Source organism: Epinephelus lanceolatus, chromosome 4 (assembly GCF_041903045.1).
Source record: "Epinephelus lanceolatus isolate andai-2023 chromosome 4, ASM4190304v1, whole genome shotgun sequence".
Lineage (NCBI taxonomy): Eukaryota > Metazoa > Chordata > Actinopteri > Perciformes > Serranidae > Epinephelus > Epinephelus lanceolatus.
In genome coordinates, this window is record NC_135737.1 from 25,486,455 (window position 1) to 25,547,402 (window position 60,948).

Genomic DNA, 60,948 nt, shown 5'->3' on the forward strand with positions numbered 1-60,948 from the left:
ACACAACAGCGCAGACAAAAATGTGCTATTATATGGGGAAACACCAAATTAGCAGGCATGCACACTAATCTTATGCATGAAAGTAGCTTGACTCATATAGCAGAAAACAGCAGATATACAAAGGCTTGAAACTGCACATTTTATGATAAGTTATATGACTCTTCCTATCTGAGGCTGGTCCTACTGGAGTGAAATGTGTTCAGATATAAACAGTGTCGCTAAGCAGACTGGTTCAGTGTAACTACAGCCCTGTCTGTAGCTTGTAGTAGCCCCGGCCGGCAACAGCTCTCAGGCTTGGACAACGTGCTCCGTTTACAGCACGCCGCAGAGCGGATGACAGAGCGCTGGAACTCTCCTACGTAAGCGTCGGAGCCCCGCCTCTCCCCGCTTCTCTCCTTCCACGCGCTCCGCTCAGGCCTCGCCGTGACGTAAATGCTGGTTCTATTTTGGAGTGCTACGTAGCGTTGCCAAGGGGAACACCGGGGGTGTGACGGGGGAGGAGGAAGAGGGAGGGGGGAGACGCGCTGCGAGAGAGACGATTGGTCGAGGCGGCCGCTTTCAGAGCCGCCTGTCCCAATGTCTTATCACGCTTTTATCGCCTATGAATATTAATAAAAGTCGATACTGTCCTCCTCCGGGCTCAAATAAAGCGAAGCAGACAAGCGACAAATTTGGGCATTCTTTGTGTGTTCGTATGCAGATACAGAAAGTTATAACACAACGACAAAGACAGTGAAAAACTAGTGAATTCAAGATTTACACTAAATATAGCCGGGTGCCATTTTTTCCTTTTGCTCTCACACTTCTAATTAAGAGGGTTAGAGAAACTGTTTTCCATAGGCTACTTTATGAAATCATGTCAAACATACTTAAAATGTGATGTTTATACATGAGCCATTTTGTGTAAAAAAAAAAAAAAAAAAAAAGCAAGCATAAGCATATTATTCATACTCAAAAAAATGCCATGTAGGCAGCCATTGCTAGAATCTGAAGATGGCTGCTGTACAATTTAAATAGGATATTGATTAAAATTGGATAGAATTACAGCACAGTGCATTTGTAACAATGGCACGTTTGGGTGTAGAGGTGTTTGAATGATGGCTACATATTTTATCAAATGAGATAAACCATTTAAGAAAGTTACAGTTCTGCTTCTGTTTGTCTAAATGAGTTCACCGACCTTTAATGGCTTTACATTGTGTGTAAAGCTTGATTTGTTCATGTCTTCTGATCAGGAGTGTGTATCAGCGGGAGCTGGCTTGAGCATTGTAGGTAGCGGGCCAGGGGCCAGCGTCGGAGGGGAGATGCCCGGTTCATTTGTGCCCACCGTCACCGCCATCACCACCAGTCAGGATCTGCAGTGGATGGTTCAGCCGACCCTCGTCTCCTCCCAGGCCTCTGGACAGAGTGGTACCACTGGGACCACGACTATGACCCAGCCAGTGTCGCTGGTTGACCCGTATGACATGCCAGGCCCCAGTTATTCCTCAGGGTCTGCCTTCACCCCTCCAAGCTCAGAAACTCCAGGCCCAGCTCCGGGCCCCATCCGCCAGTCCAGAACCCGCAGCCGCCGTGCACGAGAAGAGTCTGTGAGTGAAGATGGAGATGTTGGTGTGTTAGTAAGTGTGTGTGCTTGAACGGTTTGTTCGTTAAAATGATACACATGCAGTGTAGGTATAACACTTACATGATCCAACAGCTCCAACACCTGTGTGCAGTGCTGTACAGCAGTGGTGTGCAAACATACTGTCAGGGGCATGGGTGATAAACAAGAAAGGGGCACCTCCATATCGACTGTGGGCCCTTCTTATATGCAAACTACTAAACAAGGAAATAAGGGCTTAGAGGGGCTGGTGCATGTAGGGGTCTGTGTCAGAAGCAAATGAAACCACCATGAGGAAAATATTTCCTATATTTCTTTTACTCAAGAAGACGGCAAGTTTGCTCTAAGACAACCATAACCTGCCCACTCAAGTCTGCCCACCACTGCTGCTAGGACAGTATGACTACATTTCCAAGAACCAAGACAAAACTCTTATCCTAATCCATGTCATCTTTTTCCCCTTCCTCCTAGCTAACACCTGAGGAGGAGGAGAAGAGGCGTGTTCGGCGAGAGAGAAACAAGTTGGCCGCCGCCAAATGTAGAAACCGCCGACGAGAACTCACAGACAGACTGCAGTCGGTGAGCTCGCCCTTGTTATAGCTGCCAGAATGAGTAATGATTATAATCACGTACTTAAAGTTGCCTCCCATAGCATTGCGGAGTGTTAATAAACGTGTACATGCGTGTATAAGAGAGATTATGGTTTATGGTAATTGAGTGTTGAGCTGTGGTTGAGATGATTATAGTCCTCAAGACAGACTGCTGTACCTACAGTATTTATGGCCTAATTAATGGGCTCTTACATAAGCTACCTTACATATCCAACCGCAGGTGAGGAAGGTCTGTTGGGATGGATATATCCACATCCACAAACACTGAAGGTTTGGCGTAGCTAACACTTGTCTCTTTCTGCTGCACATCTTCCTCCCTTCTCTTCCCATTTCACCCACCTTTGTCTTGCCCCTGTCTCTCTGCCCCCATTTCTTTCGCTCTCTCTTCCTGCAGGAGACGGACATACTGGAGGAGGAGAAGGCAGAGCTGGAGGCTGAGATCTCCGAGCTGCAGAAGGAGAAGGAGCGCCTGGAGTTTGTCCTGGTGGCGCACCAGCCGAACTGTAAGATCCCGTACCAGGAGCAATCTCAGCACGGCTCGGCGCAGCTCCCTCCGGTCCAGCCCCAGCTCCCTCCCCAGACCCTACAACCTCCTGTCTCCATTGTGGGCTTGGCTGTGAAAGAAGACACTTTCTATCTGCCTCCTGCCTACTCAGCCCATCCGGCCTCCACACAGTCCCAGCCTCCGGTTCAGCAGCAAGTCCAGCAGCAGCCTCAGCCAGGGATAATGCAGGAGGTAGAGTTTTCTAGTTCTTTCTATGGCTCAAGTGAGCCGGCACCAGGCGGGCCGTGCCTCATGGCCAGCGACAGTGGTGGTGGTGGTGGTAACCATGACGATGCGGCCATTGGCAGCTACAACACCTCATACACATCTTCATTTGTGTTCACCTACCCAGAGGGAGCCTGCGGGGTCAGTGCCAACCAGCGGAACAGCAGTAGCGAGCAGTCATCTGATTCCCTGAACTCGCCTTCGCTGCTGGCGCTTTGACTGACCGACAGATACACGCGCACACATATTGACAAGCACATACATAATGCTCGCTGGAAGTAGAGGCTGAGGCAAGTACATGCAGAGTACCTATCAGTCTCATAGATTGAGAGAAAAAAAAATAACAACAACCAATCATTTGTTTCTGATTGGGTTAAAGTTTACACATTCATGCATTCCAAACAAGAGCCATACAGATAGTTGCACATGAATAACATTAGATCTATCCTTTAACATATAAACCATTTCTTGTTTTGTATTGTCAGAATATCTGCAACTGGACCAGATAAGTGAATAAAAACTGAGTCACAAAATCACGTCCTAGTTGCCAATCTCAAGTGCTTTGAATTAACATATTAATTCACAATGAATATTCTCAGTCTACAGCCTGTACAGTACATTGAGTTAAGATACCACAAGCTCACTTCACACTCCGACAAGCACCAGTGCCCCCAACTTGTTCCCTCTGTCGGTTGAGTTTTACCAGTGCTCTTGCTTTCATCCTTTTCCATCCTTTTCTCCCTTCTTCCTCTCGCTGAATGTATTTGTGCAAAGCTGAAATAGGGACGAAGGACACTTTTGTTCAGGGTCTTTTCTTGTGGGGAGACAGACTGCTGATTTCTCGCTCACCTCTAACCCCTCATCTGCTCGACCTCCCTCTGCTTCTTCATCTGCTGCTTGGACTTTGCAAGTTGGGGATCTGAGTATCACAGCCTCCTCTAAATCTTGTGCTTTCTTCTCTGGTTTAAAAAAAAAAAAAAGTTCTTCTGCCGTCTGCCTACCTGCCATGCGACCCATCTCTGCCCATCTCTGTTTCTCCTCTTCTGTCTCTGTGTTTCTCCCTGTCTCTGAAGTCTTCGACCCCAGAGAGCCCGAAGACCCCCTCCAGCCCTTGGGACCTTGAGTGAATGACGGCCCAACTAACACGCCCTTTTGCACCCTCTCATACAAGGACATGGACGCAAACCCCCCTACCCCCCCATACAGAAGAACCTTTTTCTTGGAGCGTATTGCTCAAACCAGAGTCTCACAGTGAGCAGCAGCTAAATACCTTTACACACGCACACAGACGCATAATTGACGAACGCAAAATGCAAGACGGACGTCACTGTCTTCTGCTGAGCCATTTTTCGACATTCACACAATGAAGATTAGACTCGTCTTACGTTGTGAGGCCGGTTAAAGGTGAGGATGGAGAGAGGTTTAGCGGGAAGGACGGACAGGAAGTGCAACCAAGCAGGACAGACTCAAATGGAGAGATGATGGATAAAGAGGATGACGCCCATCCTCGCCATCCATTTTTGGAACCAAATGTTGAAAACGCAAAAAGAGCCAAATGTTAAAAACTAAGCAAAAAAAAAAAAAAAAAAAAAAGAAAAAAAAAATCCTGCTCTTGCCAACTGTGTGGAAGGGTGGCCTCAGTACAAACACCTCCATACCACAGAGCCTCATCACCCTGGGCCTACATGAGTATATTCACACCATCGCTTTCAAGTCTCTGAACTGAAGATACAGACGTTTTGTTGCAGCGCACCAGCTCCGTGTTTTGCTCAGAATCAATCAGATGTGAACCGATGCCTTTATTTAGAGAAGAGACATTTTTCTTTTATATAGTGATTCAGACAACCTCTAAACATTTGGGCTCAGTGGTCTCTGTGCCTCCCCTTTTCTCTCAGCGGAGACGAGGCGGGGGTGCGTTTATTGTGAGTGCGTCCACTCTGAGGCACCTGGCCCGTTTATTTCTTTCTTTATTGAGGTTGACGTGGCGAGCGAGCACAAAGCAAGACCTGGAAACAAAAAAGGGGAGAACATGTGGGCTGATGTCGTGGAGCGTACGTCTTTTCTTTGCCTGTGAATTTGTAAAATTTGTTTTTCTCCTGTATGTTTGAGTGAGAACTGTTATATATTTTAATGTTTATGTTTTTCGTGTGTTTGATTGTTTTGCATTGACCTCTGCTTTCACTTGTATTGTTGCCATTTCTTTTTTTTGTTTGTTTATTTTTATTTTTTTAACCTGGTGATTTTCTCATAACTGTTACTATTATTATTGCATCGTAACTATTGTTTCATTATTTTATTGTATTTTCATTTGGCAACTTTGGAGGCATGTTGTGCACTACAAAAAAAAATCTAATTATAAATCTATATGCATACATATATACAGGTAACATGTATATATAAGTGTATGTACCATGATTGTAAAGTATGAATGTCTGCAGATCTAAATGGGATATTTTTGTCAATGAAGAACAAGATAAAATGTTACTGAGGTTTAGTTTTAAAAATGAGTATTTTTCTAAAGGAACAAGAAAAAAAAAACTATAATAAATCTAAAGAACTGCCCTGTCCCTCAACATGAAGCACGATGTCACTGCCTCTAACAAATGTGTATTTATGTTTTATAAACAATATAAAGCACTATACAAGTTACATTAAATGTATGTTTATAATTATGGTGTAAGAAGGTTGTGGTAACGCCTTTGTTTTGTTTGTTTGTTTTTCTCTGTGAGGTCTGTCCCAAAGCTACTGACCATAACGCCACTTGATCCTTAACAGCTGCAAAATGAGGAAAAAAAACTAGTGTGATTGAATGTCAATACACATATTAAAAAGTGTTGAGACTGCAACATAATGACTAAACTGTTTCATTTAAGGACAAAGTATTTCATACCCAGAATGCATTTCTGTCCAATATAAACATATCACTTAACAACGTTGTTATTTCCTAACTGAAATATGGGTCTGAAGGATAATCGCAGTTTTAGCCTCGATATGAACATAACCATGTTAATCCATTCTTGTACTCGAGCAAATATGTTGTCTAATTGAGATTAACATTTCTTGTGATTGTATTTGCTGGATAAGAAGGTTTATTTTCAATAAATAAACATGTTTATTCAAAAACAACAGCCAGATTAATGGTATAAATTTGTGATATTAAAATTTCAGATGTGGCTCTCGGTGGTCAGAAAATGGGCAGACCTCAGTTTTTTTAAATGTTGAATAAGGACTGTGTTTGTACAGATGTTGGAGATGCCTTTTGATTTCTCTCCAAATGCAAATGTGATGAGAATATGTTCTGGAGTCAGAATAAGCATAAAACATATTCACTATAGTTCTCATGTACATAGGTTTTTGTGGTGCTACTTATAGTATACTATAACAGCGAGGCAGTTTCACATTGTATGGTGGAAGGCTACACATTGCTGTTGCTGAGGCTCCAGACCAATTAACGCACTGCTTGTCTCATCGGGACGTTTAATTCAGAATGGAAGCCAATAACACAGTGAATTCCCAGCAGCTGAAGCTCTGAGAGCCCAGTAATCACTCTGTGATTTTATTATGGTTTAATATCAATTGCCTGCTACATCTTTAAGTGTGATAAACAGATCTAAGAGGGCCCTTGTACTGTACCTGCACTCCACACTTAATGCCCCAGATCACCACACAACACATTTGTCTCATTCCTTCATCTAGTTCCTTTGGCTTGAATTTGCTTTAAATCATTTTTTCCTGTAAGTTTACAATCACCAACGGGTTGCAGATGAATTGGAAAAGGCGACATAGAAGGAAAAGGAGAAGTATTTAGCTACTAGTTATTGGACAGAGAAACTGCCTGCACCTACTTGTACTGTACAACGGCTATGTAAGCATTAACTAAACAAGAGCTTTCCTATTTTTCTATGATGAGGTGAATGTTGCTATGTATTCCTATTTTTCCACAAGTCCCATATGCGCTCTGATTTCATATTTTCCCTGGTATGAAATGCAATACTTATTATCCTCTTGGATAAACATAATGTAGCGAATCACGCAGTGCTCAAACTGACTGCTACAAAATGTCAAGTGTGATGATGTATTGCTTTGATTATCAATTTCTTTTGTTACAATATTAAAAGTTATCCACAATATCATAACATTTGGGCTTCAGACAATCTTCATAAAGAAGTTATAGTACAATTTATCTAAAAAATATCTTTGTTTTTTAAGTAATGATGTGCAGAGACACTAGCAAGGTTCATTCATTTCAAAAAGCCAATTCTTCTTTTCAAATCCATTTCGCCTATCAATGTTTCATCAATCTTTGTAACTATTTACTCTGTTTTTCTTTCGCTGGGAGTAAAGGTTGTCATGTTTGGAAATGGAGGATATATGTTTCAATACATTTTGAGCAAAAGGCTCAAAGAAACCTTGCTCTAGATGTGACACTGTCAGACTCAAAGACAAATATAATTCAGGGTGCATAGATGACTACATAACTCGCTCATGAAGGTGCTCTGGTATCAAAGTGTTTCAGTGCATATAATTCAACACAGCTTACTAGTTTTCTGCACATCACTATAAAGTTTACTTACTTTTATAACCTCACTTTCATTTGCTTTTACTCTTGAAGAGGACCAAAGTGTGACAAATTTGCCATGTTGCTTTTTGCAGTCACTGCTCTCTGACCTTCTGTGTCCATATTTCAGCTTTGGGCTCTTTTTGCTGTCTTATAAAAGTTTACATTAAAAAGGTTTTTTTCTTGGTTTCTAGACTGAAAAAGCTGGGTAAGCTGTCTCCTTTAATGGTTTGACCAAATGCCATTTATTTCCAATTTGTGAAGAAATTACATAAATAAACTACATATTATGAGGCACATGTCTTTTGTTTTTTAAATGCTTGACCTTCTCGTTGACATATGCACAGTGTTTTGTGAGTGTATGTGTTTTTTGCACTGTCAGTTATCATCTTGGTTAGTCAGGCTGAGACTACAAGTGATCATGTGTTTGTATGTAGATGTTTTTAGGACTGCAACTCATGATTTTTTTCCTTATCTTTTAATCTGCTGAATATAACAGAGTCATTGTTTTAAATGTCAGAAAATTTTGAAAATGCCACAATTCTTTGGAATGTGAGATGCATAAGTTATTCAGTATGAAAAGCCCCACACATAAGTGGGCAGCACCTATTTTTATGCAAATTTCAAACTGCACAATCAAGACAGGAAACAACAATATTTCAAAACTAACAATACACTCAGACAAACAAAGCAGGGGCAAAACATTAACTGGCAAGTCTTAGAGTTACATTTAGGCTACGTATAAAATGTATAGTAATGCAAGAATTTGTTTATTTAAAGTGGCTTTAAGCAATATTTTCTATTTTAACATTGGATCCTGTTTATGTGTAAAAGGGTCACTGTGATTAATTCACTGAGTTTTATCACTTGATATATCCCCCCTCTGCTCTACAGATCTTTTTGGCAGCTTTTAAGTCATTATTTTAATTTATAAATCCTGTACATAATGTAACTGCAGCAGTATTTTTTTCAGCAAAAAAAGCAAACTATAAGCTACCTGCCCAACAACAACAACAACAAGCAAAGTTAGTAATTAGCTGACACAGTTGAGCCTTAAGCAACCAGGTATTTCCCTTTCCAGCTAAAAGGAGAGTGATTGTAGTTACTTACATTCTTCAAGAGACCAGAAATATGACACTAAATGTAGAAGTGGAATGTCACAAACCACCTTTACTCACGTAGGCGTCTGTACTTAAAGTTACAGTTTTGAAATATTTGAATATTTTAATTTTATGTGACATTATACTTTTACTCCGCTATATTTATTGTGGAAATATTATACTTTTTACTCCACTACATTTATTTGACATGCATAGTTAGTTTCTATATCAAAAAATATGACATGGTTATTTGATACGATGCAGTGCTGTTCTACTAAGCTAGTAGTCTACAAAACATTGAAAACTGGCTCCACACTGACATATTACAATATTGAAATATTCTTGGATGCAATTGTTAGTGATAGAACAGGATAATGTTCTATTCTGTAACAATACAATACTTTGAAATGAGCCATTCTACATAATAGGTAGCCTGCTTGTGATACTTTAGGTATGCTACATTTTACTGACAGCTAATACTTCTGTATGTTTATTTAAAGGAACAGTGTGCAAGATTTAGGAGAATTTAGTGGCATCTATTGGTGAGGATTGCAAATTGCAACCAGCTGAAACTTCTCCAAGTTAGAATTCCTTCAGTGTTCATTGTTCAGGAGGTTTTTAGTGGGAGCTGAATTATCCAGTGAGGTCTCTTTCTCTCCAGAACAAACAGACCAGGTGATTTAAACCAGTGAAAAATGCTGAATAGTGGGGGAGAGAAGAGCAAAGATGGGAACAACCCAGTCTAGAACCAGTGTTTGCTTTGTTCAGAGCTAAAACATGGCAGCACAACTTGGGAATCTTTGTAGACAAGGACTTGCTCCCTATGCCGAAATAAACAGCTCATTCTAAGCTGACAGAAACAAAACAATTCTTATTTTCAGATGATTACCATAGACTGTAAAAATAATGGACGTAGCTACTGTGATGTCACCCAGTGGTTTGTGGATTCCCTTTTTAAAGCCTAGAGTTTGGTATTTTAGGAGTTGCCATTTTGTTTTGTTTTTTGGAGCCAGAATGTGACTATTGGATATTTGAGCAAGAGGCTGGTGCTGTGGAGGAGTGAGGGGTGGATCTGACTAAGAAGCCAAGGACAGTGTCAGCAGACAGCCTGTCACTCAAAGCAGCCTGTCCCTTATTATGTGTAACTTTAGGCCTTAATAAAATGTAAACAGGTGAGTTCTGAAAAAAATCACTCCTGTAAAGTTGTCATGAACACATTCAAAGAACTGCAGTTTTTGGCACTTGCACATTGGCTTCAAGGAAACTATAAAAGCAGGAAAGGTCAAAGGTCAGTGACAGTGTTTGAGGAGCCAGACTTTGGTGCCAGTTCTATTGGAGTCAATGGGGCAGGCACGGCAAATCACACTGTAACCCATCATATCTTTGTTGTTTGAACTTTGATTGAAGGATCCTTCCACCAGATTTAAAAAAAAAACACATTATGTGATGCTTACTGAAATTATGCTTTGTTAGCTGTGTTTGCTTTCCTTCTTATTGGTCTTAAAACAGATCATAGCTCTAGCAGCTACATCTCAGCCTCTGCTGGACAGAGCCACGATCTCTTTGGAGACCAAGAACAAGAAAAACGAAAGTATACATTTAGATTTAAAAAAAAAAAACCAAAACCAGTAAGTACCATGTAATATGTGTTTAATAATCTGGTGGAGGGATCTTTCAGTAAAAAAAATGAAGAACGAAGATATGCTGGGTCAAAGTGTGATTTGCTTTGCCCACCCCACTGACAATAGAACTGGCACCAAAGTTTGGCCCCTGGAACACTGTAACCGTTGCCAAGACCGTTCCCTGTTTTATAGTTTCCTTGGTTGGCTTCATTTTTCAGCCCCCAAAGTTGCCACTTAGATGTTAGCTATATGCTAAAGACAACAGAGGCCACTTATTGTGTCATATCACGTTTCTGCTAATATACCTACACGCTGAACCTTTAAGTAACATTTTAAATTTAAGGACTTTTACTTGTAATAGAGTATAGTATTTCTACTTTTACTTACTGTGAGCAAAGGATGTGAGTGCTCCTACCCCCACTTAGCAACTGTTAGCAAACAAGTAGCCTGAACGGTAGGTACATGGCTGCAATAATTAGTCATAGCAGGTTTAAATGGTGGCCTACAGTCAAAGAGTGGATTTCAAACACACAGCTACTGGAACAAGTAAGAAGAAAATGGTCATGACTCACTGCTCATGGTGCTGTCTGTGTGTGTTTGCGGTCTGTGTTGCTCTCTAGCGTCCATGAATAAAACTTCGCCTGTGGTTCGGGCGGATATGGCGTCACGGGAGCAGCGCGAGCTGTCCGGATGTAGCTGACGTCACCACACATTCTGTTGTAAACATGGCGTCCGTGACAACAGGTGAGAGCAGAAAGGCCCGGCAAGGCAATGTTACCGCTTGGAAACAGTAAAAATATTTCTGTGCTCACTGTCAGTTAGACACGATTGCTGCGTCCATTTTGAAACCTGTCCGGAGCTTTTACAGCGGGTTTAGCTCGTGGCGGATGTGTCAGTTAGCCGACAGCGCCTTTTAATTCATAGCTGCTAATGCTAATGCCGAATGCTAACACAAACGGTTCTGATACCGGACCTGTATTGTTCCCTTAACGTGTGATTTCACAGTCGTTGATTAATGTTAATTTAATGAGGCGTCTATGGGGAATCGAGCTCTGAACTGCTGTCTGTTTTAATTTTGGTGTGGGTTCATTTAGCCACATCATCGCGTTATGCTAACATGCTAATCAGCACTGAATCTATAATAGATTTTACATTTCACCCCCGATTCACAGTGTTCCTTAAATCTATCTATAGATTTTTGTAATGCCTTTTAATAGAACATATTGGGCTACGATTTGTGGTTCTGTTTGGTTCCCATGGCTAAGTGTTAAATGATGTTTTAGTCACCGTGTGAGTTTCGTCTGTCTGAGTTCATCAGTAGCAGTGAAAGCATGTTGGACAGAGCCATTGTTCTGGCAGCTGTTGTGCACCCTTCACCCTGTATCTGTTACTCCAGCCACAAGACGCATCATAATTGGTGTTATAAATAACCTCCAGCTGGCAGTGGTCAGTAAGTGTTAGACCTCAGCATGCTGCTGTCCGCTCGGGTTTACGTTTCCCCCTGGTGTCTAGTGCCAGACCCCTCTCTCACTCCACAGTACTACTGGGAGCAGTCATCTACAGTATAACTTGACTCTGTTCACTTTGAAGAGGCCTGTGTACTTACTGTTACTGTTACATGAGTGGACTTTTTTTTCCTTTTCATTGTTTTATATTATTGTGAATTCAATTATATATTTGGCTTCAGGTTGTGGTCAGACGTAAGAAGTAACGTTACTCTGAGGATGAAACTTTGGGTTTTGGTATTGTGATAGTACGAGATGAAAGGAGTATTCATTAGTTGCAGCTTTTTGTTTGAGGTTTTATATAAACATATTAGTGGTTGAGAGTGTTTTTAATCTGTTGTTGTGTGCTAACAGTCTTTTATTTATTTTTTTTTTCATAAGCCACCTCAGAGTGGATTCAGTTTTTCAAGGATGCTGGGATCCCAGCCGGCCTGGCAGTCACTTATGCAGTCTCCTTCGTGGACAACAGGTAACCTAACGCGCTTATTCATAGGCTTTGTACAGCACACTTTAGCCACTCTGTGTTGTGCTGTGATCATGGGAATTTTGTTTGTACTCTCACATCAGACCGTAACAGAGCTGAAAGACAATTGATTAACGGGCAATGAGTCTCTTTCATCATCCATGGCGTGTCATCCCAATAAGCTGATTTCAGTCATAAGAAGTTAATTATGAAGACAAAACTTATGATGATTCCCAACTTAATCATGAAAACCTGACACCAGAAACGTAGGGGATGAGTTGTGTTTGGATCGTTGCTCTCATCCTTCCTCACTGGTGATAAGATGCAGAAACCAGGAACCTAGGCAGCATAGCAGTGTCTCAGGAGCCCACAAACCAAAGTACATTTAAGTTAAGGGAAAATAAAGACAATGTGAATTTCAGACAACGATTAAAACTGCTATTTATATAGCATTTTCCCATGAATTGAGCTGGGTTCCCTTGTATTTGGAGAACAGTAATGTAATAATTTGACATTTTATGAATTTAAAAAAAATCTGAGTTTGGGGCACCCAGTAGTTTAGCGGGCAGAGCAGGTTTCCCCACATACAAAGGCTGTGTCCTTGCCAAAGCAGCCACGGTGCAATTCCAGCCCCTGGCCCTTTGCTGCATGTCCTGCTCTCTCTCCCTCTTTCATGCGGGAACTCTGTCCTGTCAGAGCCAAAGCAAAAATGCCAACAAAAAATGCCAATAAAAAAATAGTTTTTTAATTCATGTTTTCATTATGACAGTTGTGACAGAATTAAAACTGTGAATAATGTATCTGTTAGTCCATGTGACTGGTTTACAACTCTTAATTTGTTTGCAGTAGGTCACTGTAAACTAATAGACAAGAGTACACTCTTTTTTCCTAATCCGGACCAAGGGAACAGAAGTGCACAGTATTTACTAAATATTCATGTCACTATAGAATTCACAAGAACATGCTGATGGACCTCAGTAAAGACATCATGATGGACCTCGGCATCACAGTCATCGGCGACATCATTGCCATTCTTAAACATGCCAAGCAGGTCTACAGGCAGGTGAGAACAGACTTCACCCTTATCATGTTCTGAAGTATTTAAATGTTGAAAATGGATGGTGTAAAGTCACTGGTGGAGACATGTAGTGGCACTGGAATATCTCCACTATTGTTGTGAATGCAGTAATGGAAAATGGATGCCTTTCAAATCCACTGCAGCAGTACTGTGAGCTTACATAACCTTTGTAATGCGTATCCCCTCTGCAGGACATGTGCAAAATGGCCACAGAAGCCATCTCCTCAGGACAGACCAGCGTTAAAGCTGAGCTCAGAAGAACTGCCAATACTCGTAAGTTTTAATTTTTTACATCTTAAACATTATGACTAATTTTTAATGTTATAAATTATAGTTATTTATTTTAAATTAAAGTTTAGGATCACAACAGAATGAGTGACCAAGTGTGCATTTTCCATGGTTTAAACCTTTTTGAAATAAAATAGTGTACTAAGTTGCTTTATTGTAGTGAGAGAACCATGCAACCTATTTATCAGCTTAGCCGGAAGCAAAGGGTGTCAAAAGTAGTACAACAATATGCTATGCCTGCAGTAATTAAATCAAAGAGGCCGACATTTCATACATGTCATAGAAAGTTTCCCAACGGGATGGGTAAAAAATCAATATGTTGGTATCATAATGTCTCTCTGGTTGGATATTATGACACTGCTGACATTCGTTGGTGTTTCATAACATGTACAAATGCACTAAATGTTACCTCACCCTGACCATTTGAGGTTGGTGCTTATTGATGATGACTGGAGGCGTGGAAAATATCTAGTATGCTCTGAAGCATAAAAATGTAAAGATATCAGGAAAAATCAGATTTGGCCCACTAGGCATGTCTTTTTCACTGCAGAATGAATATTGTGTTCTGGAGAATGGCTGCGTAAGGTGTCACACTTTCTCGACTTAGTCAACCAGCAAAAGTGTGTTGAATATTAATCCCACTGGTATAGAGTATTTTGTAGTTGTGTCATTTCAACACAACTTTGTGAACAACTGTTGTCCACACTAAGTTACCGGTATTTAATAAAAAATATGTTATGTAAAATATGTTTTATGTCTTACGCGTGGAGCAACATACATGGTCTACCCATTTTGTCATCACTGTATGTAGTATATTTCTTGAAACTTGTACCACTCTAAAGTATTTACAGCTTTGTTTGGTTGTTCATGTTCACTGAGCTTTCACTAGTTTTAAACAGCACCAAAACATCACAATGTAAAACTGATTTTGAGTGTCACATCTAACGAGACTGGAAATAAGCACCAGCCACCAGCAAAATTCTAGTAAAATATGCAAGTGGCTGCTTGATTTGCGTCACTCATCAGCCAAAAATACAATGTCATCTACTGAGTGGCTGGTAGATTTTGGAATCCACTAGCCACAGTGGCAGGTGGACAAAAAAGGCATCTTTCAACCATGGCGAATATGTATTACCTATTTCTCAATAGGTTAAAACCAGAAACCCAAGGGTTTAATAGTGGGAGTCATCAGTTCAGTTGAAAACATACAGGATCTTTGAGCAGTAAGAGCATCATGTTAACTGACCATGTGGAGGACGAGAAATATTTTCTGTCTGGTTTTGTTATGAGCGATAGCCTAAAGGAGGCTAAATTTGTACAAAAAATTTTTTACCAGCTGTATTTGTCATTATTACAACAGGTAAAATGGCATATCAAAGGGTAATTGCTTCCATTAGGAGATAATGTAAATCAGAGTAATCTAATTTTACCAGAGTAAACTGCACCGCTTAGTTTGTTGGCCCCAGTGCCATTTTGTACAAGACTTACTTCAGTTCTTTACAACATGTTCTTCTACGTATGCTTTAAATTCTGGCATGTCTGCTAATAGGCTGTTGTCTCACCTATTCGTCACGCCATCCTCTTCCTGATGACAAAGTCGGCTCATATACATTTCATCTGAACTATGTCACTTTAGAAATGTAAATATAGTATATAGGAAACTTACAGATGTTACATATCTGCGGTTTGCAGACACATACAATGCCAGCATTTTATTCTGGCGAACATCAAGAGCTCCTTTAGGCAACAAGCTAAATCACAACTTGAGAATGTTTCTGCTGTTTTTTCCTCAGCCGCCACTCGTATGATTGCCAATGCTCTGAGCAATGACTCCCCGCCAGCCACTCCAGCCCGTCGACCTGACAACCGCCTCTCGGTCACAGTGTCCAACATGCAAGCAAACAAGAGTGGCAAAACAGGTAGATGTGGAAAGTTTCTTTTCACCTCATCAATCCTTCATCTCCTGACCCTCTGAAGTCCTGTCTTATTTTTACATCCCTTTAATCCTCGTGTACCCACCGCTTTGTTTGTCAGTTGTAAGTCAGCCAGCTGATGAGGGGAACGGTTTGCCAGCAGTGAAGCGCCGACGCGTGACAGCTGAGATGGAAGGCAAGTACATCATCAACATGCCCAAAGGCACCACGCCTCGTACACGCCGCATCCTGGCCCAGCAGGCCAAGAAAGGTAGGCCTGACCCAGTGGCCTCGCCGACAACTCGCTCCAGTAATGCTGTTGCTCACCTCAGCTAATCAATACTAAAAGTTTTCATGGACTTCTATCATACTAAACCTGAATCAGGTGACTCAGCGCTGATTAACAGAGCCTGTTTGGCCTTTCATTTCTGTCCTTCTTTAATCCTTCATCTTTGCTGATACTTCCCACTGCACCAGCGATTATTCCCTCTCTTTAACTGTGCTTGTTTTCTCCTTTGTCTCACATCACCTACATTTTACCCGACCATAAAGTCTCTGACTATGGTCTCTTTTTTCTATGACACAAATTCTCCGGTGGGTTCTGTCTCTGAAAAGATCTGCAGCACTGCAAACTCATATTTATTCATATTTAGTACTTGAGAGAAATTCTCTGTGCTCTGTGTTGGGTTGCCTTCTGTCAGTGGGTTTTAAATGCTTTTCTGTCGTCGGGAATCTCAAGGTAATTCTCTAAACAGGAACTCAAAATTGTACAGCAAAGTACAAGACAGCTGGCATTAAAGCTAGGGCCTCTGGTTAGACGTTTCGAAATAAAAGCCAGATTTCTCAACACTGTGCATGCATAGACATAAAAAAAAAGTTGAAGTCAAATGCGAATAAATAGGAAGATCTACAACCCTCACAAAGTTCATTTTATTTCATGGTTATTGAATAATCATTCCAAAATCTTAAATCTTTGGTACAGTAAATGATACAGTGTAGGTTTTACGATTTTGAAATTTTGCTCAGTTGAAGCTGCTGCTTTGGCTTGTGAAAATAAATTATTCTTTTAACTTGTGATTTTTACAGTAAGTGTTAGTCCTGTGATCTTGTACAACACAGGAGCTGCTAACTGTTCAATACATTTGGAGCTCATTTTAGTAAAACCCTAAAAAACATGTAAAATGTGAAAGTAAGAGACAGTTGCACAACTGGCACTGTCAGCAGTTTTGTCTCAGGGCCCTGACGCACCAAGCAGACAGTTGGATGTCGGTCAACTTTGGGCCGTTGATGAGCATCTTTTGCCCGAGCTCCGTTGGCACTAGGCGGCCCTTTTTGGATTTTCTTTTGTGTTCAATTTACTATGTTGAATTGGCAGTAGAACCGACAGAGCTTGTCGTTGTCTGTTTGGCAGTTCAGCTCAGTGCTCGAGAAGTGAAACAGAAGTGAGGAAAGCAAAAACGACTAAAACCAAGAGGGCGTGAGATCAAAAAAAGCTTGTTATATAAAGTAAGATTATGTTTTTAGCCATTCAGCTCTTTAGCAGCAATGGTTTGTTGTTATTGTTCACTAGTGCACAGTAAATATCCTTTGTTCTTTCAGCATCGGGTTGTGTTGTTAGTGTGCTAACTGGCTAATTAGCATATTTAATCCATCCTGCTAGTTTCTCTTTTCTTGACCGTCACCTGCTGGTATGGAGAGATATTTCCTCACATGCATGTAGAACGTGCGTGCTAGTTGGCCGTTGGCTGTAACCTTTGCGTTGTGTTCAAGTGCAAGTTTTTGGCAGAGCCACAGGCAACGTGAGGCAACACAACAGTTGGCCCTTCTTGCCAGTAGTTCTTTAATGTTGGTTTGGTGTATTTGGGTCTTTAAAATAATGTAAGATTTTTTTTTGTTTCTGTCTTCTGGTGTGTTCAGGATGATGTGAATTATTTCTCCATCGCTAATGAGTAATCAACACATGAACCACACTTACTGTCACAGTCAAGCCTTTACAATTTTTGTGCATTAACTTTTGCTCTGCTCCTTAAATAGGTTTGAAACGCACCTCTGTGTTTGCACGACTTGGGGCTGAATCAAAGGCAGACACAACAACAAGCAATAACAAGGTGAGGGCTGTCAGTATATCCTAATAGCTCCCTTTGTATTATGTTGGATGCAGACATGAAGATGCTATAATGCTCATGTTTGGCAGCCCACCGGTGTGTTCAGTCGTCTTGGCAGAGGGGATGAAGAGGAAGACGAGCCAAGGCCAGGCAAAATGGCTGGAAACATGGATGTAGATGACGAGGACGACAGTGACGGAGAAGGCTCCGTCCTCCAGTATGCTGGTGTCCTCAAGAGACCTCCTCCCTCCCAGAAGAGAGAGCCAGCCACAAAACCGGCCTCAACTACCCTGCGGCGCCTGGGAGGCAAATTTAAACTACCTCCCTCTGACACTCCCACCTCCTCCTCCTCTTCCCCTAATGGCCTCCCCCCTGCAAAGGTTAGCGTGCTTCAGAGACTGGGCAAGCTCCCTGCCACACACCTGAGTGCCGCTGTGACACCCACACCTGCTGACACACAGGACAACAGAGTGACCAGCACCAGGCCCAAAGCCCAGGAGGGGCCGACCATAGCAAGCTCCAAGGTCACCAGCAGCACTGGCGGCGGTGGCGGAGGAGGAGGGGGAGGAGATTCTCTGTGTGCCCAGATGGACATTGGGGCTATCAGTGTTTTTAAGAGACTGGGCAGCAAGAGAACCTAACACACAGATCCCTAAACATTATTCAGACTCTTTCTATGCGTCCTTTATAGAATTTGTATCACCACGTTTTTTGCATTTATCCTAGCGACATGCAGGACTGCAGATTGGAGTGTTTTTACTTTTTTTAGCCCGAGTATATGGATGGTTAGAATGCTGCTTTGATGCTTTAGAGCTATGCTTAGATAAACATAGATAGTTTTTTTTTTACACTTACGTCATGCTGCCATTGGAAAATCACTTTTGTTTTAGTGTCCAAGCTTTTACTTTAAAGACTGAAATCCCTCAGTGTATAATGTTGCTCAACCAGATAATGTTTCTCAACCAGGAAGCTATTTGTCATGTCTCAGTCATATCTGCCATTCATCATTTTAAAAAAATGATATGTATTTAACTATATTTGTGAGCTTAAGGCATGAGCATGACGTCAACCAAGCTGCCATAATGGTGGTTTTAATTTTACCCTGTAACTCCGCATATAAGGATGCTGCTGCCTAAACTTCCCTCTTCTGACGGTCCTCCGTAATGAATAGAGCTGAGTGCTTAAAAATATTCCTCTAAGATTAATTACGTGGTCATTTAGTAGATATTTGCCTAAAAGTGAATTAATTCTGATGTTGAAGGTACAGATAGATGTGTTTCCCACACCTCAGGCAATATAAGTTTATTCTTCAACACAGGACAGCAGTGGGACGTAAGACTAGCCATGATGGTTGAATATTTCCTCTTGTTACCTTTACCACCTCAAAATTACCTCCTCTCTCATGTCTGGAAAGTAGAAAAAAGGTTCATGAAATGGCTTCTTAATTTCAGCCCCAGACTTGTGATGAAAAAAGTACATTCAGATGGTTACACAGAACGACCTCTCTGAACACTTGAATCAAGATAATAAGCACTGCACCTCCTCTTCTTCTTCTTCTGGGCTTTGTGGAGTCGAAGTTCTCACCTCTGAACTAAAGGAACGTTTTCTATAACCACCTACTTGAAGGCCGGGTCAGTAGAATATTGTTTATTTTGAAATGCAATGTATAGATTTGTTAGACTTGGTTTCACACAGCACAGAACCAGTTCTGCTGCATATTTTTCTATGTGGACATTCTTGTAACATGTATCCATGTAAAGAAACTCAGAGATGCCATCGGGCCTGGTGTCAGGGGGCCACTGGAGGTCTCGGTAGGGAGTTCACCTTCACCCAGTGTGGGTCATAAACACCTGTGTACTACACCGATCAGGCACAACATTAAAACCACGGACAGGTGAGGTGGACATTGATCATCTGGTTACAATGTTCTGATGGAAAGCCTTGAGTCCCGGTGTTCATATGGATGCTACTTGACACACACCACCCACCCAAACACAGATGGATCAAGCATCTTTGGGGTCTTGTGTCCATGCTCCAGCAGGTCAGAGCCAAGTCTGATCCACGGTTGACCTTCAAGCCATGGACACAGGACATGTTTTGCAGTGTGGCATGGTGTATTGTCCTGCTTTAGGGGCCATTGGCATGAGTGGGTGCACTTGGTCTGCAACAGTGTTAGGGTGGCGTCCACTTGAACGCCAGGAGCCAAGACTTTTCAGCAGAACATCGCATTTTAACAAGACGATCAGTGTTATTCACGTAACCCACCTGTAGTTTCAATGTCATGGCTGATCGGTGTATCTTGGTCTGTCTTCACATCAGAACTTTGCTACACTGTAAATATTTGAAATGTTTAAAATCACATTAAGGAATTTTTATTGTCTTAAAAAACAAGGTAAAAAACACATCATGAAATACCCTGATTTTTTTAAAAAGAAAAGGGGAAAATTCTGAATTTGAACAAAGTGTGCTTGGAAATGAATTAAAAGAAGAAAAGGGTCCAAACATCCTTACTTTTGTATAGTTTATTTTTCTAAAGGAGATGTGACTGTCACTAATGTACTTTTCAACTCTTCTGAGTATCGAGATGACAGCAGAGTCAATATTTATCTTCCCCGGGGAACATTTAGCTGATCATTTTATCAATAAACCCGTTAAACTCCCACTCCTCTCACAATGAGGCTGCTGCTGCATAATGTCAGCTGAACTGTCAGGGTGTTATGTTAATGATCTTCCATCGGGGGGATGCCTCTTTACTCTGCAAACAACACATAGTCGGCATCCAGGGGCCACAGGGGTTGTGCATTCGTTTGTGTAGGCTTATTTACTGTTCTTAATTTACATGTTTCCCCACAGGGATGATTAAGTATTTCAGATTCAGTTTCAAGCAGGAAAACTAAGAAAACCTGCCTTTGACACTTTTACTTGGCAGTGCTTAAGTGATGCTACTTCAGACTGACATGCACACTGAAGAGCTGGAGATATGGACATCACGGCAGCGTTGAGTGAATGGCAGCATAGTGCTTTTGTCAGTGTTTACTTGTACTCCAACGCCTGCATATATCTTAAGTTTCGCTGCCGCCTAATGAATTATTCATAAATGTTTATCTGCGTGCTTGTTGAAATCAGACTGACAGTTCACCCAGGAGAAGCTGATACACTGTGTGTGTCCGATCCATGAAGCAGGGAGCAAACATAGCTGTGAAACTACAGATGTTTGCATGACTCACCGAGAGGATAGTCTGGGCTGAGTTAGCCTCGTGAGGCTTTCCAGATGAATCACACCTCAGAGATGTAAGGGAAACAAGGTAGCAGCCCTGCCAAGATCACATCATTTAGCAGAGAATAATAATGCATAATCTGTACAGAGGTAATATGATTGGCTGGTGGGCTGCAGGTTAAGTGTAATTTAAACTATGTCCCCTTGAGGTCGCTCTCTCCCTCCTCCTCCTCCTCCTCCTCCTCCTCTCCTCTGGTCCCTGCAGCCGTCTGACTCCATCTCCTTGAAAACCTTATCAGCTGAAGTCATCAGGCTCCTATTTGGCCATAATGTGATTTATAAAGCAGTGATGTAAACTGAAGTTAAAGCTGCCTGTGTCAGCCTGTTATTATTATTGTTATTATTATTGTTATGGCAGGTCTTTTCCAAACAATGGGGGTGACGTAATGTAACACTTCATGAGGATATTAATCATTTAAATATAATAAATAGGAGAGTTATCACTGTGAATGATGTTAAAAGGCGCATCTTTCACATAATATTCCAATAAATGTACAAATAAGATATGTTATGGAAATATATTAGTATTATTTTATAAATCCACACCTGTGTTTATTAGTTTATTAAATTACAGTGTGATTTTGGCAATTAATCGATCGTGTCGGGATTTTTCTGCACGTTTCCTCGGTTTTTGTGCCGTGTAAAAATCTGGACTGCAGCAACGCCTCACGACTTCTCTTTTTTTTTCTCCCACAATGCCGTGCGGTAGAGGCTGTCGTGTGTGCGCTGTTTGTGGTGCTGAAGCTGCGCGTGCCTCGGAGGCTGCTACCATAGAAATCCACTCGAGCATCCTTCCGCGAGAGGACCAGCGCGAGGAATCAGAATCAGGGGTGTTTTGTCGACGGGTTGGGAGATTTCAGGATGTTTGTGCCAGCTGTTCTAGCCTTATTCGTGTCTTTATAGCCGCAAACGTCCTTTAAATTTGTTTTATTCTTCAAGCACAAGCCGGGGACGTTTGTGAAGCAGTTTTCTGAGGCTGTGTGTCGAGGCTCGTCGTGTCTCCGGTGCCGCCGCCTGCCCCGCCGTCTCTGCCGCTCCATCCCGCATCCTTTATGCACAGCACGCTGCTCCGGTCCTCTCCAGCGAAACACACCTTCGTGTCCGAGCACCATGGCCCGCTGCCGCCGCTCTCACTGAGAGACATGGAAGCCAAGCAACACCCGATAAAGAGCCTCAAAAGCTACCCGGAAACCGGCGGCCGGAGCCTGGCAGCGGCCGCCGGAGGAGACGGAGGAGGAGGCGGCGGGTACCGAGCCGGCTCCGCTGAAATGGAGATGGAGGCGAAGATCCAGAAAGCCATCGACTTCAAGGCGGAGGGGCACCGCTGCTACAAGGAGAAGAAATTTCGGGAGGCGATCGGCAAGTACCACCGGGCGCTGCTGCAACTCAAAGGGGTGCATGTTGTCGACGGGACGACGGGCTCCGAGGTCAACCTGCTGAACCAAGCCGCCGCCAAGCTGACCGAGGAGCAGCGGAGAGCCGTGGAGAGCACCGAGATCGAGTGCTACGACAGCCTGACAGGTGAGACATGCCGGTGCAAAAAAACCCCAGACCCTCTGTAGCCTGCAAGTACTGCTGACACCATTGTTCGTTCCGGTTCATCGGGTCCACACAAGCTCGTAGGCTGTGGTTATTTCTGCAGGTCCTGGGTTTGTGCAGAGGCGGGGGAATAACAGTGGAAATACAGGAATAGATCATTTTGTGTCTTGGTTCTGATTTAATGGAGAATCTGGATGGATGTGTGCACACTGTCTGATCAGATACGTGCTTTAGTTAACCTAGTGTCACAATTAAATGAACACATCATGTCATTACCACCCCTATGTCAGGCTCTTACACACCATTGCCACTGCTTTGTGTCTTTTCAGCGTATTCCTTTTCAGCCTTTTCCTCAGTAATGTAGATGTAGCTCACCACTCAGTGATCTTTGTCTTGTAAAACAATAAGACAATAAATAAATAAAAACCACAGGGCCAAAAGCATCATGTTAGGAGATGTATGCATGTTTGCATTGTGCATGTATGACACAGCACACTGCTGTGTTGTAGCATCAACATTTCACAGGGGGGGTCTGAGGTGAGAAGACCCACAGCCAGCCAACGGGTGATGTAAGGCTGTGTATAATGGCACCACTTTGCAGTGACTTCACCACAGGGTTAACTGAGCTCCTGGAGCACAGAAAAGATTTACTCATTACTGCTCTATCACTGTAGTATTTGCACCGGTCATTACACTCAGTTGCTGTAGGTTGTGACTCCAAAAATAGGCCTATTTAACTGACAACTTATTTTATTATTGAATATTTTCTCAATTAATCGTCAGGCTTATGTCAGACGATACTAAAAAATGTCAAATGTGCTGATGCTGAGACAAATTTAATGTATTTTTGTAGTTTTGCTTGTGTGTGTAAGCAAGCCAGGATGTTATGTTGGCTCAGTGTGTGTAATTGCAGGCATGTTAACAAAAAATTAGCATGATTGGTGTTATGTAGTCTAAAGAAAAACTGCATTATGAAAGTGAGTATTGCAGTAGATTTCCCTGACTGTTTCCGTGATGTTTTATGTGACTTGAGCTTTTTAAAATGTGACTAATCATAAAATTTAAAGTTAAATATGCCTAACTGTAGCACCCTATCAGAAGTCCCTTTTAAGTTAAAAATGAAAATATTTAGTTTAATTTTTAGCCCTTGTGATGTGTTCAAAGCGTGTTTTTGGAGCTACAATATTATCAGTAAAGCTTTGGAGACCATCGTTCAGCTGGGGGATGCTAAAAAGATGACGTCTTTTCATGTCTTGTACCAACAACCGGGAACAAAGATGTTCAGTTTCAAACAATATAAAACAGAGGAACATCTGCGATTTCTCACACAGGAGAATCTGGAACAATGTTGGGCATTTTTGATTAAAACATGATGGATTATCAGAGTAGTTCATGATTAATTTTCTGCCATCGACTCATCAGTTAATCAACTAATCGTTTCAGCTCTATTGTAAACTTATATATTTGTGAAATATACCAAAATTATACATTTTTGCAGGCAGAATCAAACATAATTTACCTGACATATTCAACATTTTGTATAATATTCATGTTAGTTGTAGTTTTGGGTTGCGTAATCTTGCAGAACCATCAATAAAATAAATCCTATAGAACATGTGATAATGACAGACAGATTAAGTTAGACCAAACCAAATATTACCTCAGATGAAATATTATAAACTCAAGGTTCTTACCTTTTTCCAGAGCTTTTGATCATATTTAATATCCTTTTGTATGGCAAAAAGCTCTGGAAAAGGCCAGTGAGTGAACAATAAGTTTTGAATATGTATCATAAATACAGTATGTGTTCACATGGTGGAAACTATGCTCAATATATCATCATATATAGTCACTGAAAGACGAGTAAGTTACTCTATCAGTTACTGTTCATCACCATCAAGCTAGATTTTCAGTTTCAGAGAGTATTCAGGACGAAATATGCCTTAAAATTGTTTTGTAGTTTCAGTTTAAGCAACAAAACAGTTCATCAGGATTTACTGTATCAAGAAATACACTACAGTGATATAACAAAAACTGTAATTACGAATATATAGCTGCCTGTAGCTTGGGGGTAAAACTGTAATTATGACGACAGCGTGTGCTCAGTATGCAGAGTGAACGGGTGATCATAATGAATGTTGACATCCAGGAGTGAGACAATGATCATGTTATATCACATAACCTATAGGACATCAGTGAAGTCCTATAACATGGTTGTGATTTTGGGTCATGGCGGGGGCAGCGGTGATGTTGTGTCTCCTCGCTTGTGTCCAGGTGTGGCCCTGTCAGCCTGAAGGTCGCCCTGTTCTGCGCAGCGTTCGGGGCCCTGTCTGGAGCCTGTGGGGAGGCCACTGTGGCGTGAAGGGAAGGATGGGGGAGGGAAGGAGAGACGGAGGCAGGGTGACAAAAGGAAGGGAAAAGGAGAATTGGGGGGGGGGGAGAAACATGAAGTAAGAAGCAGGAGATATGGTGAAATTACAAGAAAGTCAGTTATAAGAGAGGAGTAGTAGAGAGCAGAGGAACAGAGAGGGGAGAAGAGGGGGAGGAAGGGACTGCCAGCACGCGACAGGGGGCCATATTTACCATGGCAACCATCGCAGGGGCCTTTTCCCTGTTGTTGTATTAATCTCATACCCGCCCCTCGCTGCTGCTACAAACAGGAGTGTGTGCACATGCGCACTCACAGACACACACAAAGGAACCTCTTGCTTTACCACCAATGACTGTGTTTACACTGGCTACAGTAATGCATGTGCTTTACTGTGATTAACATGTTTACATGGTGCTTTATAGAATATTTACATTCATATCTCTGCTGATGTGCATCACCATTTTAATGACTCAAGATGTCTGCTCCACATTACGCCACATCATCATCCTTAAACCCCCATAAACTCCACTCGCTTTCTGTCATGTTATGGTTTCCCCTTGTAGCTATCTTTGTTTAAAAAATGCCACAAATCCCATGAAAAGACCCAAACCAACATGTTAGTCTGCCTCCCGGTACTTTCCAACTTCCCTCCCCCATCTGTCTCGCACCGCAGCCCATTGGTTTCTCCTGAGGATGGAAATCTTTAAAGAAAACTGCTCACAAACATGTGGTTTCATTTTTAGAATAGGCTCAGTAGTTTCCCAAAACAGCTGTGCACTGTGGTTTTTAACAAACAAAACAAGAAAGAATAGAGCATTTACTGGGGACTGTTTTAAGTTGTGGATTAATACACATTTGGAGCTCGTGTGCATGTGTCCAGCAGCAGGATGGTGTAACCTAATGTAACCACGTGGCTCAGCGATGTGTTTTAATAGTGGTTGTACAACAATGGAGATCTATGATGCAGAGGATAAAGAGGATGAAGAGCTACACAGGCAGAACTTGTCAATAGGATCAGTTAATTGTTGCTTCTTAGTCAGTTGCTCCAGGATTATCCAGGCTTTTTTTGAGATTGTTGTGGCCTAAAATGCCTGATTTCATGGCATCTTTTCTAAAAAAAAATTGCAATGCATGTTGCAGGGTTTTTAGGCATTTGTTATTGCAATGAAATTACAGCTGCAAGTGAAATGGCTCTCAGATTTGGAACCATTTCCGCCTCCATGAGTCGCTCTCCTCCAGCTCTCTCTGCCCGGTTAGCATGAGCTTACACAGCGGCAGTGGCTAACATCCAATACAAAACCATTAAACAGTCCCAACAATCTCACACCAACACTGAAATGGCTCAACTCAGTCATTAAACCCATCAGAAACCTTTGGGTAGCATTAGCCATTGGATGTTAATGTTAGTCGTGTGGTGATAAACATTTAGTCCTGTCACTGTGTGTGTGAGTCTCATTCTAAACAGAGTGAATAGGAGCTGAGGGAATCAATACGCTGCATGTAACTCTGTAATATAAGATTTTACTTGTTTTAAATCGTCAAATTTGCGGTGAAGTTGCAGTGATTGGACAAAATTACAAATTTGTGCAGAATTCACAGGGATTTGACAATAAAAGAAACATATACCATCACAGCCTTGCCTTTTAATAATCCACCTAAAATTGGAATTTAATAGTCCACATTTGGCTGAATTTAATATCGTCTCATCAGTGTCATCGTCATCTCTCTGTAACGCTCATATTGAGTTGGTTCACAGCTCTCATCAGGATGAATTATAACAAATAACTTAACCAAAATCTGTATCTGTCACAACTTGAGGAATAAAATACTTATTCTTACTTGTTTAGATTCACATATCATTTGAAATAAATGCTCTTCTAACAAACCTAAAAATGTTTGACTCACTGGGATGAACATGTCTTTTTTAGTAAATATATTTACTTGAGATAATATGATAAGCTCCCACCAGCTCTGAATATATTTGCACAATTGTACTATGTATTATTGTAATTTTATATTCAAGGTTGCTATTAGGCTATTTTTTGCTTTAATCTGTGATAAGTAAAACAAAATGGCAGTCAATTTGCTGTCTCAATTTCTTTTTTAAGACCAGCTTGAAAACAAATTTAAAACTCACTGACAGAAATCAAGCAGTGACTCATTGGTTGCATAGCTATTCAGCTGCTGGTGTTTGTTGTGCGGCTCCACCTGGTTACCCAGAGTTCTGCCGGGCAGGCGGCGGTCGCTGTGGTTATGAGTGAGGAGCTGCCATGTGATTGGACGACTGTCTGTGGTTCTGACGCATGATAGGAGGGCAACAAACAAATAAGCAGCAGCACCAGTCACACATGTGAGAGGGACTGCCTATCAGTGTGTGAGTGGGAGTGCACGTATACAAGTGTATGTGTGTTTGTTTGTTTGTTTGTCTCAGCATTCACAGGCCTGAGGAACAGCAGCTGGCTGAGGGGATGCGGTGGTGGTGTGTGTGTATGTGTGTGTGTGTGTGTGTGTGTGTGTGTGTGTGTGTGTGTGTGTAGTAAGAATAGGAGGGAGCTGCTTTCAGCGCTGCTCGTCCTGCCGTTCTTGCCATGCCCATTGCTGACATTGCTGATTTTGTTTAAGGGGAGTGTATTGGTGTGCGTGTGTGTGTGCTTTCTTGACTTTGTTGTGGTAAGGACAAGCTTTCTTTGATAGTCAGTTTTAAAGTTCCTGTACTTTACTTGAATATTTCCATTTTGTGCAATTTTCACGACCCTAAATTTCACGACCCTAACAGGATGAGCTCATGAAATGTGATGCAACTACAAGAGTAAATTATAATTATCCAGTAAGAATATGAATAATTATAACACTAACAGTGCCCATTTTTCTAAAATTAAGTACTTTTACTTTTGCTTAGAACTGGAAAAATGTGTCTATTAATCTGCCAGCTGATTGAAAGTAATTATTAAATCAATAATGACAAATAATCTCTGGTCTTAGTGTTTCAGTTGTGAGGGATTTGCTGCTTTTCCTTGTGTTTTGTGATAGTAAACTGAATATGTTAAAGGGGTTGAGTATTTTTGAAACTGGACCCTATTTTCCTGTGTTTTTGTGTCTAAGTGTCCAATTGAGACAACAATTTTTGAAATTGGTTCAGTTTTGAGAGGGACTGCTGCAGCAACAGCAGCGAAATAGGCTACAATGTAATCCCTACAGGCAATTGTGAACCGTCATTTTTGCAGCTGACAGGCTCAAGTTGTTATTAGAAGTTTCTGACAACATTGTGGGCAAGACCCTACAGAGAAATGAAATATTTTTCCTTACCCTTTGCTGGTCTGTTTATAATGGTGACCAAGTCTTGCTCAGGCTTAAAAATTTTGTGAGAAGTGAAAACAATGGTGGAAATTTTGGTGAGAGTTGGAGAGAGAAGTGCTAGGAAGAACTTGTTGTGTTGGAGTACAGGAAGTGTAGCTCCGTCTTAACGAAAAGCTTCTCAATGTCATGACTAAATATTTATCTGATTTCAACAATGTGGAAAAGTCACCAAGATTTCTACACAAGACTTCTTGAATGAGACTTAGTTACACACACTAACAAACTGACAGAAACAGCAAAAGGTAAAGAAAAACATTTATTTCTCTGTAGGGTCTTTTCTATAATGTTGCCATACACATAAAATAACAATCTGAGCCCATCAGTAGCAAAAACAAGCACTTTTAGTGGACCTAAATTGATGGTGCACAACATAAAAAGAGATTAAATTGCAGCCTGTTTTGCTGCTGCTGCTGCAGTCCCTCTCAGTACTGGACCAATTTTAAAGATTATTATCTCCATTAGTCACTTAGACACAAAACATGGGACAATAGAGGCCAGGCTCAAAAATACTTAAGTTTACCTTCAAGGTTTTGGGCTGTTGCAGCCAAAACAAGCAATTTTAAGACATCACCTTTGGCTAAAGGAACCTGTGATGGTGTAGTTCAGTATTTTCAGACTTAAGAATACATTTTTTTTTACATTAGTTGAAGCTCTACTTTTGATTCACTTTTTTTGAAGAACATTTTGCCTGGGGAACTTCAGTACAAGAATTTTACCTGTGATGGAGCATTTTCACAGTGTAGTTTTTTTTTACTTCTGTCACCACTGGTGCCTTGTGTCAGTCACAGTAACTTTTTAAAATGTTGATGAGTGAGGAGTTGTTAGTGAACGCTGTGTGACTCCTCCACCAGCTCAGCTTATGGATAGATACAAGATGAGAGGATGTAATAGGAGGAAAATATATAAAAAGGAGGATATGAGAGGAGCAGAGAAAAAAGGAAATGATTCAGGATTTTTTTTTTTTAGGAAAGATGCCAGCAGCAGAGAATTATGAGTTTTTAACATTATATAGGGGAGTGAATGTGGTTAAAGAGGAGAAAAACAGAGAAATAATTCTCAGTAACGACAAGTAATGTTACCTGATTCTGTCAAACAGAAAGACGATGGATGATGAATGTCCTATTTGCTGGCCTTGTTAAGGAAACACCCTGAGTCTGTGTGTCCCTGTAGGGCTGTATCTAAATGGGTTACACCACCACCAACGTCTGTGTCTGTTGCAGTTCACAGTGGTGCAACATGTTGGCCAGAGGCAGACTGCCTGTCAGTCCGTCTCAGCCATCCATCCACCCACCACAAACACACTGAGAGGCACAAACAGAAATAAGAGATGTGACTGCAGTTCGTTTGCTCTTTTTCCTGATATTGATCATGAAGACGCACTTTCCACAGCAGCTAGTCTCTTTATATGAACACCACACAGACAGACTTGTATCAACCAGGTTAGGAGCCATACTGAGTTTTAATTGCTTTAAATGTACATAAGGAAGTGTAGAGAGACTAAAACAGGGAGCAGGATGATGTGATCCTGTTGTGAGAGCGATCACTCTGACTTTTCATTAACTTCTGCTCGCTCTGATCTCTGCCTGAAATCTCCCTTTGTTCCTCCTGACCGGCTCAATCTGTGAATGACTCATAAGTTACGGCTCTAACGGAGACCCAGCAGGAGGGGATGAGGGAAATTGTTTGTTTCGTAACACCAGCCACCTTTTTATACAACTGCTGCAGCTCACAGTGGCTCCGCTTGTCATTATGATGAACCAGCAACTTCCACCCACTCGTCACATTTTTTAAAAATTGTTAAACGATTGTAAGAAAACAAAAACAATTACTTTCTGCAGTGAAACAAATGTGCATTTAATAATGGTTTTTATATTTACGTGCAGAGGGAGCTATGGGTCGGATAATTTAAGGCATTTATTTAAGACAGATTATGAACAGCCGGTAAATAAATCTTTTTTCCCACTGTGCTGTTGTAGTTTATGACATGCATCTCATGCTGTCTTATCTACAATAAACTCCACTTTTAATTATAATTTCCTGTTCACATGGAAATAAAATGTGCCTGGGTGATCAGATCATAATTGGACAGTTCTAAGTACAGGTGAATGCACCGAATGGATTCTCAATGCATCTTGAGATCTGATCACTCATACCCCCTTTACACCTTGCTTTAACATGCGTTTTTTGTGATCGGATTGCAATCGGATTGCTCTTGACCCCATGAAAGTACAGGTGTAAAAACACTCGAAACTCAATGAGGATGGATTGTTATCCAATCCGCCAAACCACCTCTGAAGGTGGTCAGGGACGCACTGTGACCACATCGAACACAAACGCAAATGCGTCTCCAATCCACATGCAACAACTCCGTAGGCGAAAATGCGTAAGCGAGGTGCACCAGCTGGACACAGAAAGAAGACAACAACAATAACCCTCACCGGGTAGCGACTGCCAAGAAAAAGATAACACGGATGATAGCCGAGGGTGGAGTCATGGTGAGTGTCTGCTCTCCATTTGGTCCAACAAAAGTGTCCATACAATAAAGCGACTTCACGGATGCTACATCTTATTGTTATTGTGGCACACAGGATATGATGTTGTAGTCTGCTGCTGGAAATGTTTGCAGAAGAAGAAGAGGAGGATGTGACGTCATGGGAGCTGAACATGAGCGGATAGCAAACGGATCTGGATGTGGACACCAGAGACATATTAAGACCAGGTATAAAAGTATGCGGTAATCCAATCGCAAAAAACGCATGTTGATGCCAGGTGTAAAGGGGGCCTCAGACTACAGTCGGAGGTGGTCTGGGCTGAATGTGGCCACATTCTTTCAACAGTGTGTACACTAATGTGTCCTCGGCCACATTAAAGGACTGCCTACTCAGCTGACACCCTTGTATATGTGACACCTCACCAAATAAGAAAACTTTCTGTTGCTGCAGTTGCACAGACGCAGAGCTAAAGGACCGTCTCTGGAGCTGCTCTCCTACTGGAGAACGGTCAGTTCAACATCTGCTTGGTTAGCACAAGCTAACACAGCAACAGCAACTGTTAAACAATCCCAACAAACTCACATTAGTGCTGAAATGGCGCAACTTTGTCATTAATAACGTTGGGTAATGTTAGATGTGAGATGCTAACAATTAGCCCTATTACGTTGTGTACCATGTGCAAAGGCCATGTCCTTGTCGCATCGGCTGGGGGTTCATTTCCAACCCTGTCGCTTTGCTGCATGTCATCCCCTCCCTCCTATCTAATGAAGGTAAAAATGCCAAAAAAAAAAAATCTTTAAAAAAAAAAAAAGCAGCAGTAAAAGCAGCAAAACTCCAGCAGTGAATTTGGTCTTTGCAAACGGGAATGATTTCTGTGTTTATCTGCATGTAGAGTGAGAAAGATCCCATCACAAGTGGTCACATGAGATGCATGGAGACACATTCTTATGTCAGGTGTGAACACAGACATAGAGCTGTCTACTTGTGATCAGCTTGCTCAAGATGCATGATAATAGCAGGTATAAATGAGCTCAAAGTGACATCTGACTGCTATTTGGTGTTTAGCAGGAAGCCTGCAGAGATTTTTGGAACTAATTTTTGCTAAAAACGATACTATGGGAGTGACAAAAACTACCTGAAAAACGCCAAAATGCTCCTATTAGCTGGAAGGAACTGCAGAGTCAGGTGATGAGGGTTTGAACTATTAACAACCCCTTTTCCACTACACTACACACTAGTCATTTGATCCACTGTTATTAAAAGAATATCTATTGGGACGCTCCACGTTAGTTGACACCTAACTCATTTCCATACTGAGATGCGATCACAATTTCACAATCGAGATAACAAGAACACATTTTAACAGCAGGTGTAAATGCAAAAACTGATGGATTGTTCTGTCGCTATCCCTGTAGCGTATCCAGATACAGATCACATGTCAATACCAGCTGTAAATATGTTTCCCATCATGTGTCCTGTACTCAGAGCTACAGGAACATCAATTAACTTTTGAACCGTGACATGCAATTACAGGCCGCACACTAAAGATTTAATTAGTCCGTTAGTGGCATCAACGTCTGTTCCTTGCTGGAAAAAAGCACTGCCTTTGACATCAATCAAGACATGTAGTGCTAACGCTGCACTTCCTCAACAGCCTTGAAAACTCACCACATCAACAGCCTCTAAGCCCAGTCTTGCCTCAGATGGGGGTCGCATTAGAATAATGTCAGTGATGTGTAACACCACACACAGGCTGGTTTCACCAGTCCACTCCAACCCACTGCTAGCGAACAGTCGAGGCTTGCTTACAAAAGCAGAACAGAGCAGAAAACTCCTCCCTTTCATCTCCTGCCAGCTCGGTCACCAGGGGACGTGGTGGAGTGCACAAGATAACGGCAGAAGATGAGAGTGAGGACGAAATGAGATGGGGAGAAGAAATGTGAGATAGAGGGGTTAAGATGAGGAGAGAGCAGGGCTGTATAAGCGGTGGGGAGATGAAAAGGACTCGGCTGGTGCTTTGGAGAGCAGAAATGCACTGTGCAATGTGCTTGTAGGAGGATGGAGGAGGAAGAGGAGGGAAAGAAATGCCATGTGAGGGTGAGAAGGGGGATGGGGGGAGGTTTGGTTGGTGTAATGCCATTGGAGGGGTGGCCAGAGCCGAATGAGAGCTGTCGTGTGCCAGGGCTGCAGATGGCATGGCATTGCTGTCGGGAGTACGACTGGCACTCCCTCTACTGTACCACTCACACTGTACTGTCTTCTCTGAACCAACCGTACGAATCACCTCACAGCTGAGACAGAGAGATTTAGAGGATGGGGAAGGGGTGAGTCAGTAGAAAAGATGCAGAGGCTAAAATGGGGGAGGGAGCAGGAGAAACTGGACAGAACTCTTAAATATGATGAGATTATACGACAGAGGAGGAAGACTGTGAAGGATAGTGACAAGTAGGGAAAGGGAGGAGGAAAATGTTTGGCTCTATGACCTCTGAGTAGTGAAGGGAGGGTTTTTAGAGCTGCATTTTTATTAATTTTTTTTTTTATTGAGAGGGGGAGGACGCTGAAAAATCCAATCCAGACCAAACTGATTTATATCAGAGCCCTGACAGGCCAAGATGACTCCTGTCACAAGAGTAAATAAGATTCAGTCATCTGTCAGGAAGAAGGAAAAGAGAGGGGACAAGCAAGGACTCAGAGGGAGAGGGAGGCAGAAGAAGAGAGCATGATGGCAACACGTACACATTCTTTAATATGTTTTTGGTCACATCTATTTTTAATTGAAGCCCCGTAAGTGTTCACAAAGTTGGTACAAATGAGTGCTCCAATTTTAGTGAACATAATGAACAACAACAAATAAACAGATTCAGAGAAGAGGTAAATGCTAACACGCTGACACTAGCAGAAGTAATTTCAAAGTTCTGTAAAACCAGGTAAAAGGGGTTCAGATGTTTGATGACTCATCCTGCACTCTGCGTTTACAAAAGTTCATCCAGTCATATGAGACTTTGGGCAACCAGCTAGTTACAAGGGTCATATCAACCCACACGTCACCGTTAACAGAGGAATATGGAGAGAGATAGGCGGAGAGGTGTGTTTGGATATGAGTGGGCAAACCTTTGTTTTTGTGGATGTCTTAATTTATTCATCTCGCCCTCTTCCTCCTCCTGAACTTTGAGAGAGGTGTGTGTGGAGCCAGCAGTCTGCTCAGCTGCAGACTCTGCTGTACTGTAGCTCCGTATTAAGCAGTCTAATCAAAAGCAAAGGATTTCATTTAAATTGCTCTTTTAACTCTAACGCAACCAAAATATTCTGTTTCACTGGGTAAAGTTACGGTACAGAAGCTAAAGACACTCTAATTTCCATTTCACTAGGGATGAGCAACAGGGGCGTAAATATAGACAGTGTAGGCAGTGTGGTTGCACTGGGGCCCATGGGGTGGAGGGGCCCGACTGCCACCTGAAATACGCTCAAAGAAGAACTCACATTAAAACAAAAATAGTGCTATTTTCCATACATGCCCTAAATAAGGCAACCCCATCTCCATCATGGTTTTCTGGTTTTGTAAAGCAGTGTCAATCTATAACAAATTATAAACTTATTCTGCATAAACTATTTAAAAAAACATAATTTACCAATAAAAAAACTATCAAGTTAAACTAATAATTTCCTATTTTCTTTTGTAGGTTTGTCTTAAACAGATATGTAATGATGATTGCTGTGTAATATGTATGTTAATGTGTCCAATATCAAGTATCTGCAAGTGGATGTAATGTGAAAGCGGCAGTAAGACACACTGTTGCTAAAATATATATACACCTAAAACTCTGTGTGTGTGTGTGTGTGTGTGTGTGTGTGTGTGTGCGCTTCATAACTTGTAACTAGGGCGTAATAGGGCCCCTCATAATAGCGTGCACTGGGGCCCATTGTAACTACCTTAGGCCACTGATGAGCGAGTTCACCATTATCTGTATGTATCTGTAATGGGCAGGGTTTATATAGCAAGTGGGTGGGACCTAATCTGGAGTTGTTATTTTAATCCTGAAATTGATACAGGTTGATCAGAAGTTGCTGCATTTATTATTTATTAGAAAACTATTTACATACAACAGTCTCGGAGTTGAGCATCAGGTCAGTTTTGATCAAAAGAGTAAGACATTGAACACCTGTGTACCCAAATGAGGATTTCCCCTCATCAGGATTACAGATACTGACACATTTTACTTGTACATTATCTGTACCCGATACTCATTTAATCTGAGTATTGGGTTCAACCCTACATTTCACAGGAACTTTAACCATGATCACATTTAGTTTAGTGTGTTAGCATGCTAACATTTGCTAATCAGCACCAGACACAAAGCCCAGCTATCAACATTAGTTTTGCTGATATTTGGTCATAGAAATGTACAAATTTATATTTTGAGCTGATGATCTGTGCAACATGCAAAGTTAAGGGATCATCAAGGATAGCCTTTTACAGTTTGTTCTGTGGGTGACATGAATGTTTGCAACCAAAATGCATTGCAATCCAGGCGACAACTGATGAGATGTTTTACTGAAAGGACTGTGGCACTACAGCAAAAGTCAGGGTGTCACCAGAGTTATTAGGATTGATTCTCTGGGCAGTGGGCACTGATAGATTTCTGCACCAAATTTCACAACGGTGTAGTTGTCGAAACAACTAACCAAAAACCAAAAATATCGACCAGTAAACCTGGTTCTTTGCAGCTGCACGGTGCCTTATAATTTATTTGGCCAATGCTGTAATGAATGTGGTTCAGATGTTTTCCAGTGTTGTAGAGGAACTTTCTTTGCTGTATCAAAGCATATTTAATGTGGTTCGTGTCTCTGATGTGCCAAAAATCATCAGCATGGGGCCTGGTTGCTCCAAAAAAATAAAAATCCCAGTATTTAACTTGAAACAGGAAATAAATATTTGCACTGAAGAATCTTTGGCATTACATTTATCACATTTTGCTGATACCTCAGGAATTTATTACAATGCTTTTGTTGTATTAGTAATATGTGTTGTGTTTAATATGTATGTGTGTGATTTAGATTTTTGGACTGTAATCATTTTCTGATGTTGACTGACAGTTGTGTGAAGTAATGAATAAATTGAAATTGTCTGTCAAAGCTTTTTTAGGCTGTAGTTGAAAGTCATGGCATCAGCTGAGAGGAAACTGAAACAGATGCCCTTTCCTGACACCCTCAGAGGGGGAGAGAGAGTGGAAGATGGAGAAATGCAGAATATTCATCCCCTTTAAGCCATCAGTAATGAGAATTTGCTGAAGCTATTTGCGCATATCTAACACCCTGTGCTCCAGTGGACGATGCAGAGTAAACCAACTGGCTGTTTATATTTATCCGTGGAGCGCCATGCTGATAAAAAGCCCATGTTGGTCGCTATCTGAGCTTTGCCTGCTCTGTTACATGCACTGCCGGGGGTTGACATTGAAAACTCGTCCTTGTTACACCCTGTTTGTGATGGCAGTGAAATGTAAAGGTTGTGTTGAGCCTGTTTTGCTGACGGGGATCCTGAATGGATCAGGTTAACCAGCTCTTTCACACCAGTGCTGTCAGGGAAAAAAAAACAACAACAACGATATGTTTCAAAGCAACATTTGGTGTTAAAATGTGATATTTAAAGCTGCTATAACCAATAATTCTCAGTGGATTAAATGGCTGTGAAAGAGACTATTTGTAGTGATGAACCCACAGATAATTACTATCCAGCTCTAAGGAGTTTTGAAGGGTTTGTCCCTTTCCATCTAAATGTAGCGCTAATTTAAATTTAAATTTCCAGAAAACTGCAAAAGAAAATGCAGATTAATGTATGTCTCCATTTACCACTGCTATACACATCAAGGTAAACAGCTGGTGGCGCTATTTTTGCTGTCAGGTGCCGTTAAACCATTGCAGAGAAAGACACTGCAGCAGGATTACAAAATTAATTAAGTGCACCAGTGAAAAGTGGAAAACATAACAAAAATATTGTTCATAAATTTGTTTCATGTATTAATTTGAGGAATATCAGTTTGAGTCTTTCAACACAGGTCTGATGTTTTTGTCTCTTCAGGCACATCTAAGTCACATGTATGTCATGTTGCATTTTGTTTTTATTGATATAGCAACTTTATTACCTCAGCCAATTTTTTTTTTGTGGTATACTTTTATTTTGGAAGATTTGTAATGAATAAAAACAAGTGAATGAAAACTCACTTATTGTTTAATTAAAAAAAAGCAAACATAAAAAATGCCACAATGTGAATCTGCAGCACTCCCCGTCTAACTCTAGTCCTTTTTACACAGAGATGGCACTATAGGGCCACTGTGAAGTCGTGTCTTCATGCTGCCTTTGCATTCTCTGTTATATGGTGGCTGATCGCGTCCTCTGCTCAGAGGGTAAGGAGCTCTCAGCAGCTGTTCTTCTTCTTTGAGTTAGTTGCTAACTGCTAACAGCTACTTTTTATCTTTTTATATCTCCCGCATTGGGTTGTAAGCATAACTCATCATCAAAAAGTTACACCTGTGCCATCCATAATCCCGTCCTGCCTGCTGTCCCGTTTATCGTTTTGGTGCTGTTGCTACCTCTGCTGCTGGGTTAAAGGCGAGACAACTCTGTCCCCCCATTTTACGACTCTACCTTTTATAGAGAACGGCAAGGCGGCTTAACAGCGTGAAATTCCCGCCTTGAAGAGGCAGTGTAAACGAGGCTTCTGTCTATTTCTGTCCTAAGCCCTTCCTGTCAGATCACCACTGGCATATACCTGCATGTTATACAGTAACTCAGTGTTTCTCATACATTGATTTATTTAATCGTATTTCACTGTAGATTTGCACGCGGCACATTCACTCAGCCGGTCTTTGCCCTGCTCTCTCTCTCTCTCTCTCTCTCTGTTCATCAGACCACAGATAAAACAGAATGAGCTAGCTAGCCATCCCACAGTCCTGCTGCCATGCTCCCCGCCACTGTGGACTGCTTGCCAGGAAGAGAGCATGTAGCAGCTCCAGACCTTCCGTGAGCAGCTGTAGCAGCTTGTATTTGGACAGCGCACCTCCAACATTCTGGGCTGTTTGGTTGGGATTGCGCTGGCTGGATTTGGGTTGTTGCAGCTGCTGATTGGGGGTCCAGTTCCAGAGCTGCTGCTAGCTCTCCTCCTGGTGAAGTGGTCTGTAGTGGCATGGAGTAAGGTGGATGACACACTGTGATTCAAGGCTCTAGCTAATGTTTGCTACATAAACGTGAACTCGAAGCCACAGCTAAGAGTCTTTGGCTCTGGTTAGCAGAAAGCTAAAGTATTAGCAGCATTTTGTCTCATCTCTGAAACGCTTTGCCGATACTGACAAATGTTGCATTTATTTTCAGACTCTCTTTCCAATAGGTCTGTTTTTCCTTTTTTGGGTTGCTTTGCAGTGTAGGCGGTTGATGTCTGAAATGACCTGCGATTGGCCAAAGACTCCAATCATATGATTTTATAAAGTCTGAAAACCGAGCAAAGAGAAGGTGCAGAAGTCTGGTGTTCTCTCAGATCACTTGAGTTACAATATGTTTCAAGTTTATTAGGAGGTTTTTGCCCAAAGACACCAAAATAAAACAGCCAACCCAGTTTTACCTCCCACCACTCTAATCAGCACAGTTTTCGGCTGCAGCAGGCAGCTGTTTTCAGCACAGAAAGCTTTAAAAATCCCCACTGTATGCTACCTTTCCATCCTCAAACAGGAGACAGACACTGTTAGCGACTAGCCACTAACATAGTGGAGCATTTAGCAGCTAAAGATATTTCTGTCAGGAGTGGGTAGAGACCAAAAGCAGAGCTAAAGAAGAGTAAATATTGGACTTACATCAGGTGGACACAAAGGTGACTCCAAATGAATCTTAATGACGCTCTGCTGGATATGCAAATCTGGGGGGGGAGCACTGATCCATATTAAATGAAAACAGGCTGCCAACACGTGGCTCTATCTTTTAAGGAAATTATGAAAGCTCATGCTTTCACCATTAATTTACTCCTGGTACTTAGAGGAAAAGCTTCACTACCTCACAGATTAAGGCTGACTTCATGAGATTCTGAGCCAAACCATTTGGCAGTTCTCTCTGTTGACCTTTCCAAAGACTCCCTCATCTATCTTGCAGCCAGAATAATGCATGTTTCTCACAGCTACTGTACATATATTATCCAAACATACAGGAAGTAGATCAATATTAGCAAGCACAGCCTTCATTTTACTTTATAATGTTTGACTTGAGAGTGCATGTTTAGAGTGGGTAGAAGCTGTTCGACAGCAGCAGGACACAGTAGCCACAGATCTGCTGAGCTACAGGCAAAAGTCTGCCCAGTGTCCACAGATGACATCACCGATCAGATAATTGCCTAGCTAAGGGCCACAACAAAATTATGTCCCTGTCAGGGAGTTCAACTACGGATGAAACCTCAATAAAAGTCTCTTTGATTCTTTATTAAACTGTACTTATCTACGATTTGAATGCCTGGTTTCACTCATGAGAGCAAAAGCAATATAGAAAGTCCCGGATCACTTTAGGATATTAAATAAATATACCAGTTGTAATGAGTTAAATAAAATCATGACTATATGAACCGCTTTTCATTTCCTGTAGAGGCCTCATGAAACCCCACAAAGACCCACCCTGAGTACTGTGATCTTACAACACAGACAGGAAGAGACTGCGATGGGCAAAGGAGAGCATTAAATGATTTCATCTTTGGTGAAGTCATGGAGCAGATAGCTTCCTCACTTGTATAAATATTTAAGTAGATGAGCATTAATCCTGAGTCAGCGCCTATTTTAGGAGGAGCAGAACAATGTAGGAGGGTGTTTGATGGGTAGAAGATGATGAAGCATGGGTTAGGGTTTGAGGATAATATGTGGTATAAAGTAAAGTTGTCATCTCCTTGCTGTGTCACTGGTAACACTCAGCATACTGTGTCACTGAAGGTAAAAGTCTACAGTCTGTCTGGAACAATGTGTGCTCCTCCTCTAGCAAACAATAAACAGGGGGATGGGGTTAGTTGATCTCTCTCTGCCTCTTTTTCTGTCAGATCTAACAGAATAATCTGACTCCTGTTTCACTCCCCTCCCAGGATCAGTGTTGCACTGTGGGTAATCCATGCTAATATGTTTGATGTACCAGCAGTTTACAAGGGTAACATACGGTGTCAGTGTTATGAGGGGATCATCGTGCCAGGGGAGTTTTTGGAGGGGGTGAGACAAATGCTGTGAGGTTAGCATCACAAATGTAAGGATAAATGACAGGCAATTAGAGTTTTTAAAGTAATATTTAGAAAGAATGGGAAAAACTCTTGCCTTCTTGACAAAAATTGGACGAGAAGATCAGTATGACTCTTATATTTGTAACGTAAATATGAGGCTATAAGTAGAAGCCAGTTAGCTTGGCATAAAGACAGAACACAAGGCTTCGTCCAAAGGTACAAAATCTGCCTACCAGCACCTCTAAAGCTCACTGCCTAACACATACCCCCTGTAAAACCACATTTTGTAACTGTCAAAGCCTTTGCACAGCATGTGCATATTTTCGTCCAGAATTGCGGCTTATTTAAAAATAATTATGTCCTCATGTTGTGTCAGTCATATGTACACACTGGCTCTTGGTTTGGTGGCACAAAAGCTGCTGGAAAAGCAGGAACAGGTTGGTAAAAACACCCGAGTTTGGTGGCTCATACATCACTGGGGCGCCTCGTGGCTCAGTGGATACAAAGGCTGTGTCCTTGCTGCAGCGGCCGCGGGCTAAATTCTGGCCTGGGGCCCCCCACTGCATGTCACCCCCCCCTCTCTGCCCCCTTCAAACCCAACATACTGTCCTATCCATCAAAGGCAAAAGCCCAGAAAACTAAAAACTAAAAAAAAAAAAAAAACGTTGCCAAAAACAGCCACAAGGTTTGGCTCCAACAATGCTGAAACTGCAAGGATTGTGCATTTTTGGAGAAACTGGACTTCGGAGCAATGGGCTTTTGGTCCAGTTGGCCATTTTTCAGACCAATAGGGCTTTAGAATTTTGGGCCATCGGAACAATGTCATGACACCGGCCATTTTTCCACTGGTTCTTCAGCAGTTCTTGTCGCCAAGTCGCAGATATCGGGGATTTCTGACAACAGTAACATTGTCTCTCACAGCTAGGGGGCTGACATGTTTTTTCTGGCTCCATTGCCCATAATTACGGTCTGAATATAATGACATGAATGCAGTACAAGCTAAGCTAACTGTCTGTAATCTTTTTATGAAATATCCACACATAAGGTTGGTGTTGATCTTCTTATCTAACTCTTGGCAAGAAAGTGAGTAGGAGTTATTCCCAACATGTGGACCTATTTCTGGCACGCAACATACAGTTTTCAGGGTGTATCAGCAGACTACGCTTCTGGAGGTATGATGGGGGGTTCCTGTCATCACTAAAATACACACACAGTATGTACACGTCTCAACCTTAACTATGCTCTCCTCATACAATTTCAGCCTGTACTCCTCAGAATAGTCACGTTCATAGAAAACAGTCAGTGCTTCATTTGTAAGGCCAGTCTCAGCATTACTCCAGAGGAGCCTGTGGAGGCCTCTGAGACATACGCAGTCAAACAAGAGCCATGAGAGAGAGTAATTATGAGGGTTTTTTGACACCATATGGAGCTGCATTAGTCTTCCGCTACAGTGACACACAATCAAAGACATCATCTACACCATTTGTTTTAAGTGAAATGGTGTTTGATGACAAGTTGAGCCTCTATCATCTCTGTGTAATGATAAATCACAGCATTCATTATGTATACGTCCTCTAGGGAGAAGAGTCTGTTTTATATGTGTCACCTTTTGTGTGATATAAAAGATAAAGACATTCATCTGCTGCGCTGTGGGAGTGACAGCCTCCTCTTGATGAAAAGCAGCATCCTCTCAGAAATTTAAACACAACACAACAAAGAGAAAGGAAAGATGATAATGCAGGTGGTGGCTGGTGAAGTTGGAGTAAATGCTGTGTCATGTCAGTGCAAACGAGCCCTTGTGATGGAGCGAGCGGAGAACTGTAGCTCTGTCCTCCTCAATAACAGAGAAAGGCATTCGCAAAAGGCTTGGGTGGAGCTATTCTTAGTGGGCCTGAGGAGACCGGCTACACTGTCCGAGAGCTGTGACGTCAGCCACGGGCGGATTATCAGACTCTTTGTATCTTCGTATCTCTTTGTTGTCTTAATGCATGTTTTTGTGGTTTTGTGTCTCTCTGTCGTCATTTTATGTCGCTTTGTACTAGTTCTTTGTCTCTTTGAGGTCATTTATGTCTTTTTAGTCATTTTATGTCTTTTTGTAGAAGTTCTGTGTCTCTTTGAGGTCATTTAGTGTCTTTATTCGGTCGTGACAATGACTGTGCACGGTTTCATTTGTCTCTGTAAATAAATCTGTTGTAGGGTTCTGACATTTGTAAAGGAGATATGGTGAAAGGTGAGGAGGAGGGCAGGGCAGGGCAGTGCAGGGTGACACTGCCGGGAAGAAATAAAGGAGTGAAGGACGAGGGTAAGGAAATGAGGGTGTGTGTGTGTCTGTGTGTCTGTGTGAGAGTGATGGGTCTCTCCATCTGCCATTATCTTCCCGGCAGAACTAATTACAAGGTGATGGACAGCAGACTAATCAGCAAGGCCACGAGTGGCTTTAAATTAGCCGTATCGTGGTGTTACGCCTGGTGTGATGGAGAGGAGGGAAGAGAGGGGGCGGGGAGCCTGAGTCCAGAGGGAAGATGAGGTGACGTAGAGAAAGAGAAGTTAAAAACATGTATCATAGGAGAGTGGGAGCCTTTACACTTCCACTGCTCTTTCTCTCTGCTTCCTCCCCTTTGTTTATCTCCCTCCTCTTGTCCTCTACCTTTCATACAGAAATCTTGTCATTATTTTCCTCCGGCTGTGTCTGGATTTTTGTGTTGTCAGTGCTGCCTCTGTCTCTATCTCTGTCCTCCTTCGCCCCCTGTCTCTCTTGTCTTATTTCAGCTTCCTGTCTCTCTCCCTCTCTCTTTTATTCCTCCCAGGCTTTGGCGCTCTGTCAGCTAAATGAAAGTGAGTCTCTATGCAGGCTCTGTTTTTTCAGACATGATGCTTCAGGCAAACCAGTGGGGTTCCTGAGCATGTGTTAACCACTCCCACTCACCGCACCTCGTATTCGACATTCAAGCAACGGAAAAGCGCATTCACACACTCACAGTTGACAGCTGCTTTGCACCTGTTGGCTTTTTTTTTCTGGGTTTAGAAATTCAAATGAATTTTTCTGTTCTGTTAATTTCCAATTTCCTGTGTTTTATCTATTTTTTCTCTGGCAGTGAGACAGAGGTTCCTCCGAAAGAGGGAGAGATACTTACACTCATGACGCTGACACTGAATGGTGTCACACAAAGCCAGTGTTGCAGCTAGCTCAGCTCATTCTTCTGTCCCTGTCCTCACATCCAGCCCCTCATTACAGTTTTTCACGATTGTTAACACACAAAAATCTAAACCTTGGCACAATTTGCACAACCTTAACTTCACGTACCATTCGCTCGACCCGAATTGTCACTACTTCACACTCCCTTATGACTCCCCTAGACTCTGACTTTCCTTCTTTACACTCTGACGCCAATTGCACATCACCTTGTTGTCTAAACACTACACACAATGTGCAGTTGTTGCACACACCTCTCATGTAAAAGCTCAAAGCTTCAACCTACAATATACTCTGCAGTCAATTGCACATTAACTTGTTGTCAAAACACTACACACAATGTTCTGTTGTTACACACACTTCTCATGTGACAACTCAGTGGTATCAACCTATAACACACAAGTGTTCAAAACTCAACAAATTCAGGTCTGGTGAGCAATTAGCAATCAGGACTGCAGCATATAAGTGCCTTGAGCCTCCTCCTCTGTGTTTGGTGAACAATGGAGAACCTTGAAGAGAGCAACCAGAGAAGGAGAAGTCTAAGAGTGAGAGGAGGAGGAGGAGAACAAGGAGGAGAACAAGGAGAAGGAGAAAGAGGACAAGGAGGGGAGGAGAGAGGAGAAGGAGGGCATGGAGGAGGAGAGAGAGAAGGAGGACATGGAGGAGGACAGAGAAGAGGAGGAGGAAGACAGAGAGGAGCAGAAGGAGCAGGAGGACAGAGAGGAGGAGGAGGAGGAGGAGGAGGAGGACAGATTGGAGCAGGAGGAGGAGGAGGACAGATTGGAGCAGGAGGACAGAGAGGAGCAGAAGGAGCAGGAGAACAGAGAGGAGCAGGAGGAGGACAGAGAGGAGGAGGAAGAGGAGGACAGAGAGGAGCAGGAAGACAGAGAGGTGCAGGAGGAGGAGGACAGAGAGGAGGAGGAGTAAGAAGAAGGAGAACCATTATATCTAATGAGATTCGGGCCACTGTGATAGACCATGTGCTGAACCATGGTTTGAGCATGAGGGAGGCTGGCTTGAGGGTCCAGCCCAATCTCAGCCGATTCACAGTTGGTGCCATCATAAGAACATTCAGGATGGAGAACAGGTACTAGTTTATACTTTACTATAAATCTATTTGTCTTGTGTACTGTAAAACAATACAGCATTTGTGTACTATGTATTTGTGTACTGTATACATTGTGTACTGTATATACTGTGTACTGTAATACAATACTGCATTTCAATATAATACAGTGTGCTCACAGTAGTTATATTTTGCAGGACCGAAAGACAACCTCACAGTGGGGGAAAAAGACGTGTTTTCACACCAGAGCAGGAGACCCTAATTGTGAACATGGTTCGTGAAAACAATGCAGTTACCCTAAGACAAATTAAACAGAAGATCCTAGCAGATAATGCAGCTTTTAATATGATCCAGAATGTCAGCCTGTCTACACTGGACTGTGTCCTCAAGAGGAATTCATTAGCTATGAAACAGGTCTCCAGGGTCCCGTTCAAAAGAAACACAGACCATGTGAAGGAGCTACGGCGCGACTTTGTGCTTGTAAGTCCCATACATTACAGTAAGCACTGACATACAGGTAATGTAGCCTACCTGTGATGTACAGCAATATATTTTGTTTTCCTTTTCTACAGTGTCTTTTGACCTCTCTATCCATACAGTAACTTGCATTCTTTCTGTTTTTGTTTCAGTGAATCCAGGAGCTTGATACGGCGAATGAACTATATGAATATATTTTCATAGATGAGGCTGGGGTTAATCTGGCCAAGAGAAGGCGCAGGGGAAGAAATATCATAGGCCAGCGGGCCATTGTTGGGGTCCCCGGCCAGCGTGGTGGGAACATAACCATGTGTGCAGCAATAAATCACCATGGTGTCCTGCACCGCCATGTACATCTTAGTGCCTATAACACAGACTTGCTGCTGGCATTCCTTGATGACCTCCACGAACAACTTGTTCCACCAGATCACACTGATGATCCACAAAGAATTAATTATGTTGTCATCTGGGACAATGTGAGTTTCCACCGGGCTCTGCTTGTACGTCAGTGGTTCCAGGCCCACCCACATTTTACGGTGTTATTCCTCCCGCCGTACTCTCCATTCCTCAACCCCATAGAGGAGTTCTTCTCTGCTTGGAGGTGGAAGGTGTATGAGCGAAACCCCCAGAGCCAGGTCCCACTCGTCCAGGCCATGGAAGAAGCCTGTGGTGACATCAGCCTCAAGTCCATTCAGGGATTCATGCGCCACTCAAGGCGGTTCTTCCAGAGATGTCTAGATAGGGAGAACATTGCCTGTGATGTGGACGAGGCCCTCTGGCCTGACAGAAACCGAAGGCATGATGATGCTTGATCATGATGATTCCTCAATCATGTACAATAAAAAGACATTTTTGGCTGCATATTTGTGTGCTGTTTTACAGTAAGTTTGTTTTATGAAAAAAGTAGGCTACACTGAGTCATTTTTACAAAAGGAGAAATATCTTATTTTCCAGAGTCATTGTCATTTATATGGTGTGTTCCATTTTACAATAGTGTTTTCAATTTTGCACTACAATGTGCTGTAAATGCTTGGTAGTGTGCAGCAAAAGCTTAGTTGTGTGTGCTCAATGAATGGTATGTGTCATTGGAAAATACGACTGTGTGTAGCAAATGAAAACATGAGTTCCATTTTGTGAACACAATGTAGAGATTTGATGGCAAGAGTCTTCCTGCAAAGGGAGTGTCAGGTTTAGCATTTTGTGTGTGCAGTTTTCAGTTTTGTGTGTGCAGTATTGAGAAAGCCGTTATTGTATTGAGAAACGTGTGTTGACAATCGAGAAAAACTGTAAGACAAATCTATCTTGTCCACACCACTTATTTCCTTTGTGCAGTCACACCTCATTATTCCTCCTCTCTCATCTCATGTGTGCTCTTAAAAAGCCGTTTGAGCGCTCCGTTTTCAATCAAAATAAAATAAGCAGGCCATATCTGATATTGTGTTAATGTCAGAAGAGGAATTGCCTTCCAGGGAGTGTTCAGCTAAGCAGCCCTGGAGGTGGCACGGTTTCAGCATCTTGATGGACACATGGACTTGATGGACCGTGTCTGCAATCACAGTGGTTCCCAACCTGTTTAGCTCGTGACTAAGTCTGAAACTAATGATTACTCATGCAATAGTCATTTTCAAAATGCTTGTTCAATCTGACCATCAGTTGCAAACCCAAAGATGTTCAGTTTATCATCATATGTGACAAAGAAAGACGGCAAATCCTCACATTTGAGGAGCTTGAACCAGAGGATGTTGAAAAATTACTGAACAGATTAATCAAAATAGTTGTGGAATAATTTTCTGTTGATTGACTTTTGATAAATCAACTAATCCACCGCTTATCGAAACAAATCAATTCTGCTCTACTTGTTAACCCTTAAAAGAAATCAATGTCTTCTTGTAATCCCTTGTCACCAGCTGCATGTTTAACAGTTGGCCTGCATCACCAGGCAAGAATAGTCAATACTGGACGACCTTAAAAAAACTGGAATACATCGATATGTCAACGATTATTTAATTCTCACTTTCTACAGCTTCTGCAAACGGTAACTATGGTGAGGTTTAATGTGAGGAAAAGATTGTAGTGATCAAATTCACCCATAACTTCTCCCTCTCCACTGATGCTCGCACTGTGCTCTCCTCCTCCCATGTCCGTAACCTTGGTGTCATCGTTGATCAAACCCTCTCCTTTGACCAACACATCACAAAAAAAGCCTTCTACCATCTCTGAAACATCGCCCGCCTCTGTCCATCCCTCTCCTTTTCAGCTGCAGAGGCTCTCATCTATGCATTCATCACTTCTAGACTGGAATACTGCAACGGTCTCCTCCATGGTTTGTCAGCCAAAACACTCAAGAAACTACAGTATATCCAGATCTCGTCATCTCACACACTGACTACATTACTCCCCGTCCTTCATAACCTCCACCGGCTCCCCATCCCCCAGTGTATCCACTTCAAACTACTCATCACTTGTGGTAAATTTTGAGTGCTTTATTACTTAAAGTCCAATAAATTATTCTAAATTTGTACTTAGTTAAACACCGGGGAAAATACACATTAGGAACATCCCTAGAGGGGAGGTGAACGTGCTACATGTCCATCCTTCACATCTTTACCCCCACATCCACCTCACTTCATAAAGGACACACCATTTCCTGGATTGGCAACATTGGAATTGGAAGTAAATCATGAGGTTCAGAGAAGGCCAATGTGGACGGGGGCTGTCGATTTTTCTTCGATTAGAGCTTTATTGTCATTGCACAGAGTAAAGGTACTGAGACAATGAGCAGTTTAGCATTTAACCAGAAGTGCAAAAAGCAGATGAGTGCAGAGTAATGTACAGACAGAACAGTCATTTATAGAACAAATATAGACCCTAGATGACAAACAGAAACCCTCAGACTGGCATGTCTGTCAGTGAGCGGGACACCTTGGCTCCAGTGATGTTGTTCTACTGTATTTTTATGGGGCCTCTTGTCTGTCTGTGTCCCTGCCCAGCCTGCTCTGATCCTGTCATTATCACACCCTTAATGCATCTCACCACACTCTACATTTCCTCTGGCATGCCATCCATCTGCCTAATGGGCCAGTAGGGTGTGGCCAGCCAGTCATCACTTGTGCACGCTGCCTTTGTGTGTGTGCATTTGTGTACAATCACGTATCTTTTTAACCATCGTTTGCGTCAGACGGTCCACTCAAACTCATCTGTTTGTGAACCTGTGAGTATCTGAGTTGTCAACTTATATCAAGCCCTTGTTCACTTGATCATTTGCAGTCACCTGTGTTATTGTTTGTGTTTGTGCCTCTGCCCATGTCATTGTGTATCTGCTGGATGCACTGTAGGTGTGTGTGTGTGTGTGTGTCTTATGTTTGTGTGTGAGTGCCAGTGAACTCTCTAACTGCGTCAGCCATTAGGCCATTATGGGCTGTAACTGAATCCTCTGAAAGCCGTCCACTGCTGCAGGGCGATGATGGATGGGTGTGTGGAGGGATGAGAGTAGTCATGTCATAGCCGGACGGCTGTAAAAACAAATAGAGGAGTGGAGTCTGTAAAGAGGTGTGCAGGAGAGGTAGAGGGCATCTGAGGTGATTCCCACTGTACTGAGCTGACTTATGATCACTGAAGACGGGAAGCAGTTTCGACCTTGCTGCTCTGCTCTGAGTCACGAGCTTTGCTGAAAATAAGAGGATCGTCGCGCTTGCTTTGTTCTGCTTTCTATGAGGGTGTGTGTGTGTGTACATCCAGCTAATAATGATGGTATTAATACATTTGAAATACTCTATATGACAACTTTCATACAAGAAAGGAAACCAAATACAGCAATATTTATTAGCAAGTCTGCAAAAACAAGCTGACTAAGTATTTAGAAGATGTGTTGTTTTAGTGCATCAATGCAGCAAATACGACTCATGAAGGTCTTATAAATGTTGGTGGATTTGAAGAGAATGTAATGCCACTCACACATTTTACACTGAAGACATTTAGACATGTCACAGTAGACAAGGTAAATTTAAGCAATAAGCTGCAAGTTTTTTTTCACTAATCCCAACAGCAAACACACCACATAGTCCGTTTAATGGTTCTGATTTTGTTTGCTGTTGACTTTTCCAGCTCTTCAGTTTCTCTCTCATTAACTTCAGCATGTCTCCTTTCATTTATTTATTTATTTTCCCTCTTTCCTTCTTGCCAATCTCTTTCAACCTGTCAACCTGTATGCATGCTTAGCCCACCCAGGAAACCAAAATTGAAAACAAAATATGACTTTTTGAAACAACGGATATACTGTATAAATACAATACTTCCCCGCCTGTATTGCTCTGTAGCATTTCTAATGGCTTTACCACATGAAAACAACCAATCAGAGCAAAGGAGACTCTAATGCAAGTGTCAGTTATGTCAGTCATGCTTGTGAACTGTGGTCGAACTGTACTGCCTATTTCTTGCCTCAGGTGTTTTCATGAACATATTTAAGTGTACTGTTTAGCTGTAAAATGAGAAAGTTGGTCTGTCTGCTGGGTGATGCTTGGTACTTCAGTCGGCTGTATCGAACATGGCGGGTGGGTCACAAACTTTCTCATTTTACAGCTAAAGAGTACACTGAAATATGTTTCTGAAAACATCTGACGTGAGATATATGCAATGCAGAAACAGAACCGTGACTCATATTTGATCAGCGCTGCCTAGTTTGACAGTTTGACCGCAGTTCACAAAGAAATTAAGTGACAGCTGCGGTAGAGTCTCCTCCGCTCTGATTGGTTGTTAGAGTGTAGCAAAAGCCATTAGAGGCACTAGGAGGAGGGCTATCAGGAGGACAGACTATCCATCTCATGTACTTCTTTCAGAATATAGTGACAGTTTCAGCAAATTATCATACTGAGTTAATTTCTTAAAGTTACCAACCAAGAAATAGCCCCAAAATTGCTCATCAAAGCCACCGGAGACCATTTAAATAGGCATTAATTTTATTATTTTTTTTACCAAAAAAAGGTTTTGGTTTGTTTTTCACAGTTCCAGCAGCCACCACCTCTGGTTTGGTTGAAATTAACCTTTAATTCGCCCAGATAGATGTGATAATATTCTGGCTCTACATGTCTAAATCTACTGTTTAATTAAATGGAGTCTGGTTTGCTGATAGCTATTTTGAGACTGTTTTTGGTTAATCAAAAATGATCTTACTCTTTAACACAGAGGTCTATCTCTGTAGGGATCCTTTCCATAATGTTGACAGACACATACAATAATAATCTGAGCCTGTCAGTAACAAAACAAGCACTTTTAGTCGACATAAATTGACAGTGCACACATAACTGGAGTGTTATCATTGCAGCTTGCGCTGCAGTCTCGCTCAGTACTGGGCCAGTTTCAAAAAAATGTTGCTCCCATTAGTCACTTTGACACAAAACACAGGCAAATAGTGTCCAGGTTTAAAAATACCAAAGTTACCCTTTAATTGCACCTCCAGAGCCCGTCCCCTCCATTTTAATTGCATGCGATGGAGCAAAGTTCATGTCTACAGCTGTGAGACTTGAGGCAGTGACTCAACACACACAGGCGAACATACAGCACACAATGTACCGCCTGCCCCAACCAGACGTATGCAACTTCAACCTCTAAATACCAAAACACATTGACTGTTATTGAATTTGTCTGTCCCCTGATGAATCCATGATGAATTATTTAGTGTTTTGCACTTGTTGACCCTCTTCGATATACGTCTCGGAGGCTCAGGGGGGAGGCGGCAGGTAGGGGACTGCTAACAGCTTTTAACACACTCCCTCCTTTTCCTCACCCTGTAGCGTCACACAGGTCTCACCTCTTCTTCTCTACCTTAGCCTCTCACATTATAAACCTCCTCCTCCTCCTCCTCCTCCTACTGCAGCCATGCCCCTCATCCCTGCCTCCCCTCCTCTCACTCCTGACTCACCCTGCCTCCCAGCTAATAGTGCCTGACTCATGTTATACACAGGCTGTCTGTGTGTCAAGGGCAGACTCAGGGGAAAGAGGGAGGATGGAGGTGGGGAGGGAGGGTTAAAAAAAGGGTCAGATCAGGGAGGGAACGGGTGGGATGGGAGTACAGGAGAGTGATGTGACAGTGGAGGCACAAGGAGGGATGAAGGAGATTTGTTTTTTGATGTATCATCAGATAAATGGAGAGGGGGAAAACAAAGAACAAGTAGGGTGGAAACAAAAGCTCAAGTGCCTGTGACCACCAGAGGGAATGTGATATCTGAGCCATCAGCAGACATTTAAAAGCTTTGGTGGACTAAAAGCGGTGTGTGTGTGTGTGTGTGTGTGTGTGTGTGTGTGTGTCTTTACTAATGAAGTTATTCCAATCTGAGCTGATCTCAGAGCTGTAGAGAATTGCTACAGCGAAGTGCTGCTGCAACTGTATCGGATTGATGACTACAATGAAATACAAGTCTTATCCCTGAGCACTCTACATCTCACTTTAAGGTGTTTTTCAGCTTGTGAAGTGCTGGTTGGTTCAGGTTTAGATCTCCTGGCCTCAGATCTGTACTTCACCGCTCACATCTCATCCCAAAGGACTTCTGCGGTATCTGTCGCTCACTTGATCTCTGCATCCTGCCCTTCTTTTCCCTCGTCTCCTCTGCTGCCCTCACTGCGTACAACACATCTGCTAAGTCAGTGGAATAAGACTTATGCATCCTCACAGCATTCAGCCCAACATTTTTCTCCCATTATTGTGTTTTTGCATGTCGAGCTCAGCAGCGGCTTGTAAAGACATTACTCTCCGGCCCCAGGGCTCAAACTGCTTGCACGACTTTTGTGTCTTCTCTACGCAGTGAGACATTTAGTATTTAGCTATTTATAGTCAGCTCAGTGCCATCCTGAGGAAGAACTGTAGAGGCTAAATTTCACTGTGGCTCTATTAAAAGGCACAGAGCAAACTGTCAGCAAAATATCCCCTTCTTTGTTTCACACTCATGGGAACATACTTGACGTTTTAACTTCACTAAATGACACTCGAGGCAACTGTTTTAAATGAATCATTAATTCTTAAGCATTTTCTAGTTACACACGACTAACTTGTTCCCTCTCTTCTTCTCTTGCAGCATGTCTGTTGCAATCAGAGCTGGTAAACTATGAGAGGGTGAAGGAGTACTGTCTGAAGGTGCTGAGCCACCAGAGAGACCACTTCAAGGCCATGTACCGAGCCGGCATCGCCTTCTATCACCTGGGTGACTACGAATGTGCCCTACGCTACCTGCGTGATGCCAAGAACCGTGAACCCACAGGTGAGGATACACTGTGCATTCAGTTACACTTACATAACATGTGACAAAGATGGATTCTGTAGTTTTACTGCATGGTGAAGCAGACCTCATTTGTTTTAATATAATAGTATTTTACTAGACTATAGTGAACTTACAGAACACAGGTTTAAAGGAACACTTCACCCACAAAATAATCATCTGTATATCAGTTACTCCCCCCGTGTTATGTTGAATTTCTGAAGAAAACTTTGTGTTTCTTGAAAGCCTCCATGGTGAACAGAGAATCCAAAAAAGGCAAACATTTTTCATTAATTGAAGTAAATGGGGACCATGTTTAACAACAGCAAAACTTTATCAAAACATCTGTTTACAAACTCTCACACAACTCATGCAGTATAATCCAAGTCAAATTTATCCAGTCATATACTCAGTACTTCTCAAACACATGCCTTATCAGTTAAAACGTTACAATTTAAAACATGTCAGTACAAATAGTCTCATCATCGTGTGTTTGAACTCTGCTTAGCGGAGCTCATATGCACGTGTGACCTCTAGTTCACCAGGTAGAGTGTTTACCTCATATAGGCTGAGTCCTTTGCAACGGCCTGTGTTCGAATCTGACCTGTGGCCCTTTGCTGCATGTCATCCCCTCTCTCTCTCCCACCCTTCCTGTCTGTCTGAAGCTGCATTAAAGGCAAAATTGCCCAAAAAATAATCTGAGTATGTGGCTGGAAAAATGGGACTTCGATTACGCTGCTGGAGTTGTGTGAGAGTTTGTTTTTAGATGTTTTGATAAAGTTTTGTTGTTGTTAACACAGCTTCCTATTTACTTTAATTCATTAAGAATGTTCATTGTGGAGGCATGCAAGAAAAGTTTTCTTCACAAATTCAGTGTAACACATGGTGAGTAATTGCTATACAAATGGTCATTCGGATGATGTATTCCTTTAATATGTAGAATGTAAAAACATTATGTCTGCAGGGAATGTGATAATTAGCCGTAATGCATTATTAACTGTACACTGCAGACTTTGTTAAACAATGGTCTGTCTTTGGGTTCCACTGAAGACAATGAGATCATATCCCTGGTATTTTTTATTTACTGATTGACTGATTTTTTGTGAATTTCACCAACATGTATGGAGTCAGCATCATACAAATAAAATGTACCTAATGACAGATATTATATTAGCTGTTTCACAATTAATTTTGTAAGTCATTATGTTTAAATTTCGCAACTTTCAGGCTGACAAAATAATAAATAAATGAATACAAGTTTTACAATCTGTGCCTCGCAGCATAAAGAAGGCTTTGAGACAACATCTATGCCTAATATACACTACAGGACTTTGAAAAAAGTCTTCCCCTCTCTCACATCTAAAGACAATGTGCCTTGTTAATCACACACTATGATTTTGCAAAGACTGGGGATCCTGCAGGGACTACAACTAGATTTATTTAAGATTATTTTCCATCCTACTCCTGGTGGAAAATATTATGCTAAACTCCCATCGAGAAATATGACATATTAGCAATTCCTTATGTGTCTGCAAAAACACTTAGCTCCAGAAATACAAGATAAAAGCCGTTATATCTTGACAGTATTATTGTCAAGTCAGCATCAATATAATCCATTAGGATAAACTATATTTGTGCACAAACTTTACATTTTGGATTCTGTGGCCTTAGTGGGAAGAGATCATGGGAATGCGAGGTGAACCGTTTAAAGAATCAAGATTTCTCACTAAAATAAGTGCTGGTTGGTGGATCAGATACATGCCACATTTAACACTGACTCTTGCTCACTCTAAAACTCCACCAATTTCTCCTCCTTTACCACAGTATGATAGAACCAAGATTTGTTCACATTCTTGCACCTCCCTGGAGTCTCCTCCATGTTTACTGTCTACCCAGTTTGCTGCTTCTTGTTTGATGCTGAAGAGAGTGCACCCATTGGTTGTTTACAATGTTCATGTCATTGAATTTTAGTATTTGCATGAACCAAGACTACAAACTTACAAAAATATTCAACATATTTGTGAAAAGGACTTAAGACAGCTCTGACTGAGTTTCACCACCACCTTACACCAAACAATCGAGATCACAGGAGTTAAAAGTTCCCTGTAGAGTTTATCATGAACACAATTATGTTTACATTCATTCACATTTAAAGCACATTGTGTGAATCATTGAGATCAGTTAAGCAAACTCAAGGCTCTCCCATTCTCACACAGAGAGCTGAGTATTGTAATAACTTCAAACCCACACTGTTTACACCCATGTTTGCTTGTTATAAGTCTTTTTCTTCTCTGTTTTTGTTGACACATTGTTGCTATATTATTGGAGCATTGTCCTTGTAAAGCACCTTGTGATCATTGTCTGTGAGAAGCACTATATAAATACATTTTACTTACATTTCTTCAACAGGGGAATAACAAAGTAATGTGCTGTAGAGTTCCTTGTGTATGTGTTTTTACTGCAGGTGGGCTGCAGGGCTTAATGGGATTAGTAGTTGATTTATAAATACATATATTTTCTGAACAGTCAATGGACAAAACAAATGACTCTTTTACTTCTGGCAATCTGGGGCACATTTTAGCTCTGTCATAACCAAACTCCCTGCTGTGCTTTTATTTTTCTCACGTCAAAGGAGCCTAAATTTAACTGCTTTAACAAATGAGATTGCATTGATCGACTAATGTTGCAGGTTTATAAAGAATTCAGGCTCAAATAAAGTTATTTTTCTGCTTGCTAACAGTGAGATGGATTAGTCAGTTTACAGTGACTCTGAGTACAAATCCTAGTAGTGTTGTGTAGTTGTCTCAAATTAGATATTTAAGGTCTCAAAGTTTGAGGTTAAGGGCTTTTCAAATGATAATTAGCAGGTGTTTGCACATAAATCATTCTTTTTTCAAACTCTATTGGAAAAATGCAAGTTTATAAATGTGTAGAAATTATTTGTAGTTGTAAAAATAATCTAAATAAAATTCTGTGCACACATTATATCAACAAGGAGGACTCACAAACACACAGTGCTTTTGAGAACATGCGAGTTAGAGCTGAAACAAATAGTCGAGTAATTGATGCACACAGCTCTGTGCTCTGTACATCTCCCTGTTGTTTTGTCCTTTGCCAACCACATACCTGAATAATAACAACCAGCTAATGAATTATAAATTAATTGTTGGCCCTGGTATGAATTTCTTCAATTCTCTTGCAACAGATGGTTTAGAGACAACAATTTAATCCCTAAAAATAAAATTAGTGCTTCAAAAAGGCCTTTTGAATGTGACTTGCCCTTGTCTGTACGACCCCTGGACTGAAGTAAAGATATAGCCTTTCTTTTGATTTCAGCCTCTCTGCCTCACATCCACTACATTTCCTCTCTCTGTCACAGACACCAACGTGCTGCGGTACATCCAGCTGACAGAAATGAAAATGAGCAAGAGTGGTCAGCGGGAACGAGAGAGCGGCAAAGAGACCCAGGGCTAACCCCTCGACCTTACCACCCTCCTGACCCCTCAGCCTTTGACCCCGTACCGACCCTCCCTCTGTCCTCCTCTATCGACTCCTGACAGCAGCACAGCCCACAGACAGAAGAGACAGACCCAATCACCCGCCAGTGATGGATAAAAACGGGAGACATATCAAGCTCTGTCTGCAACCCGACCTCCTTTTCCTCCTCTTCCCTCTTCTTCTCCCATTTTTCTCCCTCAGGTGCTGTGGTTCCTCTCCCCAGACGCAGACAGTTGAGCAAACCTTAAAAAAAAAATCAACAAAAAATGGTGTATTATACTCATACGAAAGTCATCGTGGTGGAATGAAAAAGGAGCTTCAAAACATACAAATGAATAATGGACATTTGCGTGATTTAGTAAATGTTTTAAAGACATAAAATGAATTTTGTTTCTGCTCTCTTGCTCTCTCTTTTTCTCTCTGCCTTCTCTCTGTCCGTCTTGTTTCAAATTCTTGAGGACACCATTGGGGTTGGGAAGCTCAACCACACCGGGAGGAGGGCAGGAGTGTGTGTGAAAATAAGCAGGGGATAGTGAGGGGGTGTGTGTGTGACACATATCAAGACCATAGCCCAATTTGATTGTACATCCTACCCCGACAGGGCTCACTCAGGCCCCTTTACACAGACTATGGGACAGACTAGCACGGGAAATCCTTCATCGAGTAGAGAGAACGCCTGCCTCTGTGCTTAATCTATCGCTCTACTGTCTCACTTTTCTTTCTTGGATGCCATGTATCTCAGTTTCTGGACTGTTTTTTCAATTCAAGGGCTAATTCAAGTGTTTGTAAGCCGTTACTTGGGTTTTTTAATTTGCTTTTGTGTTGATCATACTCAGTGGTAGTTAATTAAGAGCATCTGTGTCTCCAGCAGTTCCTGCTGTCATCAGGCGTGCTATTGTGGAAACTGGTGTCTTGAATCTGTTGTCCGAAGCCCCTCCTGGGTCGTGTGTCGTTGTTGAGACTGTCGAAAGCCCCTCCCTCCCTTCCTGTCCCCCGCCTCCCCTCTGTTCTCCCTGTTAATGATGTCACAAGGGAAAATAGCCAATGGGATCGGAGTTCCATCAACCGCTGTTGGCTGGATGGAAATCCACTTTAAAGTTTCACAGCGAGACAAACACTTTAAAAATTTCTAAACAAAGGTCCAACCTTTTATCACTAATGCTGAAGCTTCCCAGACATCGATAACACACCGAGGAGACTCTGGGCAGCGTTAGTGCAGGGAAAACAATCACAAACACACACATCTGTCCTGACAGTCCAGACCGCCATCTTGGAGCACTCAGCTTTAGTGCACTTCAACAAGAGTGAGCCATTTGAGATTTCTTCCTCTTTTAATTTGTTGATAGATTAAAAAATGGTTCCAAACATGGAGCTGTAAGGACAGATAACACAGAGCATTAGCATTCGACAACACTACTGATAATATGGTTTGTGGATATCCATGGTTAGCTGTCGAAAAAAACACAAATAATTTGCTTCTCTTGTGACTTGTGAAACCGAATCATTAATAATGCAAATATTGCTTTTATGATAGCTTTGCCACAGGCTTAAATCTGCCTGCCCTGTTCTGCAGAAGGTTGGATTGACGATTTGTGAAAGCATGACCTTCCCCTTCTCTCTGATGCCATGAAAACCCAATCTCCTCTCCCCCGTGTGCAAGCCCACCTCCTGCATGTAACGTGCGGCTCCAGAGAGTTACTCCAGATGTATGGGATAGGATTTATATCTGCTGTATTGCTTTCTGTCATGGCATGCTGCCTCTCTGTTCTCTCATACCTCTATTTTATCCATTCTGCCCTTTATAAACATAGACAGTGGCGACAGACTGTGATCACAGCAGTAGAATAGATATCAAATCAATCTGAAAAAAAAAAGTCTTTAATAAATCAGGGTCACCTTCTGCCTCAGCCAAGGTAAAAGATAAGAGGTAATTCCACCGCTTAACATATTCAAAAAAGATGTGGAAGAAGAAGTCAAAGAAAGTTGCTGTAAAAGATTTCCCCTCCCCATTTTTCTCAGTGACCTGCTAGGAGGTAAATAGGGACCTAAGTGTGTCAATGGGACTCTGGAGAGACGGCACCATGCGTTGAGGGGACCGGCATGATACAGAGGGGCTCCAGTGGAGGGAGAAGTAGGCCATCATCAGCCCCAGTAAAGCAGCTGCAGCTCTGAGTCACTCCGGCAGCAGAGACACGAGATTACAAACAGAAAAGTTTAGAGCTGTGTATACGGCTGAAAGTGTGTGGACCCCTGAGCATCAAACCCACATATGATGGCTCTACATCTCATACTAAAGCCTCAGGTATTAATCTGCTACTGTAACAATGTCCACTGTTCTGAATCACTATAAAGTGCAAACACCTCACACTCTGATTTCAGACATTCAGATCATTTTTATGGAGGTTGCTCAGTGGCGCACAAAGACAAAAACGATCAACTGCCGCATATAAAATTACCACGATGATCGGTGCTGTTTCATTGGTCCCTCGTCATCATCTGGCCCATAGAGCAAGCACACTTGGGACTTCCACCAGCTCAGCTGGCTACTTCCGGTTTAGCGTTCCACTAACTTAAATTGGAGTCATTTCACAGCGGTTGTAATGCAGAAAAAAATTATCCACTGGTTTACAGATGTCTCTTTTACTATGTAAGTTTATTGGAAAAAAAAAAATTTTTGGCCCAGTGGCATCACGTGACAGGCTAGGACGTTGTCATTCCATATTTGGCCACTGTGAAATTTGGCTTCAGAGCCTGGCACTCTTCCTGGTGGACTGGTCCAAAGCAGTACATTGCTTAGCTTCTGTGCTGGTACAGTAGATTTGGTTTACCAAAGACACTAGCAAAGCTACACAGTACGTAAAATAAGCACAGCAGGAACTTCAGATTGGTCCAGCCACCCAGTTTAACTATATATCTTTAAACATTACAAAATAACAACAGAAATCATCCAGTTTAGTGAATTCACATATCTGCACAATTGAAATCAGTTGCCAGTTGTCTACCCGGAAGTGACTGTTGTTAGTGTGACATCATGGTGATTCGGTCCATACTGTATTCCTGGTCTTGATAGCTGTGTTGCAGGAACATGATGACTTAAAGGAAAAGTTTGACATTTTGGGTAAAAATGCTTAGAAAAAGCTACAGCCAGCAGCTGCTTAGCTTAGCTTAGCACAAAGACCAGAAACAGGGAAACATCTAGTCTAACTCTGTCTAAAAACTCCACCTTCCCACCTCTTTTGTGCTCACTAATTAACACAGTAATTGTTTGAGTAATCTGTACTAAAATTGACAGAAAGCGAAACAAATCTCCCAAAATATTGAACTACACCTTTAAGTTATCTAACAGTTCTCATACAGTTCTTAAATATCATACGCAAGATAGCGTGTCAAGAACACTGAGACATAAACATCTGATCCTCCAGCTCTGGGGTTGAGGCTCTGGTATCCCAGAGGAAATATATCAACAAACAACAGCGAGGAACAGCACCTGCAGGCTCGGTCTCCATGGCTGCCTGGGCTGAGTCTACTCACCCATGGGCCCCTCAGGGATAGGTCTCCTCCCATGGTCCTCTCTCCATGGCACCAGTCACCATCTTGTTTTTGTCTGGCTGTGCTAAGTCATTCTAGCTCAACGTGTGCTACGACCGTCTAGGGACAACTAGCTGCACATAAAACAGGTTCATTTCTGGCTGATCAGTTCTTGATTAATGGCAGAGCTGACTCCGAGGCTGTTATTGTGAGCATAATCTGTGCAAATAGAGATAGAGACACCCGATCTCTGCATAAGTGTAGCTTTGAAAACAAACAACAAAAAGCACAACGAAAAAAAAAAAGAGACGGAAAAGTCAAACTACTGGCTGTGTTATTTTTGCTCTTTGCTTTAATGTCATTTGAGGTAAATGTTTGTCAAATGTCAGAGTAGTTTTTGTGAATATATGATACAAATGTACTAAAAAATAACAAAAGTGGAAAGTTTTATGGTTGTGAAGAGCTTTACTTTACTGAATTACTTTATCAGCGGAAAAGAAAAGCAAGAGATAGAAAAGAGAATTTTACTCTAGCTCCTCCACAGAGCTGCTTCGTGACTGTGTCTGTATTTGTTGGTATTTCTGTTGATGTCCCTTTTCGTCAAGGGATCCAGAACCGGCTCAGAGTACGTGCAATGCCCTTTGACTCCCCCGTCTGAGTGACCTTTGACTCTTCTATTTCCGCACAGTAAAACGACCAGTAAAGCAGGAGTGAACTCTGAGCGCAGAGCCGCTCCTCACAGCCACACATCTCCCCCTGGTTTGTTTCTGTGGCGATGGAGGGGGAAAGAAAGGACATGAAGCTGGGGACGTCAAGGCTATGACTGCGTTTTTGTTCCGCCTCGCTCCCAAGAGGCCTTTTTGCATTCGACATCCAAACATCACAGGCCTCCATCACTGGTTTTACTGAACTGCTAGCCCGGGAATGCACTATTGATTGGTAAATGAAGATTATGAATAAAGTTTCAAACAAAGAGGAATGTTGTTGTCGTTGTTGTTGTTGTTGTTGTTGTTGTCGTTGTTGTGTGGTCAGAACAAAGTCTGTTTACAGGTGTTGGGACCACTACTACCTATGTGGAAAAAGTCGTAAAGTCTGATAAATTTCCTCAAATGATGTCACTTGAGTCGCCACTGGTTGGAACTGAAGACTAAAACCTGGGGATGCGGAGTTAGAACTGAGTTTAAAGAAGTATTTCACTGCTGGAGAGATGGTCTTTCCATAAAACTGGGCAGTTCGTTCAGTAGAAAGATGCAAATACTTCTGAAATACATGACCAGACAAGACAGAGGAAAAGAGCATTAGAATTTACTTTTGCTCAGGAGATAGGAAACCTACAACTACCAGAATGCACCACACCACACTGGACAAATAAATGCCCCCGTTGGTGGGTGATGTAATGTGACCTTGGCCGTTTTTCCACGGGAGACAATACGATGTGCGGCTGGTAACACCGTCTGAAATTACAACTAAATAGTGAGCTAAAATATGTATCTGAAAATATTTTAGGCAAGAAATAGGCATCGCAGTAACAAAATCTTGATTCATATTTGATCAACGCTGTTTAGTTTTACAGTTTGATCGTATTTTGGTCTGTTTTTTAGAAAGAGAGGCAGCTCTATCTCGATCTGCTTCTATACTCTGTAGCCTCTTTTACACTGCCAGTTTAAGAAGGGAATATCGTGCTGTTAAGCTACCTCACCGTGCTATAAAAAGGTATGATGTTTTGACATGTTATGCGTGCCACCCACTGCAGGAGATTTTAAAAGTAGCTGTTAACGGTTAGCGGCTAACTCAAAAAAGAACAGCGGCTATAAATATCCACAAATTGGGAAAACATTGAGGTCCAGGAGCTCCTTACCCTGGACACAGAGGATGAGATCAGCTGCCATATAAGAGGGACAGTAAATGATTAATACTGCCACGTTCTGCCATAGTTATTGTTGATAAAGCACTGCCAACATGCATGTTTTACACACACGTTTCACACTAGCGGCGGACGCTGTTGTGTTACATGTCACACCCGTCAAGCCTCTTTTGCTTCAGCCATGCTGGTATGCT

At 42.0% G+C, this 60,948-nt stretch overlaps 4 protein-coding genes across 11 annotated transcripts in view; all 4 read left to right on the forward strand.

Moving 5' to 3' along the window:
- The window catches only part of fosb (FBJ murine osteosarcoma viral oncogene homolog B), a 9,084-nt gene extending 1,244 nt beyond the window's left edge, over positions 1-7,840 (forward strand). For 2 of the 7 annotated variants that reach the window (XM_078167083.1, XM_078167081.1), the window contains exons 3-5: positions 1,209-1,619; positions 2,075-2,182; positions 2,609-7,840. In XM_078167083.1, coding sequence (XP_078023209.1) covers positions 1,209-1,619; positions 2,075-2,182; positions 2,609-3,202 — 1,113 coding nt within the window. In that variant the 3' untranslated portion in view covers positions 3,203-7,840. The remainder of the gene's footprint in view (positions 1-1,208; positions 1,620-2,074; positions 2,183-2,608) is intronic. The other 5 variants (XM_078167085.1, XM_078167084.1, XM_078167082.1 and 2 more) reach the window with 5 other exon arrangements.
- Positions 7,841-10,947: 3,107 nt separating this feature from the next.
- Positions 10,948-20,090, forward strand: c4h19orf47 (chromosome 4 C19orf47 homolog). 2 transcript variants are annotated; one of them, XM_033632235.2, is made up of 8 exons: positions 10,948-11,007; positions 12,150-12,237; positions 13,180-13,294; positions 13,501-13,582; positions 15,391-15,516; positions 15,632-15,781; positions 17,545-17,618; positions 17,705-20,090. In XM_033632235.2, the coding sequence occupies exons 1-8, from the start codon at positions 10,989-10,991 to the stop codon at positions 18,254-18,256; spliced, it is 1,206 nt and encodes a 401-aa protein (XP_033488126.1). In that variant the 5' UTR covers positions 10,948-10,988; the 3' UTR covers positions 18,257-20,090. The 2 variants fall into 2 exon arrangements, with proteins under 2 accessions (XP_033488126.1, XP_033488128.1); XM_033632237.2 differs by having other exon boundaries at positions 15,632-15,706.
- Positions 20,091-21,570: 1,480 nt separating this feature from the next.
- ttc9b (tetratricopeptide repeat domain 9B) lies at positions 21,571-57,237 on the forward strand. Its single transcript, XM_033631884.2, has 3 exons — positions 21,571-22,413; positions 51,685-51,867; positions 55,244-57,237. Exons 1-3 carry the CDS (start codon positions 21,945-21,947, stop codon positions 55,336-55,338), a joined length of 747 nt encoding a protein of 248 aa, XP_033487775.1. The 5' UTR covers positions 21,571-21,944; the 3' UTR covers positions 55,339-57,237.
- On the forward strand, positions 43,847-45,560 carry LOC117260022 (uncharacterized). The gene is made up of 3 exons (XM_078167509.1): positions 43,847-44,161; positions 44,338-44,624; positions 45,197-45,560. Exons 1-3 carry the CDS (start codon positions 44,076-44,078, stop codon positions 45,427-45,429), a joined length of 606 nt encoding a protein of 201 aa, XP_078023635.1. The 5' UTR covers positions 43,847-44,075; the 3' UTR covers positions 45,430-45,560.
- Positions 57,238-60,948: the final 3,711 nt, after the last annotated feature.

Excerpts from the sequence above, each read along its gene's own strand:
- LOC117260022 (XM_078167509.1), top strand. The coding sequence starts at position 44,076 with ATGAGGGAGGCTGGCTTGAGGGTCCAGCCCAATCTCAGCCGATTCACA. Across the intron at positions 44,162-44,337 it reads ACATTCAGGATGGAGAACAG|GACCGAAAGACAACCTCACA; the intron begins GTACTAGTTTAT and ends TATATTTTGCAG. Across the intron at positions 44,625-45,196 it reads GCGCGACTTTGTGCTTGTAA|AGGAGTTCTTCTCTGCTTGG; the intron begins GTCCCATACATT and ends TCAACCCCATAG.
- c4h19orf47 (XM_033632235.2), top strand. Across the intron at positions 13,295-13,500 it reads CCAAGCAGGTCTACAGGCAG|GACATGTGCAAAATGGCCAC; the intron begins GTGAGAACAGAC and ends TCCCCTCTGCAG. Across the intron at positions 15,782-17,544 it reads GGCCCAGCAGGCCAAGAAAG|GTTTGAAACGCACCTCTGTG; the intron begins GTAGGCCTGACC and ends CTCCTTAAATAG.
- ttc9b (XM_033631884.2), top strand. The coding sequence starts at position 21,945 with ATGCACAGCACGCTGCTCCGGTCCTCTCCAGCGAAACACACCTTCGTG. Across the intron at positions 22,414-51,684 it reads GTGCTACGACAGCCTGACAG|CATGTCTGTTGCAATCAGAG; the intron begins GTGAGACATGCC and ends CTTCTCTTGCAG. Across the intron at positions 51,868-55,243 it reads CAAGAACCGTGAACCCACAG|ACACCAACGTGCTGCGGTAC; the intron begins GTGAGGATACAC and ends TCTCTGTCACAG.